We start from the raw sequence: 72,089 nt of genomic DNA, 5'->3' as shown, positions 1-72,089 counted from the left end.
TAGCAAGTGATTTAATAAGTGGTTTAAATAGTTTGTGTTTACTCCACAAGGACGATTTTTAAAAGTCCAATAAATATTCCTGGTCGCATTTATCTGTGTTAACAATAATTTAAATAATTTATTTTTCCCCAGCCAGTGTGGGGATGGGGCATCTAACAATTGTTAAGCTGCTTTTGATTGCAGCTCAGTAGAAAATTGAAGGCCTCTTGCTGACCGGATAGATGCCCTGCACACAGTATATTGAATGTATTTTTGTCTAAACATTTTAGCGTTGCCACACTGCATCCTGAAGTTCGAGTGCAGCAAAACACGTGGTTAACAGAGATTTTTTCACTCCTCTGGATTGCAGAAAGTAGAAGTGTTTCTCTCCTCACCTCCCCATCACAAACATTTCATTAAGAATTATAAATAGCGGAACCAAAACCATATATAAATGTGGTTAGTCAGTAGATTAATCTCAGCCCTTTTCACTGATTATAAACCACCCTTAAGCAAATAATGTTAAGAGTCTGAGCAGTAATATTTCTTTATGCATTGCAGGTTTCCTGTTTCACTTAACTACCATGTTTTACAGTAAGCCCTGTCTGGCTGTTCGGTTCCACAAGTGGAGCGTACTGATCTGTAATTAACGAGAAAATGGAACTGGAGAACTGCACCATAAGGAAAGATCATTTGGCCCATCCTGTTTGCAAGACAGAAAAAAACGCCCATTCTCAGGGAGCCCTTTGTTTTATTCATCCTCTTTAAAATATTTATCCACTAAATATGTAACGCATCCTGTTTTCACCTATTTGTATATGCATTTTGTTCTTAAATGGAGATAAAAGCACCAAGAAGGGGAGGACTCCGGAGGTGGGGTAGTCATTCCCAATGCACTGGGCATGCAGAGTCCACTAGTGGCTGTGGACTCTGCGGCCCTGAGGTAGAGCAATGATCCTGTGGTGGGTGGAGAAGGCGAGGGGAGGTTGGGGTGGGGAGAGGAAAATTTCCAAAGTTCATGCATTGAGGATGGAGAGTGCAACGGGGGCATCGGCTGCTGCTGCCCTGAGGTGGTGCGATGGTCCTGTGTTACGGGTGGGGGGTGATAGAGATGAGGGGAAATTATGTAGGAGAGCGAGGGGTGATAGAGGAAGGGGGAAGGGAGGATGAGGGGAAGGTGATGTGGGAGAAGGAAGGGGTGATGGGGGAGGGGAGGGGGTGATAGGGGAGGAGGTGATGGGCAGGGGCTGGGAGAGGTGATGTTGGGGTGAGGCGGAGGGGTGAGGCTGGGGAGGGGGTGATGTTAGAGGGGGGTGATGAGGATGTTGGGGGAGGTGATGGTATGGGGGTATGTTGGGGGAGGAGGGAGGGGGTGATGAGGAGAGGGTGATGAGGAGAGGGGGAGGGGTGATGAGAGGGGAAGGGGTGATGAGAGGGGGAGGGATTGATGAGGAGAGGGAGGGGGTGATGAGGAGGGGTGACGAAAGGGGAGGGGTGATGGGGAGGGGGGGATGAGGAGAGGGGGTGATGGGGAGAGTTGATGAGGGTGATGTTGCGAGGAGGGGGTGATGGGGAAATGTGAGAGGTGATGTTGGGGGGAGGGGGAGATGAGGAGGGTGATATTGGGGGGAGGGGGAGAGGTGATGTTGGGGAAAGATGTGAGGTGATGTTGTGGGGTAGTGTGTGGGGGAGGAGGTGATTTTGGGGGAAGGGGGAGATGGTGACGTGGGAATGAGGAGGGTGATGTTGGGATGGGGTGATGTTTGGAAGGGCGGGGGTGATGTTGGGAGGGTGATGTTGTGGGGGGAGGGGGCGATGTTGGGAGGGGATGTTGTGGGGGGAGGGGGCGATGTTGGGAGGGGATGTTGTGGGGGAGAGGGGGTGATGTTGGGGAGGGGAGATGAGGAGGGTGTGTTGTGGGGGGTGGGGTGAGGTTACATAGAAAATAGGTGCAGGAGTAGGCCATTCGACCCTTCGAACCTGCACCGCCATTCAATATGATCATGGCTGATCATCCAACTCAGTATCCTGTACCTGCCTTCTCTCCATATCCCCTGATCCCTTTAGCCACAAGGGCCACATCTAACTCCCTCTTAAATATAGCCAATGAACTGGCCTCAACTAACTTCTGTGGCAGAGAATTCCACAGATTCACCACTCTCTGTGTGAAAAATGTTTTTCTCATCTCGGTCCTAAAAGATTTACCCCTTATCCTTAAACTGTGACCCCTTATTCTGGACTTCCCCAACATCGGGAACAATCTTCCTGCATCTAGCCTGTCCAACCCCTTAAGAATTTTGTAAGTTTCTATAAGATCCCCCCTCAATCTTCTAAATTCTAGCGAGTACAAGCCGAGTCTATCCAGTCTTTCTTCATATGAAAGTCCTGACATCCCAGTAATCAGTCTGGTGAGCCTTCTCTGTACTCCCTCTATGGCAAGAATGTCTTTCCTCAGATTAGGAGACCAAAACTGTACGCAATGCTCCAGGTGTGATCTCACCAAGACCATTCGCTTTGTGTACCTTCGATATTCCAGCATCTGCAGTTCCCTTTTGAACACAAGACCATTTGCTTGTTGGGAGGGGAGATGAGGAGGGTGTGTTGTGGGTGATGTAGGGAGGGGGTGATGTTGGGGGGGGGTGGGTGGTGCTGTGGTGGGAGAGGGAGGGATGAGGGGGTGGTGTTGGAAGGGGAGGGGGTGATGTGTGGGGGGGAGCTGAGGAGGGTGTTGTTGTGGGGGGGGGAGGGTTGGGAATGGGTGATGTGGGGGGGGGGTCGCTCTATTACAGCGTGTGCGTGCGGGGAGGGAGTGGGGGGGGTATGGGAGGAGGAAATGAGGAGGGTGATGTTGGGGGGAGGGGGTGATGTTGGGGGGGGGAGGGGTTGACGTGTGTGTGGGGGGGGGGGGTCGCTCGATTACAGCGTGTGCGTGCGGGGGGCATGGGAGGAGGAAATGGTGGTGATGTTGGGAGGGGGTGATGTGTGGGGGGGGGTGATGTGTGGGGGGGGAGCTGAGGAGGGTGATGTTGGGTGGAGGGGGTGATGTTGGGTGGAGGGGGTGACGTTGGGGGGGGGAGGGGTTGACGTGTGTGTGTGTGGGGGGGGGGGGGGGTCGCTCGAGCAGAGCGAGCAGAGCGCGCGGGGCGGGGGAGGAGCCAATCCCGGTGACGATCGGCCAATGGCGGCGGCGGTTTCGCAAACCTTCCCTTTTATGGCGGTGGCGGGGAGTGGGCGTGTCCGGGCCGGGGTATAAGAGCGGCGGCGCGCCGGCTGCCCGCACTCTCTCTGAGGCGCGGCGTCTGGAACTTGTACCTGCACCAACCAGCGGAGCACAGCTTTTTAATTTTGCACTTGTGGAAAGGAAACCAACGGTAAGCACCCAAACCACTAACAAGGGGCACGTGAACTACCTCGAGCTCACCTCAACTTTTTGAAAGAAGAGGGGAGGGGGGTAAAGAAAATTTTAAACCAACCACCCATCAATGTACTCGCACTCGAGTGAGTGGGTGGGTGAATTGTTAAAGGGGTTTTATTCTCCCGACGGGTTTGAACGTCTGGTTATCGGTGTTTAGATATTAAATTATATGTATATTTAAACTCTTTTGCCGGCGCTGGGGGGGGGGTTATTTACCGTCGGTGCTGGTTTTGTGGAGCTGCCGGTGTCCGCGTCCTCCTGCCGGGTGTGAGGGGCGTGGCGAGCCGGGCTGGCCATGGATCCTTCTGGAAGCGCTGGCGGACGTTGGGAGAGGGAGAGGTGATGGCGGGCGGCTGCGGACCGTTAATTAGTCCGGGGGCGCGGCTCGTCTCCTTTGACTTCACTCCACTCGCTCTCTCTTGCCCGAGGGATGGTGTTAAGGGGGGACAAAGCCTCGCTATTCCCGAGCACAAAGCGGGCTGGAGGGGGGGGAGGGGGAGATGCGACGCCGCCGGTTCCTCACGGATAACGGTCCGCTCGCCGGCGCATGCGCCGCGCTCCGTTGTTCCCAACTACAATTCAGCGTGCGTCGCGCCCTTAGGAACTACAACTCCCAGCCTGCCCGGGAGAGTTGACTCCGCACATGCGTCGCGAATTGGGGCGACTACATCTCCCAGCGCACCCAGGGAGCCAGGGGGTCGGTTCTGCCCATGCGTAGTGTGTCATGGGGCTGGGGAACTACATCTCCCGGCATTCCTGGTTAGTTTGGGTGTGCATGATTAAGAGAAGGCTAGGGGTGGGGTAGGGGGGCAAAGCCACATCTCCCGGCGATGGGAGAGGCTGGTGGCCACTATCTAGATGAGCCTGTGGAGACTTGGGCGTGTGTGTGGAGTCTGTGTTCAGGGAGTGGCAGCGGCCGTCTGCGAGTCTGGCCGAGTGCCCACTACCAGCCATTGCCTTTTATGGTAGTGCGAGGTTCGGCCGGCCGGCGCTCCTTTGTCTGTGTGTCGGGACTGCAGTGACTGCGCCCTCTGCTGCCGGTGCAGGGATGGGACATTCTGCACAGCACTCGGGCGGACTGCAGAAGCATTGACCAGCCGACAAGAGGCTACCATATTTCCAGCTTTCTTTTTGCACTTGGAATCGAATTTTTTTTTTTGTTAAAACTATTTTTTGCTTTTTTTCCCCCCCAGGTAAAATACAGCCATGGATGATGAAATTGCAGCACTGGTGGTTGACAATGGCTCTGGTATGTGCAAGGCTGGCTTCGCTGGAGATGACGCCCCACGAGCTGTCTTTCCTTCCATTGTTGGCCGCCCAAGACACCAGGTATGGAAATGACTGGATGTTTTTGCACTCTACATTCTATTCTTCATGTTAGCTGGTTGCTATAAATATCTTTATGTTCTTCAGGGTGTGATGGTTGGCATGGGACAGAAAGACAGCTACGTTGGTGATGAAGCCCAGAGTAAAAGGGGTATCCTGACATTGAAATACCCCATTGAGCATGGCATTGTAACCAACTGGGATGACATGGAGAAGATCTGGCATCATACCTTCTACAATGAACTGAGAGTCGCACCTGAAGAACACCCAGTCCTGCTCACTGAAGCTCCCCTGAACCCCAAAGCCAACAGAGAAAAGATGACACAGGTACTGAAAATGAAAGTGACCACATTGTGCTGCTACCTTGTTGTCCTTCCCTTTTTCCTTCTCTGAAAACTCTTTCATTCTTTCCTATCCTTGTTCACAGGGAATCTTTCAAAGGTGACATTCTTTCCTGGAAATTTCAAGGTTTCATTTGCTTTCTCACTGAGTTCCATTAACTTATGCATGTTTTGTGTGCTGTTCTAATCTTCAGTTGTCTTAGCTGGTTTTGCAGGTTGTCTTTGGGGATCTGGGTATTGATTTGAGCCTAACTACGATTTCAGGAATTTGGGGAAGGTGACTAAAAATTTCTGTAGATGGGTTATGAACTAGTAAGAGTGAGTTGGCATTTTCATAACTGGAATAGTATTTTGCTGTAAACCATTGCATGATTAACTTTTTGACTGGTTATGATACACAAGATCTTGGTTCAGCTTGTTGATGCCTGTAATTCCTTAATAGTTGATTTCCTTCCATTTAAGTGAAAATTTGGACCAATAAACATCACACTGAATGTTTGCTTGTATCTTTGCAGATCATGTTTGAGACCTTCAATACCCCTGCAATGTATGTTGCCATCCAGGCTGTGCTGTCCCTGTATGCCTCTGGTAGAACCACTGGTATCGTGATGGACTCTGGTGATGGTGTAACCCACACTGTGCCCATCTACGAAGGTTATGCCCTGCCTCACGCTATTTTGCGTCTGGATTTGGCTGGCCGTGATCTGACAGACTACCTCATGAAGATTCTGACAGAAAGAGGCTACTCGTTCACCACCACAGCTGAGAGAGAAATTGTCCGTGACATCAAGGAGAAACTCTGCTACGTTGCACTGGACTTTGAACAAGAGATGGCCACTGCTGCTTCATCGTCCTCTCTGGAGAAAAGCTACGAGTTGCCTGATGGGCAGGTGATCACCATTGGCAATGAGCGATTCAGATGTCCAGAGGCCCTCTTCCAACCATCTTTCTTGGGTATGTAGATCACCATTACCAACACTTTATTAATCAGTAAATGTCACTATTACTTGGCTCTTATGATAAGAAGGCAGTTTGTTGATTAAAAATATTTGTGCCAATAGGTATGGAATCCTGTGGTATACACGAGACCACTTTTAACTCTATCATGAAGTGTGATGTCGATATTAGGAAGGACTTGTATGCGAACACTGTCCTGTCTGGTGGTACTACCATGTACCCTGGTATTGCTGACCGAATGCAGAAGGAAATCACAGCTTTGGCTCCAAGCACCATGAAAATCAAGGTAATTTAAATAGAATTCTGTATTTGAATTGCTTTGGATACAGTTGATGGGTGACATTGAAGTTGGGCTGATTAAAGCAATTGGTGTAGTGTATTAATGAACTTAATTTTGTTCCAGATTATTGCCCCACCTGAGCGCAAGTACTCTGTCTGGATTGGAGGTTCCATCCTCGCTTCCCTCTCCACCTTCCAGCAGATGTGGATTAGCAAACAAGAATATGATGAGTCTGGACCTTCCATTGTCCACCGTAAATGCTTCTAAGTGGACTGTAACTATCACAAGTGATTGCGCGAGATGAATTGGCATGGCTTTAGTGCTTGTCTCAGGAATAAAAACTGGAACAGTGAAGGTGTTGGTGGTATTTTTGGCAACAAGCATCCCAGAAGTTCTACAATGAGTTTCAAGGACTGAATTGTACATTTAGGCATTCCAAATATTGATGTAAAGGATTGCATTGTCTTAAGGTTATAAAGCCTCTGTGAAGGCTGCCCAAAGCGGGAGCAAATACTTAACCTTGTGTAGTATTGCTTATATGTAAATTATGTAACCGGAAAAAAAAATGTCCCGTTTTGTACTTTTCCGCCTTAAAATTTTCGGTCCTCTTTGATTTTGGTATGCAAAAGCTTTACCTTTATACAAACACACAAGTGAGGTTTACATCCCCGGGCATAAGACAAACCATTTAAAACTTGATGCCAGTTTGTGGGACCCTACACTGACTAATACAATAAAGTGCACATGTTTAAATGGAACATTTGAGCTTTGTGTACATTTGTTGTTTTTAAGAGAATCTTTTACTGCGCTAACTTGAATTCCTTTGTTAGGTGCAGGACGGACTGCAATTCAAAGTGCTTATTTTTGGTGGTTTATTAGCCCCAGCTGAGATTCTGTCGTCTACGTTGTAACCTTGCTCTGCCCTTGCCTTACAATGGGGGTAAAAGATGCATCTTTCCTCAATTAAGTTACACGTTCCTTCAAAATTCACATTTCAGTTTTAAAAAAATATATATATATCTGCAGTGTTCTAAAATGGGGAATTGACTAACTTGGGAGTACAAACTGTTACTACTTTATTGGTCAATTTAAGGACGATGGATTTATCTGATATTCTGGACAAATTTTGATCCCACTGAATTGTAATTTTGGTGATCACAATGACGTGAGGCTATATTGCATATATTCACTGAGGACTTGTGTCTTGGGTCAGAATTGTAGGTAAGTGGGACAATGTATTTATATATCACATCCTACCTTAACTGCAGCTTTCAGCTATTCCTTAAATCCTGGGAATATGATTAGTCTTAAGTATCCATGGCAACAAACTGGTAAGCTCATGCATTGCGAGAAAGTAAAATAGATTCAAACTGACGTTTTGACCCATTAACGGGCTAAATAAGCTATCGAGCCACCTCTATTTAATGCCATTTTGTGTGATACGGAGTGGAGAATTGGTTTTCAGGAGGCGATGTATTGCTCAATAAGGCCATCTTTGTTTAATATTTTCAACTGTTAACTGAGTTCTGTCGCAAAGTGTATTTGGTCATTGGAATCATGCTGGCAATAGTAACATCCCATACTGAAGCTAATGCTTGACATGAACATTACTAGGCTGCAAGTGTTCCTTTACTGACAACCATGACACTATCTTGGGTTTGGGAGACTTGGGATGGAGATGGAATTTTGGGCTCACAGCAGTCTAAGAAATCAAGATATAAAGGCTTGAGTAACATCAGAGTTTGCATTACCTCTGACTAACTTGTTCAAAGGTTGATTTATTGTCACATACACCTAGATGTAGTGAAATTCCTTTTGCCAATGCAGCACATAAGAAAGAATACAAGCATAACAATAAATAGCTTTAACATAAAAACATCCCATCAAATCAACAATTCAGTAGTAAGATCAAACGTTGACAGACATTTCAATGATGCCAAGTAATATACAAGATAGCCACACAAAGCTGGAGTAACAGCGGGACAGGCATCACTGGAGAGAAGGAATGGATGACAGTTTGGTGTGAGACCCTAAATGTCATCCATTCCTTCTCCAGCGATGCTGCCTGTCCCCCTGAGTTACTCCAGCTTTTTGTGTGGTTTAAACCAGCATCTTCAGTTCCCTTCCTACACAATATGATGCAAGAATTGATCATATTCGAGGGCTGACTTGGTGCCTGATGATCTCTTTGTAATGGCGAGAAATAATAATTCACTCAGCCCTGCTGTAATATTCAGTAACAATGCCTAATGTTACCTTGGCCTCAACTACTCACCCGCCTTTGAGATGTGTGAGGAAGCCAGAGTTCACAGAGGAAACTCACGCAGTCACGGAGCATGTGCAAGCAGCACCTGAGGGATGGATCGAGGCAGCTGCTCTACCCTACACCACTGCTGTCCCTGTTCTCACTGACCCCAGAATTATGAATATTACACCACACCACACTCTTCATTAACTTAATGTCCATACAAGTTCAATCTGGCTTGTCTTTGTAATCAATCTAAAGGGAGACAATGGGTTGAACCAACAGCCATAGAAATGGCCACTTCAATGGAGAGGCATCTACTCCCATGTCTCAGTTCCACACCATATCCTCGGGTAAATCCAAATATCTTTGTTGCAGAACCAGCAGCATAGGTGTGTTTTACATTTTAGCCCAAACACCCCTGCATGTCTTACAATATATTTGTAAATTAAAGATTGGGAGTAGGATGATACTACGTTGTGGCAACTCGCTGACCTGAAAATCAATTCTTTGTCCCATTCTCTTTTGCGTTAATTAGCTAATCCTCTACCCATACAGAGGTATTGTGGCCAATACAAAAAACTTGTGCACGATTGCCTTTCATCCAATACTAATCACATGCATTATGCAAGCTCACTATATTCATCGGCTTCATTTTGTCCCCTCCCAGAGAATTAAAATGAACACCATCCCCCTTTCATAAATCCATGTGGAGTTTTATTTCATTGTATTAATAAAATGAAAATAGGATACAGTGATACTGCATCAGTTAAATTAACAAACGTGTAATCCAAATCTACAATCAAATGGCCCTTAAGGTGAGGGGCAAAATCTTTATGGGGGGCAACTTTACAGGTGGGGGCCTGGAGTGGGCTGCCGGGGGTGGTGGTTGAGGCAGATGCAATAGTGGCATTTAAGAGGCTTTTGAATAGGCCTATGGATATTACAAGAAATGGAGGGATATGGATTATGCAGTAGATAAGAGGGTCCTGGCACCATGTTCAGCACAGACATTGTGGGCTGAAGGGCCTGTTCTGGTGCTGTACTGTTTTATGTTCCATAGCGACTGAAATTTAAATTCAGTAGATTAATAAGGCATTAGCGGGAATGACCACAAAAAATTGTGATTATTGTAAAAATCCATTGTATTCACTAATGCCATTTTTCCGTTCAGGGTGAAAAATTTAGAGAATCGCAAGAAACAGGGAGACGCAAAGAACTGCAGATGCTGGAATAAAAGCAGTAAAACATAAACTGCTAATTGAATAACTCAGTGGGTCAGGCAGTATCTGGAGGGAATGGATAAGTGATGTTTTGATTTGAGACCATTGGGACTAGGTTGGGGGAGGGGAAGCTGGAAAAGAGAGGTGAGGGTGGGACAAAGCTAATCTAATGTTAAGGTTTATGTTAGGGTAAGTTAAGTTAAAGCCCTGTCCCACGGTACGAGTTCATTACAAGAGCTCTCCCGAGTTTAAAAAAATCAAACTCGTGGTAAGCACGGAGAATTAACGTAGCGGGCACGTCGGAGCTCGGGGATGTCTCTTAGCGGCTCGTAACGCTAACGGCATGTACTGGGGAAGACTCGCTAACGGCAGGTAAGCACGGGAAGACTCGTGAAGATTTTTCAACATGTTGAAAAATGTCCACGAGAGCCCCGAGTACAGACGAGTGGCCATTACCGTAAATCTCCGAGCTCGAATCAGGGCAAACTCGGGAGAACTCTTTGAATTAACTCGTACCGTGGGACAGGGCTATCAGGATAACTTTGTGTCTACCTTATGCATATGCCAGTATCTGCAGTCCCTTTCTACACATTCTGTCTATCTAATGCTACGGTTGTTGCCCGGTGATTTTGTTCCAATGTCCCGGTTCGATCATCCGCCGTGGGGGAGCTGACATCCTCCCGGCGCAGGAGCTAATCGCTTCGACGCGGAGGGCCCTAACGCCGCCAGCTACGTGAGTCAAGATCTTCCCGTCAACGGAGAACTCGAGGCCCCCGACCGATGGAGAGCAAAGGGAAGAGATTGAACTTTGTTACGCCTTCCATCGCAGTGAGGAATGTGGAGGAGTCACTGTGGTGGATGTTTATTTTAAAATGTATTTTGTGTGTTCCGTTGCTTTTTATTTGTGTGACTGACTTGGCAAATGAAATTCCTCGTATGTTGCAAAACATCCTTGGCTAATAAAACATTATTAGTATAGTATAGTATAGTATAGTATAGTATAGTATAGTATATCTTTATTGTCATTTTCCTGAGTACTCACATACCCAGAGGAAACAAAAAAAACGTTGCTCAATCAGTGTACATTCAGTGTGCAGTAAAAAATAAATAGAAATAAAAATACATATATCATGAACAAATTAAAGACTCTACTCTCTACTAAACATCAACAGGTGTTCCGATCGGCAGCGGCACGACAGTGGCTCTGCTGCAGTGTGTCCAGGTTGGTGGTTGGTGTGCGATACTTTGGCAGGGGGCAAAGTCCGTTCATCAGTCTTATAGCCTGCGGGAAGAAGCTGAGGAGCATCCTGCTGGTTTTGCAGCTAATGCTCCTGTACCTCTTCCCAGATGGCAGGATGGAGAATATGTGATGCAATGGGTGGTAGGGGTCTTTGATGATGGAGATGGCTCTGCTGATACATCTCTTCCTGTATATGTCCAGCAGGAAAGGGAGTGGAGCACCAATAATCCTGCTGGCGGTCTTCACAATCCTGTCTAGTTGGTGCCGTTCGTACGCCTTGCAGCTCCCGAACCAGGAAGTGATGCCGTAGGTTAATGTGCTCTCGATTGTCCCCCTATAAAAAGTTCGTAGGTGTGTAGTGGGGAGACCTGCTTTCCGTAGTCTTTGGAGAGGGTGTAGTCGCTGCTGGGCTCTCTTGACCAGTGCTGTGGTGTTGGTCGTGGACGTCAGGTCATCTGACAGGTGGAGTCCTAGGAACTTCACGCTGCTGACCCTTTCCACATCAGCTCCATCGATGTGCAGAGGTGTATGGTGTTGTTTTCCCGCCCTCCTGAAGTCAACCACCATCTCCTTAGTTTTTCCCACGTTGAGAATGAGGTTGTGGGATTTGCACCATCCTGTGAGCAGCTCCACCTCCATCCTGTACGCCGACTCATCATTGTCACTGATGAGACCCACCACTGTTGTGTCATCAGCGAACTTGTTGATGAAGTTGTTGTTGAGTCTAGCAGTACAGTCGCGTGTAAGCAGACTAAACAGCAGGGGGCTTAGGACACAGCCTTGGGGCGAGCCAGTGCTCACGGCTATGGTTTTTGATGTCCTACTGCCCACCCTGACTGTCTGCTGCCGTTGCGATAGAAAGTTCAGGACCCAGTTACATGTGCCAGCATCAACCCCCAATAGCTCCAACTTCTCCACCAGCTGCTGCGGAATGATTGTGTTAAAAGCAGAGCTGAAGTCTATGAAGAGGATCCTGGCATAAGTATTTTTCTGATCAAGGTGTGACAGTACGAGGTTCAGTGTTGTTGAGACTGCGTCCTCTGTGGATCGGTTGGCTCTGTAGGCGAACTGCAGTGGCGCCAGAAACCCATATTGTGATTGTGATAAAGTATTGTGTTTTAGCCAAATGGCTTGCTAACAATTACCAATTTGGACTCGAACACATTTCTTCATGCCTGAAAACACATGTAGGACAGGTTCTTTCAGGAGGTTGGATTTCATTCTCTAAATGCCATGAGCAGATACATTTTTAACGAATCATGTAGTTTTATGATCACCATCACTGATAAGAGCTTTAAATTTCACATTATTGTAGACAGAGACTATTTCGGTGGAAGAGTTTTGTTTAAGAAAGAACTGCAGATGCTGGAAAAATCGAAGGTGAACAAAAAAGCTGGATAAACCCAGTGGGTGAGGCAGCATCTATGGAACGAAGGAATAGGCGACTTTTCGGGTCGAGACCCTTCTTCAGACCAAGAGTTCTTTTTCAGATCTTCGTAGTGGTCGGTCCCTCAAGGGTGACATCTGACTTGTTCCCAAACAAAGGCGGGCGGGCGAGGAGAGTGACGTCTGTTCGCAGGTCAGCCCGTACGTCCACGGGAAGGCCAACGTCGCCAAGGCAACAGTACCAGTGCCGGCTGCACTTAATGGCATGTTGGCCTCGAATAGGAATCAAGAGGAATCGAATGTAGGAGCAAAGAGGTCCTTCTGCAGTTGTACAGAGCCCTAGTGAGACCACACCTGGAGTATTGTGTGAAGTTTGGTCCCCTAGTTTTGAGGAAGGACATTCTTGCTATTGAGGGAGTGCAGCGTAGGTTTACAAGTTTAATTCCTGGGATGGCGGGACTGTCATATGCTGAGAGAATGGAGCAGCTGGGCTTGTACACTCTGGAGTTTAGAAGGATGAGAGGGCATCTCATTGAAACATATAAGATTGTCAAGGGTTTGGACACGCTAGAGGCAGGAAACATATTTCCCGATGTTGGGGGAGTCCAGAACCAGGGCCACAGTTTAAGAATAAGGGGGTAAGCCATTTAGAACGGAGACGAGGAAACACTTTTTCTCACAGAGAGTGGTGAGTCTGTGGAATTCTTTGCCTCAGAGGGCGGTGGAGGCAGGTTCTCTGGATGCTTTCAAGAGAGAGCTAAATAGGGCTCTTAAAAATAGCGGAGTCAGGGGATATGGGGAGAAGGCAGGAATGGGGTACTGATTGGGGATGATTAGCCATGATCACATTGAATGGCGGTGATGGCTCGAAGGCCCGAATGGCCTACTCCTGCACCTATTGTCTATTGTCTAAAGCAACGCGGACTTTGTAAATGGCGCCAAAACCTGGCGGCCCTTGTATATTGTCTGTGGACTATTTCTACTTATACTTTATTCTTATTCTAAGAGCTGGAGGCCTGCAGCAGCCTGGCGCTTACTATCTAAATGGCGTCAAGTTGGGGGAAAAGGGAAGTACAACGGCATCTAGGGGTCCTTGTACATCAGTCTATGAAAGCAAGCATGCAGGTACAGCAGGCAGTAACGAAAGCGAATGGCATGTTGGCCTTTATAACAAGAGGAATTGAATATAGGAGCAAAGAGATCCTTCTGCAGTAGTGAGACCACACCTGGAGTATTGTGTGCAGTTTTGGTCCCTAATTTGAGGAAGGACATTCTTGCTATTGAGGGAGTGCAGCGTAGGTTTACAAGGTTAATTCCCGGGATGGCGGGACTGTCATATGCTGAGAGAATGGAGCGGCTGGGCTTGTACACTCTGGAGTTTAGAAGGATGGGAGGGGATCTCATTGAAACATAAGGTTGTTAGGGGCTAGGACACGCTCGGGGCCATAGTTTAAGAATAAGGAGTAAGCCATTTAGAACGGAGACGAGGAAACACTTTTTCTCACAGAGAGTGGTGAGTCTGTGGAATTCTCTGCCTCAGAGGGCGGTGGAGGCAGGTTCTCTGGATGCTTTCAAGAGAGAGCTAGATAGGGCTCTTAAAAATAGCGGAGTCAGGGGATATGGGGAGAAGGCAGGAACGGGGTACTGATTGGGGATGATCAGCCATGATCACATTGAATGGCGGTGCTGGCTCGAAGGGCCAAATGGCCTCCTCCTGCACCTATTGTCTATTGCCTGGAACAGGCACCGCTCTTAATACAGCTTCTTCCCAGCTCCCATCGGGCTATTGAACACTGCACAACACTAACCTCAACTATGAACTTCTATGCACTGTCTTTGGTTGCACTAAGGACATTTGCACTAGTATTGTCATTATTAACTTATTGGGCTTTTGATTATTATATATTATCTATGGGCATTGTGTTTGTGGGCCTGTTATGCTGCTGCAAGTAGGAATTCCATTGATCCATTGTCGCTGCACATGGCAATTAAACACTTGAGATTCTTGAGGTAATTTGCAGAAAGCAAGGCCGGACAATTTGCTTGTTGATTATGAATAATTCAGTAGGATCTTATGTTTCCACCCCACGAGATACTTGGGCTCTCAGTACCAGTGCCAGGATTGTGTCATTAGGTTTCCAACTGTAGTCTAATTAGTTTAAGGAAACACATTTTTACCATGCCAGTAATGCGACTGCATTCTAATAGATGCAACGGAGGCAGACAATAGACAATAGGTGCAGGAGTAAGCCATTCGGCCCTTCAAGCCAGCACCGCCATTCAATGTGATCATGGCTGATCATCCCCAATCAGTACCCCGTTCCTGCCTTCTCCACATATCTCTTGACTCTGCTATCTTTAAGAGCACTATCCAACTCTCTCTTGAAAGCATCCAGTGAATTGGCCTCCACTGCTTCTGAGGCAGCGAATTCCACAGATTCACAATTCTCTGGGTGAAAATGTTTTTCCTCATCTCCATTCTAAATGGCCTACCCCTTATTCTTAAACGGTGGCCCCTGGTTCTGGACTCCCCCAATATCGGGAACATGTTTCCTGCCTCTAGCATGTCCAATCGCTTAATAATCTTATATGTTTCAATAAGATCCCCTCATCCATCAAAATTCCAGAGTGTACAAGCCCAGCCATTGAACCATTCAGGTTGAAACCCAGGACGGTATTGAGATCAGTGATCACGGCTGTGACTTTAGATATTAATACAAGTGTTAGTCTAATCAACCCAAGTCTGAGTCTGAAGGAAGGTCGTGACAGGTTACAGCATAAGAATAGACTCTTTGGTCCACAACGTCTCAGCCACTGTTTATCACATGATACCACGACCATCTCTTATGGCCCGGCGCATAATCCATTTCCCCTCCATTCCACGCATGTCCATGTGCTGGTCTAAAAGCCTCTTCAATGTCACTATCATATCCAACTCAACCACCAACCCTGGCTACACATTCCAGGCATTCACTACCCTCTGTGTAAAAAAGTTGCCCCGCACATCTCCTTTAATCTTGCTCCCAATTCCTCCGTCTATGTCGCATCTGCACCCAGGATGCGGTGTTCCAAACCAGGAGATGTCAAACCAAATCGGAGATGTCTTCATTCTTTAGGGAACGGGGGTTCCCCTCTTCCACTATAGATGAGGCTCTCACCAGGGGCTCTTCTATACCCCGTAACTCTGCTCTCACTCCCCATCCCCCCCACTCGTAACAAGGGCAGAGTCCCCCTTGTCCTCACCTTCCACCCTACCAGCCGTCACATACAACAAATAATCCTCCGACATTTTCGCCACCTCCAACGGGATCCCACCACTGGCCACATCTTCCCATCTCCTCCCCTTCCGGCTTTCCGCAGAGACCGCTCCCTCCGTAACTCCCTGGTCAATTTGTCCCTTCCACCCAAACCACCCCCTCTCCTGGCACTTTCCCCTGCAACCGCAGGAAATGCTACACTTGTCGCTTTACCTCCCCCCTTGACACCATTCAAGGACCCAAGCAGTCTTTCCAGGTGCGGCAGAGGTTCACCTGCACCTCCTCCAACCTCACCTATTGCATCCGCTGCTCTAGGTGTCAGCTGCTCTACATCGGTGAGACCAAGCGTAGGCTTGGCGATCGCTTCGCCGAACACCTCCACTCAGTTCACAATTTTTTTAAATTTCAAAATAGACTTTATTCGAGTAATAAATATATACAATACGTGAACCATGCGAAAAATTCATCCGACATTTTCGGAGGCTATACAAATTGTTCAATACAGTCTATACATTTTCCAAATTTCACAAATCTGTCCCCCACCCGTGCCACTCATGTGGCCCCCTGGCGTGGGATATCGCTCGGTTCACACTAATCAACCTGATCTCCCAGTGGCTCAGCACTTCAACTCACCCTCCCATTTCGAATCCAACCTTTCTGTCCTGGGCCTCCTCCATGGCCAGAGTGAGGACCACCGGAAATTGGAGGAGCAGCACCTCATATTTCATAGAAACATAGAAAATAGGTGCAGGAGTAGGCCATTCGGCCCTTCGAGCCTGCACCGCCATTCAATATGATCATGGCTGATCATCCAACTCAGTATCCCATCCCTGCCTTCTCTCCATACCACCTGATCCCTTTAGCCACAAGGGCCACATCTAACTCCCTCTTAAATATAGCCAATGAACTGGCCTCAACTACCTTCTGTGGCAAAGAATTCCACAGATTCACCACTCTCTGTGTAAAAAATGATTTTGTCATCTCGGTCCTAAAAGACTTCCCTCTTATCCTTAAACTGTGACCCCTTGTTCTGGACTTCCCCAACATCGGGAACAATCTTCCTGCATCATTTCGCTTGGGTTGTTTACACCCCAGTGGAATGAACATTGTAGGTAGTCCTTGCTTTCTCCTTCTTTCCCCTCCACTTCCCAGCTCTCCCACAGCCCACTGTCTCCGCCTCTTCCTTTCTTCTTCCCGTCCACAGCACCCCCACATCAGTCTGAAGAAGGATCTCGACCCGAAACGTCCTATTTCCTTTGCTCCATAGATGCTGCCTCACCTGCTGAGTCTCTCCAGTATTTTTGTCTACCTTTGATTTTCCAGCATCTGCAGTTCCTTCTTAAAAATCTCCTTTAACCTTTGTCCCTCTCACCTTAAAGCTGGGGTGAGAGATTGCAACCTTCACGTGGTCCGCCCTGTTTCAACAAATGCAATCAACCTGGCGTGCACAATCAAACAAGATCAAATAGAACAAGTTGTCCTACAACTTTAGGCTATGCATGCCGTACAACTTTAGGCTGTGCATGCTGTGCAAGCAAGAAGAAAACCCCAAAGCTATGCCCTCTAGTATTTGATTTTTCCATCCTGGGAGAAAGGTTCTGACTGTCTACCCCTGTCATAATTTTATCCACTTCTAACAGGTCTCCCCACAACCTCTGCCGTTCCAGAGAGTTACTCCACCGCTTTGTGGTTTACACAAATCAAGTCAAGTCAAGTCAAGTTTATTCGTCACATACACATACGAGATGTGCAGTGAAATGAAAAGTGGCAATGCTCGCGGACTTTGTGCAAAAAGACAAACAAACAAACAACCAAACAAACAAACAACCAACCAAACAAACTATAAACACAATCATAAACACACACATATTCTTTTACATATTGGAAGGAAAAACATTCAGTAAAGATCCAGTCAAGATCCCAGCATCTGTAGAGTGCCTTGTGTCTCCCATTGCCTCCTGATCTATATTTCCTACCCCAATTGGAAAAATAGCCTTAGTGAACCTCCAAAAAGTTCTGAACTACATAAACTTGGGGGCATAGGTTTTGTTTGTTTGCACGATTATTGTTTGCTTGTTTTTTATGTGTAAATATGTGTGTGTATGCATATATATATATATATATATATATGTATATATGTGTGTATATATATATATGTGTGTATGTATGTATATGTGTGTATACACGCACAATGAACTGTTGTTTTCTTGTTTATTACATTGTTTACCGTGTACTATGTTTCCATATTCTGTTGTGCTGCTGCAAGGAAGAATTTCATTGTTCCATCTGGGACACGTGACAATAAAACACTCTTGAATCGATGCCATTAATGAAACCCAACAGCCAACCAGTGCACCTGTATAGAAAGGAACTGCAGATGCTGGTTTATACCGAAGATAGACACCAATGGCTGGAGCAACTCAGCGGGTAAGGTCATCTGACTTTGTACTTTGTGTCTACTTTTGGTGCACCTGGATTTAATTTTTTTTCAATTTTTGGAGCCTTCATTTAAACTTCACATAGGTGTGTTTTTGATTTTTGTTAGCAGTGTGCAGAGGAACAGGGGAAAGAAGGGATTGATTGTATTTTAAACAGAGATGAATAGGGTTCTGGATATTAGGGGAATCAAGGAATATTCGGATCGGGTAAGCAACATGATGTTGAAGCAGCAGCTCAGCCATGAAATTGATAAATGACAGAGTCACCAAATGCCTCCTAGTGGCCATATTTTATGGGTTTTTTTAGTGGCTCAACTGGTAAAGCTGCTGCCTCACTATGCCAGACACCTGGGTTTGATCATCACCCTGGGTGCTGTCTGTGTGAAGTTTGCAGGTTCTCCATGTGACCACGTGCTCAGGGCGCTCTGGTTTCCTCCCACACCCCAAGGACGTGCAGGTTTGTAGGTTAGCTAGCTTCTGTAAATTGTCCCTAGTATGGAGGGAGTGGATGAGAAAGAGGTTACTGTGTAACATAGAACTAATGTGAGTGGTAACCGACGATCGGCATAGACCCGGTGGGCTGAAGAGCCTATTTCCATGCTATATAAGTAAACGATACGATACGATCGATAGAACTTTATTTATCCCAGGAGGGAAATCGATCTGCCAACAGTCATAAAACACAAGATACATGAAATTAAAGTGACGAGGGGAAAGGATTGGGGATGTGCTATGATTTGGGGGGGGAATTGGGGGAAGGGGAGTCAGTCTACCCCATGACAGAAGGGGGAGGAGTTGTACAGTTTGATAGCCACAGAGTAGGTGGATCTCCTGTGGCGTTCTGTACTGCATCTTGGTGGATCCAGTCTGTTGCTGAAGGTGCTCCTCAGGTTGACCAGTGTGTCATGGAGGGGGTGAGCTGTATTGTCCAAGATGCTCTGCAGTTTGAGGAGCATCCTCCCCTCCAAGACCAACCTCCAATGAATCCAACTCCGCCCCCAGGACAGAGCCAGACTTCCTGATGAGCTTGGTAATCCAAAAGTGCTGGAGAAACTCAGCGGGTGCAGCAGTCTGAAGAAGGGTTTCGGCCTGAAACGTTGCCTATTTCCTTCGCTCCATAGATGCTGCTGCACCCGCTGAGTTTCTCCAGCACTTTTGTCTACCTTCGATTTTCCAGCATCTGTCGTTCCTTCTTAAAGAGTTTGTTAATCCTGTTGGCATTTGTGGCCTTCGCCCTGCTGCCCCAGCACACGGCAGTGAAGAAGATGGCACTGGCTACCACCGATTGGTAGAACATCTGCAGCATCTTACTGCAGACATTGAAGGAGCGGAGCCTTCTCATCTAGTACAGCCGGCTCTGTCCCTTCTTGTACAGGGCCTCAGCGTTCCTGGACCAGTCCAGTTTACTGTCCAGCTACTCCCTGGTAAACTGCACATCCACACCATTGATGGAGACCAGGGACAGGGGTGTTCCACTCCTCCTGAGGTCCACCACTAACCCGTTAGTCTTATCGGTGTTGAGCTGCAGGTGATTCAGCCCACACCACTCAACAAAGTCATTGACTACTCTTCTGTATTCAGCTTCCCTCCCCTCACTGATGCTGCCCACAATGGCAGAGTCACCTGAAAACTTCTGCAGATGGCAGGAGTCCGAGATATCTGAAGTCCGAGGTGTAGATGGTAGCCTGACATATTGTTGTCGTCCAGTCAGGTAGTTGGTGATCTAGGACATCAATGGAGCATCCACCCCTGCAGGCAAACTAAACTAAAAAAAAATGTCCTAAGATAGAATATCAGTGCATGTACACAAACTTACTGAACATATTGAACATACATTTCAGATTTCCAGCATCTTTTACATATAATTCAAATTTCCACAATTTTTTTAATTAATTTTTCCAGCAACTCCAGTTGTTGTTTCTCCGTGGAGAGGTTTCTCTGACATCTGAGACACCTGTAGGTGGTGCTGCGAGACAGTCTTTTCATATTAGGCTTTGCTCACATCAGTAGCGTTATTGTACTTTAAAGGACTCAAAGTGCTGGAGTAACTCAGGCGTTCAGGCAGCGTCTCTGGAGGACACAGATAGGTGACGTTTCGAGTCGGGAGCTTTCTTCAGCCTGGTGGGGATGGGGGAAGGGGGGGGGGGTGGAAGAGAGCTGGAAGAGAGGAGGGGCAGGAGAAAGCATGACTGGGAATGGGTGGATACAGCAGATGGTTGGAACAAAGGCCAGAGATAAAAGCAGAAGGTGTGAGAAAGCAGGATTGAAGAGTTGCAAATTGTGAAGTCAGAAGAAGGGATGTAGGGAGAGGTGCAGGGTTGAAATAGGTGCTAGTCGAGGTAGGACACGGCATGGGGGTGGGGGGGGGGGGGGGGGGGGGGGGGGGGGGGTGGTGGTGTGATGTGTGGGAGAAAGTGGAGAGGGGGTTTGTTAAAGGTTACCTAAAAGTGGAGAATTCAATTCTAATACCTCTGGGTTGTAAGCTGTCCAAGCGGAATATGATGTGCTGTTCCTCCAGTTTGCGTGTAGCCTCACTCCAGCAATAGAGGAGCCCCAGGACAGAAAGATAGACACAAACGGCTGGAGTAACTCAGCGGGACAGGCAGCATCTCTGGAGATAAAGAATGGGTGACGTTCGGGTCGGGACCCTTCTTCAGACTGGTTAGGGTCGGGATAAGGGAAACGCGATATATAGACGGTAATGCCAGGACAGTAAAAGGTCAGTTTGGGAATGAGAAGGGAAGTGATTAGCAACCAGGAGATCCACTATAAACCCACTGACTCCCACGGCTATCTAGACTACTCTTCCTCCCACCCTGCTTCCTGTAAGGACTCTATCCCCTATTCCCAATTCCTCCGTCTACGCCGCTTCTGCTCCCAGGATGAGGTGTTCCACACCAGGGCATCGCAAATGTCCTCATTCTTCAGGGAACGTGGGTTCCCCTCCCCTACTATAGATGAGGCTCGCACCAGAGTCTCCTCCATACCCCGTAACACTGCTCTCTCTCCCCATCCCCCCACTCGCAACAAGGGCGGAGTCCCCCTGGTCCTCACCTTTCACCCCACTAGCCGGCACGTACAACAAATAGTCCTCCGTCAGTTTTGCCACCTCCAACGTGACCCCACCACTCGCTACATCTTCCCATCTCCCCCCCTCTCTGCCTTGTCAATTCTTCCCTTCCCTCCCACTCCACCCCCTCCCCCGGGCACTTTCCCTTGCAATCGCAAGAGATGCTACACCTGTCACTTTACCTCCCCCCTCGACTCCTTTCAAGGACCCAAGCAGTCGTTCCAGGTGCGACAGAGGTTCACCTGCACCTCCTCCAACTTTATCTATTGCATCCGCTGCTCTAGATGTCAGCTGATCTATATCGGTGAGACCAAGCGTAGGCTTGGCGATCGTTTCGCCGAGCACCTCCGCTCGGTCCGCACTAACCAACCTGATCTCCCGGTGGCTCAGCACTTCAACTCCCCCTCCCACTCCGCATCCGACCTCTCTGTCCTGGGCCTCCTCCACGGCCAGAGTGAGCAACACCGGAAATTGGAGGAACAGCACCTCATATTCCGCTTGGGGAGTCTGCATCCTGGTGTCATGAACATTGAATTCTCACAATTCTATTAGCCCTTGCTGTCTCCTCCCCTTCCTACCTCTCCCTCAGCCTCCTCCTCCTCCTTCTTTTTCCTTTCTTCTCCCCGCCTCCCCCCACCTCCTATCAGTCTGAAGAAGGGTTTCGGCCCGAAACGTTGCCTATCTCCTTCACTCCATAAATGCTGCTGCACTCGCTGAGTTTCTCCAGCATTTTTGTGTACCTCCAGTAAACCTTGGCGGACTGCATACTTCAACTCAGAACTCTCATTGGAAAAATCGAAGTCGGCCCAGAAATCAGGAGATCTTGCTGACACAGATTGGAATAATTTTGTTTTAAAGACAACGTATCAGAGACCTTTCCAACACGTTCCCACGAGAATGTGCCCTGACCATTTGACATGTAATGCAGATATGCCAGGGGTTTGCTTACCATTACCATATCTGTTTAGTTAAGAGCTCAGTCTCCTGACTATGATGTCTTTGATCTTCCATAGTAGGTTAATCGGCATTTGCTCTGATATATTAAATTATGAGAGGTCAGATCCTTTTTCCCCGGATGGAAAAATCAAATACTAGAGGGCATAGGTTTAAAGTGATAGGGGCAGAAGCGTGAAAGTGCGCACCAGAAGACTCAGGTGTGTGTGCAAATATATAAATATATATAATAAATTATATTGATGAATAATAAAAACATTCTGAAGAAGGGTCTCGACCCGAAACATCACCCATTCCTTCTCTCCAGAGGCGCTGCCTGTCCCACTGAGTTACTCCAGTGCCTACCTTTAATGAATAATAAATATATATAAATCAAATACATAACTAAAAATGAAGATTATATATATATATATATATACACACAATATCTATCATATGTTAAATTTAAATATATATTTAATGTATAGTAAATGTATAACAAATAGTGGAAAAATATTATAATATATACAAAATATGTAATATAATTATATATAAATAATGTATATAAAACATATAATATATTGATAAAATATAATATATAATGATATAATTATACATATATAATATTATATATAATTATATGTATATAAATATAAAATATTATAACAAACCTAAAACTAAAGCCCACTTACGCATTTGACAATAAACTGGATTTGGTTTGATCTGCGTTGGTTAATTTCTTTATTAATTTGGTCTTATTTTCCGATATGTTGTCCGTCTCCGCACAGTTTTGCTAATAATCTCTCTGGCTGGGCTAGTACGGGCGCGCCGGGCTGAGCGGCCGCCGCTGGCTGAGGTGAGGCGGTTGGGCAAGCACGGTCGCGCGGGGTGGGCTAGCATGGTCGCGCGGGCGAAGTGGGGAGGGAGGGCTAGTACGGGCGCGCCCGGCTGAGGGGCCGCCGCTGGCTGAGGTGAGGCGGTTGGACAAGCACGGTCGCGCGGGCGAAGTGGGGAGGGAGGGCTAGTACGGGCGCGCCGGGCTGATCGGCCGCCGCTTGCGTCGCTCCATCCGCCGGAAGTGGGCCTGCACGGGTTGGCGGGAGGTTCCTTCCGGAGAGGCGCCTTCGGCCTATGTCGGTGCCGTGAGGAGAAGCGCAGTCGCTGCCGCCGTCGCCTCCAGTGTCTCAAACCGCCTTGGAAAACCCCACACACACACACACACACTTGCCCAGCTGTTGTATAATCCGTGCGGCCTGGTTGCCGGCCCGTGTCCCGCCGCTGATGGAGAGCGGGGATGACGCCGAGGCTGAGGCGGAGTCTGGGCCCTGGCGCCAGTACCCGGAGCGCGGCCTCGGACAAGCCCGCAACCTCACCGAGTTCTCGGACGAGATCCTGCTCAACATCCTGGGCTTCGTGCCCAGCTGCGACCTGCTGCTCAACGTCAGGAGAGTGAGCAGAAAGTTGGCGGCCCTGTGCGTGGACAAGAGCCTGGTCAACTCCATCTCCCTGCACAAAGAGTACCAGGTAACCGCGGGGACCACTGCCCACTGCCCATTGCCCACCCCGCCTCATTGCAAACCCCCTGGCACCTGCAATGTAGCTCACTGTAACACACCAACACCAATCTAGAGGCACCTGCAATGTAGCTCACTGTAACACACCAACACCAATCTAGAGGCACCTGCAATGTAGCTCACTGTAACACACCAACACCAATGTAGAGGCACCAGCAATGTAGCTCACTGTAACACACCAACACCAATCTAGAGGCACCTGCAATGTAGCTCACTGTAACACACCAACACCAATGTAGAGGCACCAACAATGTAGCTCACTGTAACACACCAACACCAATGTAGAGGCACCTGCAATGTAGCTCACTGTAACACACCAACACCAATCTAGAGGCACCTGCAATGTAGCTCACTGTAACACACCAACACCAATGTAGAGGCACCAGCAATGTAGCTCACTGTAACACACCAACACCAATGTAGAGGCACCTGCAATGTAGCTCACTGTAACGCACCAACACCAATGTAGAGGCACCAGCAATGTAACTCATTGTAACACACCAACAACAACCCAGAGGCACCAGCAATTTAGCTCTCACTGTAACACACCAACAACAACCTAGAGGCACCAGCAATGTAACTCATTGTAACGCACCAGCACCAATCTAGAGGCACCAGCAATGTACAGTGCCCTCCATAATGTTTGGGACAAAGACCCGACATTTATTTATTTATTTGCCTCCGTACTCCACTATTTGAGATTTGTAATAGAAAAAAAACCACATTTGGTTAAAGTGCACATTGTCAGATTTTAATAAAGGCCATTTTTATACCTTTTGGTTTCACCATGTAGAAATTACAGCAGTGTTTATGCATAGTCCCCCCATTTCAGGGCACCGTAATGTTTGGGACACAGCAATGTCATGACACTGAAAGCAGTCATGTTTAGTGTTTTGTTGCATATCCTTTGCATGCAATGACTGCTTGAAGTCTGATTCATGGACATCAACAGTTCTCTGATGATGCAGCCATCTTTAGCTTATACTTGTTTGGGGGCTAGTCCCCAGCATATAAAAGGGATGCTCAAGTGGGTTCAGATTGGGCGATTGACTTGGTCATTCAAGATTTGACCATTTTTTAGCTTTTTTTTTTAGCAGCCTTTCTTGAAGACCGGCCCCGATCATGGGTGAACAAGTAGGAAGACGGCTGAAATTTATTACCTTCCATCACAGTGAAGAATGTGGATTCCGCTGTGGTGGATGTTTATGTTAAATTTTATTTTATGTGGCGGTGTGTAATGTTGTTTTTCACTTAGTATGGCTGTAAGGCAACTCAAATTTCACTGTACCTTAATTGGTACATGTGAAAATTAAATCGAATCTTGAATCTATACACTTCAGAATTCATTATGCTACTACCATCAGCAGTTGTATCATCAATGAAGATAAGTGAGCCAGTTCCTTCAGCAGCCATACATGCCCAGGCCACACTCAGCAAAACCAATAACCCCACTCTCACCATCGACGGCACCACTGTCTCCCCATCTCCCCAGGCCCGCAACCTTGGCGTGATCTTTGATTCCACCCTCTCCCTTGAGCCTCACATCCGCCATGTCATTAAAACCTCCTTCTTTCACCTCCGCAACATCGCCAAAATCAGACCCTCTCTCACACCTCCCGCTGCTGAAAGACTCATCCATGCCTTCATCTCCTCCCGACTGGACTACTGCAACTCACTTCTCCTTGGCATCAGCTCCACCTACATCAACCGACTCCAACTGGTCCAGAACGCAGCCGCCCGACTCATCACCCACACCAAATCCTGGCATCACATCACTCCAGTCCTCAAACAACTTCACTGGCTTCCCATCTCCCACTGGATCACCTACAAAATCCTGGTCCTCACCTACAAAGCCCTCCACCATCTGGCCCCCCCATATCTCACTGACCTCCTCTCCCCCTACCAACCCTCACGGTCCCTCAGATCCACATCAGCCGGTCTCCTCTCCATCCACAAATCCAACCTCCACAGTTTTGGGGACAGAGCCTTCTCCAGGGCAGCTCCCAGGCTCTGGAACTCCCTCCCCCAACTGATCCGCAATTCCGTGTCCCTCACCATCTTCCAGTCCCGCCTCAAGACCCATCTCTTCACCTCTGCCTATCCTTAGCCCCACGTCCCCCTCCCTTTTCATCTGTGCTTGAATTGCCTCATATTGTGTTTTGAATTGAATTCTGTCTTTAATTTGTGTACTAGTCATGTCTCTACTATTTATTTCATTCCGCTTACATGTTTTTCCTCTACTTGCTAAATTTTTGTAAGGTGTCCTTGAGACTCTTGAAAGGCGCCCATAAATAAAATTTATTATTATTATTATTATTATAGCACCCCCACCACCATGTTTCACAGATGAAGTGGTATACTTTGGATTTCGTGCAGTTCTCTCCTCCATACTTTGCTCTTGCTATCACTCTGATATAGGTTAATCTTAGTCTCATCTGTCCACAAAACCTTTTTCCAGAACTGTGGTTCTTCTTTTAAGCAGGGTTGTGGAGTCGATACCGAAAACACTCGATTCTGAATCCTAGTTTTCTTGTGTATCTGACCCTGACCCCTAGGTATAATAATTCTAAATCTGCTATGATGACATTACACAAGATGGCATTTCATAAGAACCACATGAATCATTAGGCTACCTTTAAACACATGTCCTTAACGTTTTGAGTCTATTGGTTGTAGCTATGCTATTTGTAGCTTTTTTTATTGTTTATTCTCGGAAAAAAACCCATAATTCATTATTATGCTTAAAGAAAAACAAATACAGAAAGGACTATGACAAAATTGAAATTCCATTGAGTAAACTAAAAAATATTAAAGCATTACTCCAACATTTATTTAACTAAGGCCACAAGTATGAGCTAAATGGCTAAATTATGACAAAAAAATTCTCGTGCAATAGAAATTAAAGTGCAATTCTCGTGCAATAGAAAATGCATAGGTTGTTAGGTTTGTTACAAAGGTACATACCGAAAATTTATTAATAACTTGTCCTTAGGAACAGAATTGCTTCTGCCGGATCCTCTTTCATTGAAGCCCTTAAATCTGATTTAATTATTTTCAGTACGGAAAACAGTCTCTACGCTGACCTGAGTGGGTGGTATGGCTGTTACTATCATAGCCGCAAATGTTACTATTTCTGGATAAGCAGGGATGACGGGGAATTATAGATCAGTTAGCCTGACATCGATGGTGGGAAAGATCTGGATTAATAACGGCGCATTTGGATAGCAGTAAAAGGATTGGTCCAAGTCAGCATGGATTTATGAAGGGGAAATTCACGCTTGATTAATCTTCTGGAATTTTTTGATGATGTGACGAGTAAAATGGATGAAGGAGAGCCAGTGGATGCAGTGTATCTGGACTTTCAGAAAGCCTTTGATAAGGTCCCACACGGGAGATTAGTGGGCAAAATTAGAGCACATGGTATTGGGGGTAGGGTATTGACATGGATAGAGAATTGGTTGGCAGACAGGAAAACAAAGAGTAGGAATAAACAGGTCTCTGTCAGATAAATGTGAGGTTATCCACTTTGGCAGTAAAAACAAGGCAGATTATTATCTCAATGTTGTCAGATTAGGAAAAAGGGAAGTACAACGTGACCTGGGTGTCCTTGTACACCAGTCACTGAAAGTAACCATGCAAGTACAGCAGGCAGTGAAGAAAGTGGCCTTCATAACAAGAGGATTTGAGTATAGGAGTAAAGAGATCCTTCTGCAGTTGTACTGGTGAGACCACATCTGGAGTATTTTGTGCAGTTTTGGTCTCCTAATTTGAGGAAGGACATTCTTGCTATTGAGGCAGTGCAGCATAGGTTCCGATGTTAATCCCCGGGATGGCAGGTCTGTCATCTGAGGAAAGATTGGAAAGACTGGGGTTGTATTCACTGGAATTTAGGATGAGAGGGTATCTTATGGAAACACATAAAATTATAAAAGGACTGGACAAGCTATATACAAGAAAAATGTTCTTCATGTTGGGGGAGTCCAGAACCAGAGGCCACCGTCTAAGAATAAAGTGGAAGCCATATAAAATTGAGATGAGAAAAAAACATTTTCACCCAGAGAGTTGTGAATTTGTGGATTTCTCTGCCACAGAAGGCAGTGGAGGCCATTTCACTGGATGAATTTGATAGTTAGATAGAGCTCTTGAGGTTAGCGGAATCAAGGGGTCTTTGGAGAAGGCAGGCACGGTTTACTGATTGTGGATGATCACACTGAATGGAGCCCGAAGAGCCAAATGGCCTCCTCCTGCACCTATTTTCTATGTTTCTATACCCCATCTACACTATTCACTCTCTATTCCCCTCAACATTTGTAGGGCTTTTATGCAATGGAATTGGTGTTATTAATTTATAGCATTTTTGTTTATTACACGGTATCTGTGTATATTGGGTTAATAGGCCTGTAAATCTGCACTTTAAAAATGTAATTGTTCTACTGTCGGTACATATAACATCCAAGGTCAGATAGCTGAATGGATGGAAAATTGGCTTCCAGGAAGGAAGCAGAGGGTGATGGTGGAAGGTTGCTTCTCGGACTGGAGGCCTGTTACTAGTGGTGTGCTTCTGGGATTGTTGCTGGGCCCATTACTGTTTGTCATCTACATCAATGATTTGGATGAGAACTTACAGGGCAAGATTAGCAAGTTTGCTGATGATACAAAAGTGGGTAGTTTTGCAGATGGTGAAGGTGATTGTGAAAAATTGTAGCAGGATCTGGATCGATTGGCCAGGTGGGCTGAGGAATGGTTGATGGAATTTAACACAGAGAAATGTGAGGTGTTGCATTTTGGGATGTCTAACATGGACAGGACATACACAATGAATGGAAGGCCTCTGGGTAGTGTTGTAGAGCAGAGGGATCTAGGAGTACAGGAACATAGTTCATTGAAAGTGGCATCACAGGTAGATAAGGTGGTCAAAAAGGCTTTTGGCACATTGGCCTTTATCAGTCAGAGTATTGAATATAGAAGTTGGGCGGTCATGTTGCATTTGTATAAGACATTGGTGAGGCCAAATTTAGAGTTTTGTGTTCAATTCTGGTCACTATGTTACAGGAAAGATGTCGTCAAGCTGGAAAGGGCACAGAGAAGATTTACGAGGATGTTGCCAGGACTAGAGGGTCTGAACTGTAGGGAGAGGTTGTGTAGGCTAGGACTCTATTCCTTGGAGCACAGGAGGATGAGGGGTGATGAGTAAAATCATGAGAGGAATAGATCGGGTAGATGCACAGTCTCTTGCGGACGGGGCTCAGGTTCTTGGTGGACGCCGGGACAGACGTCAGCGTATTGCCCCCATCTGGACTCGACCTTCGTGATGGTAAGAGGGGCCCCCTGTTAACTGCCGTGAATGGCAATTCAATCCACACATATGGCCGCTATGGTGGCCGCAAGGTTTATGTGGCGCGGCTTCGGAAGCTCGCTGGACCCGGGCGTGCATCCCGTGCCAGACATGAAAGATGCATCGACACGTCCGGGCGCCCGTTCAAGACTTCGCAGTGCCACGCTGGCGGTTTGATCACGTACACCTGGACATCGTGGGGCCACTGCCTACGTCCCAGGGTGTTTCACACCTGCTTACGGTGGTTGACCATTTCACGCGGTGTCCGGAGGGCATCCCACTTACGGACACTTCAACTCAATCGTGCCCTCGTGGCAACTTGGATTGCCCGCTTTGGGGTTCCACTTCACATCACGTCCGACTGGGGAGCCCAGTTCACGTCTGAACTGTGGTCCGCCATGGCCCGCCTGTTGGGGACGCAGCGCCACCACACGACAGCGTACCATCCCCAGTCAAATGGGTTGGTGGAGCGGTTCCACCAATGTCTGAAGGCCGCACTGAAGGATCGTCTCACAGGCCTTGGGTGGATGGACGAGTTGCCATGGCTCTTGTTGGGGATTCGGACGGCCCCCAAGGAGGATCTGTCATTGTCCTCCGCGGAGTTGGTATATGGTGCTCCGCTCACCGTCCCCGGGGAGTTTGTCCCTGCTGCTGATGGGCTCCAAGATCCCCCGTCATTGGTGCTGATCCGCTTGCGGGCGAGGGTCAGCGCCCTGTCTCCCATCCCAACATCGCGTCATGGAGTGGCCCCTTCCCATGTGCCACTGCCGCTGATGGGCTACCCGTACGTTTTTCTTCACCGTAACTTCCACAGGTCGCCCTTGCAGCGCCCGTATAAAGGTCCCTTTCACGTGCTGTGGCACGGGCCTACAACATTCGATTTGGACATGGGAGGCCGGCATGAAACTGAGTCTGTGGCTCGTTTGAAACCGGCGCACTTGGACCTGAGCGAGTCAGTCCATGTGCCTCAACCGCCCCATCACGGGCGTCCGCCGTCCCGGGCTCCCGGAGATTCTTGCGAACCGAGCAAGCCCTCAGGACGTGGGATTGTATCAGGCCACCTCGTTCGGCGTTCTGTCCGGTTCGGTGCCTCTGGTTCTGGGGGGGGGGGGTGGTCATGTGGCGGCACCTGGTGACAACCCACGGTCACAATGAACCATCGGCTCTAGAGGGCGGCGTCTTGGTGTGGGAGGCGATAGTCACGGGGTCGGTACCTGAGTTGGTATTTAAGGCCGGGCAACGCCCGTGTCCTTGGAGGAGTAGCGAGCTGTAATAGAGAGATTAAACACGTGTAGTCCACACAACTCGTGTCCGACTAGTTTTTGGCTGGACTCCTGCGAGTTCCCTCTACAGAATTTTCTTTATTATAGAGAGAATATTTCTGTCATCAGCTGTGGAGGTCTTCCTCGGCCTGCCAGTCCCTTTGCGATTAGTAAGCTCACCAGTACTCTCTTTCTTAATGATGTTCCAAACAGTTGATTTTGGTAAGCGTAACGTTTGGCTGATGTTTCTATTCTTGTGTTTGGCTGATGTTTTATTCTTGTTTCTCAGTCTCATAATGGCTTCTTTGACTTTCATTAGCACAACTTTGGCCCTCATCTTGATAAATAGCAATAAAAGTTTCCAAAGGTGGTGGAAAGACTGGAGGAAAGACTAGGTGCTGAGAGCTCTCTTATACCTGCATTAAGGAAGCAATTAAACACACCTGAGCAATTACAAACACCTGTGAAGCCATGTGTCTCAAACATTATGGTGCCCTGAAATGGGGGGACTATGTATAAATCTGTAATTTCTACATGGTGAAAAGAAAATGTATAAAAATACCCTTTAATAAAATCTGACAATGTGCACTTTAACCACACGTGATTTTTTTCTATTACAAATCTCAAATTGTGGAGTACAGAGGCAAATATATAAATGATGGGTCTTTGTCCCAAACATTATGGAGAGCACTATGACTCTCACTGTCACACACAAACAACAACCCTGTGGCAGCATCAATTAAATTCTCACTCGCCTTCTGACAACAGACCAGAGGTATTGTCAATGTAATTCTTACTGTCACATACCAACAACAGGGCAGTGGAACTGTTAATGTGATTGTGACAAATATAATCCACAACAGCCCAGTGGTACAATCAAACAATTTTCACTATCACGTACCAACGACAACCTAGAGGCACCAGCACTGTAGTTGTCACCGCCACACACCTACAATGGATGCACCAGCAATGTAGTTGTGGTGCTGTCACATACCAGCTACAACCCAGTGGAACCATTAATGTGATTGTGACTGATATAATCCACAACAGCCCAGCGGTACTATCAATGCAATACTGTCACATACCAAGATCAAGGGTTCTCCACCTGGGGTAAATTTCACCTACCCAGGAGATAAATTTGTTGATTCTGGATTTGTACATTTTTTTTTGTCATTGACTGAAAGCCCTGTCCCACTGTACGAGTTCATCAAGAGTTCTCCCGAGTTTGCCCTGATTCGAACTCGGAGATTTACGGTAATGGCCGATCGCGGGTACTCGGGGCTCTCGTGGACATTTTTCAACATGTTGAAAAATCTTCACGAGTCTTCCCGAGCTTACCGTGTTGCCCGAGTACCTGCTGTTAGCGTTACGAGCCGCTAAGAGACGTCCCCGAGCTCCAACGTACCCGCTACTGCATTCTACGTGCTTACCACGAGTTTGATTTTTTTTAACTCGGGAGTGCCCTTGAATGAACTCGTACAATGGGACAGGGCTTTGAAAGTTTGGTTCTGGTTTACCGGTACCTGTTCGTCATATGTTGTTCATAAATAAGTGAAATAACATTGTTATGTGCTATTAAAGTTGCCAGGGGTAAACGGGTCGAAAAAGGTTGGGAACCCCTGACCTAGATGCACCAGAAATGTAGTTCTGTTACTGTCACATACCAGCTACAACCCTGTGAAACCACTAATGTGATTGTGGCTGATATAATCCCCAACAACCCAGCGGTACTATATACAATTCTCACTATCACGTACCAACAACAACTTAGAGGCACCAGCAATGTCATTCTCACTATCATTTACCAACAACAGCCCTGTGGCAGCATCAATAAATTCTCAGTATCACACGCCGACAACAGACCAGTGGTATCGTCAATGTAATTCTGACTATTACATTCCTCAACTACCCAGTGCCATCAGCAATTTAATTCTCACTATCACATACTATATACAGCCCAGTGGAGCTATCAATGTGATTGTGACTAATATAATCCTGTGGTACCATCATTGTAGCTCTTAATGTCACACACCAGCAGCAACTGTTATTCTCACTGCCACATACCACTGGCATTGTCAATGCAGTCTCATTATCACACTCCAACAGTAATCCACACGTACCATCAATGCCATTCTGACTAATATAGTGCACAACAACCCACTGTTGTTGCATTATATTAGTATTCTCACTTTCACATACCATCATCAACCCAGTGGCTCCACAACTGTAATTCTCACTTTCACATACCAACAGTAACTCAGTGGTCCGAATAATGTAATTCTGACTGATATAATCCACAACATCCCGGTAGCACTGTCAAAGTCATTCTCACTACCGACAATAGCTGAGTCTTACATTCTGACTCTTATATTCCTTAACTACCCAGTGTCAGCATCTGTATAATTATGACTAATATAGTCCACAGCCCAGTGACACAACCAATGTAAATTTCACTGTCACATTCCACAGTGGCACCAGCAATGTCATTCTCACTGTCACATACCGACAACAGCTCAGTGGCACTACGCAAAGTGCTGGAGTAACTTAATGGGTCAGGTAGCATCTCTGGAGAACATGGATAGGTGGCGTTTCAGGTTGGGATCCTTCTTTAGTCTGAAGAAGGGTCCCAACCTAAAACGTCACCTGTCCATGTTCTCCAGAGATGCTGCCTGACCTGCTGACTTACTTCAGCATTTGTAAACCAGCACCTGCAGTTCCTTGCTTCTATCACCAATGTAAGCCTGACTATAACATTCCAACAACAACCTAGTGACACCAGCAATTGAGAAATTATCACCAACAATGTAACCCCCTCTCTTTTCTTCCCATCATCACCACTCCAATCCGCACCATTTTTCTCAATGTCCTGCCCACCCTCCCCCTGTCCCCTTCATCCCCTACCTCATCTGATCCATTTCCCATGCTATCCTGCCCCTTTTCTCTCGTGCTCCCTTCCATCAATATCTCCGTCTTTCCATTTCATTCCTCTTATCTGACACCCTTCTGCCTTTTTATCTCTAGCCTTTGACTACACATCTGCCTACCAAACACCCCTCATCTCTATCCACCTATCGCTTGCCAGGCTTTGTCCTATCCCAACTTTCAGCTTTCTCTGCCTACTGCAATCAGTCTGCAGAAGGGTCCCGGCCCAAAATGTTGCCTGTCCATGTCCTCCCAAGATGCTGCCTGACCCGCTGAGTTATTCCAGCACTTTGTGTTTCAGCCAGCAATGTAATTCTAGCTGTCACATTCGAACAAGAATGTGGTGGCGCAGCTGGTAGAGCTGCTGCCTCACAGTGCCAGAGACCCAGGCTTCAGGTACTGTCTATGTGGAGTGCGCGTGTTCTCCCTGTGACCGTGTGGTTTTCCTGGTTGCTCTGGTTTCCTCCCACATCTTAAAGACGTGCAATATAAGTCTCAACCACTCCTTAATATAGATTCTAAATAGTTGAGGCTTGATTATAGCTTGCTGCTTTGAAAACAATCACTTTTGCCCTGACTTTCTGTGTTAGTTTGGCAATCCTCTCTCCATTCCAATGTGTTGCTCCTCAGACCATGAGCTCTTGCCGTGTGTAGTCGTCTTTCTGGTGGCACCCATCAGTTGTGTTGTGGAAAATTAAATGCACAACTTCTTGTTTCCCCTTTATCCAGCCGACTACGTTAAAAAAAAAAAGGATACATTTGTCAAGTGTAATTTCCCTTTTGTAAAATCCTTAATTATATTATGATTTGTAATGACCAGCTTTAAGTAATAGATTCGGCATGTTTCCAATAATGATGTCAGGCTGGCCCATCTTTAGTTTCCTACTTTGTCTGTGTTTCTGAGTTACATTTCCTTCCTATGGGCAGCACCAGAGACTCTGGTTCGATTCGGACTACGGATGTTATTCGTATCCGGAGTTTGTACATTCTCCCTGCGTGGGTTTTCTCCGGGTACTCTGGTTTTCTCCAACACTCCAAAGACGTGCCGGTTTGTAGGTTGTTTGGCTTGGTATAATTGTAATTTGTCCCTCGTGTGTGTAGGATAATGTAAGTGTGCGTGGACTCGGTGGGCCGAAGGGCCTGTTTCCCTGCTGCAACTCAAAACTAAAAAAAAGTCACCACCGTTGTATCCACCGAGACACAAATTGCTGGAGTAACTCGGCGGGACAGGCAGCGTCTCTGGAGAGAAGGAATGGGTGACGTTTTGGGTCGAGACCCTTCAGTCTGAAACGTCACCCATTCCTTCTCTCCAGAGATGCTGCCTGTCCCGCTGAGTTACTCCAGCATTTTGTGTCTATCTTCAATTTAAACTAGCATCTGCTGTTCTTTCCTACACACGTTGTATCCACCTATTTGTATAACCATTTCTCCTTGTGCCCTGGGACATGGGACAAGTTCAGCATACTTCTCTGCCTTTTGCTTTAATGCTTTTCTCTCAAGTATTTGCTATTTTAAGTGCTTCCCTATCCTTTCCTCCTGGATTTTCCACATTATTGTATTGCTTTTAATCATCTATAAACATAGATACAAAAAAATATGCTCAAGGTCTTGCCCTTTCCCTTATTTCCCATTATTCCCTTTCCAATCCTCTAAAGGACCAATATTTACCTCTACTGTTTTCTTTTCAGTCGCTTTGAATGTCATTTAAAAAATATTTCTTTCTACCTTTAGTCTTACCATTGATTTTCTCTTTTCGTCATCCTTTGCTGATCCCTGATATGCTCCCAATTTTCTGAACTGCCACTAATCTTTGCAATAATGTTTCCCGTGTCTTTCAGTCGGGTACTATCTTTAGCTGGGGGTAGATGGATTGTCCTTTTAGTATTTATTTCTCAATGGATTATATATCTTCTTTGAGAAGTGAATTATCTCCTTGATTATGCCACTGCTTATCCACTCTCTTCTCTGTTAATTTATCTTCTCGATCCACTTTAGCTGACTCTGTTTTTGCGCTTTGGACCCTTCTTCAGACTGAGCTTCTCACTATTGCATTGATCGCATCCTTTATTAATATCGCTCCTTCATCTCCTTTTCCTTTTTGACTATCTCCCCCCCCCCTCCCCAAAAGCTTCATGGCAATAAAACTAATTCCAGATCATCCAGCTCGTGGTTCACTTTGGGAATCTGATCCATCCGCTCATCCCCTTCAATGTTGTTTATTTATTCCTACAAAATACGTTGGCTATCTTCTCAATTAAGGTCAAATGATTTGAAGCCAAAAAACTGATCTTCTTAATATGAACATAAAGATTAAAATTGAGAACTACAATTTGTGCAATAATACGGATTCTCTTTGGTGGCTTTGTGATTTAATGCATGAGCTGAGATACAGATTCTGTCTATCCTGCTTAACTGGATGGGATGACTTGCAATAGTTACATTTATTGACAGCCAATCGTCAAAAATCTGACGTTAAAAGGCCCTCTATTACCCCGATATGTGTAGAGTTTTGCATTATTGTGCTTGTCTATGGGACTGGAATCACCTAAGCAAAGATAACGATTGCATCTTGTTCGTGACCTTTGCTGGTCTGGTAAGCGGTGAAGGAAGCGCTGTCATTGAAGTGTTTGTGTTTGTCAGAGTAAGCAGATGTAAGACTCTGCATTGACCCCTATTTAGGTTTTCAGTTGTCTCACCAGATTTTATTAGTGGATAAGGCTTCAGCAAATTCAGTCGACATTTCATGGGGTTGATCCTTCATGCACTGGACCTCCCCTCTCACCAAGTCCTCGTGGATGTGCGTCCATGTGTGAAAGCCGTGAGAATAGATTACACTGCGATTGGCACTCCTGAATTCCCATCTGACATTGGGCAGCACAGTGGCGCAGTTGCTTCGAAACGGCCATCTCATTGCATTGAAACCCGGGCTTGATCTTGATCTTGGGTGCTGTCTGGGTGGAGTTTGTACACTAGCCATGTGACCACGTGGGTTTCCTCCGGGTGCCCCGGTTTCCTCCCACATCGCAGACATGTGGGTTTGTAGGAGAATTGGCCTCTGTAAATTGCCCCTCGTGTGTAAGGAGTGGATGCGAAAGTGGGATTAACATAGAACTAGTGTGAACAGTGATCGATTGTCAGTGTGGACTCTGTGGTCTGTGGGGACCATTCCCATGCTGTGTTTCTAAACTAAACATTATAGATCAACCATGTCATTCAGCTCTGCTGCAAAGCAAAATGAGCTCTGTGTGCACCAGGGTACATTGCTGGACAATGATCAGTTGTGGGTTCCGGAGCTGTTTTTGTTTCCCTGCAACTCAATGATTGCTGCCCCAACCAGCCAGAAAAATCCTCGGGATTAAACCTAGGAACATCGAGTTAGAGTGGGAGCAAAACATTGACATAGCGCCTTCAATGTAATAAAACCTACAGCAAATTTGGACAAAAGTTGACAGTGATGGAGAGGTTTAACATTTCTCAAACGTAGAGTGCCTTCCAGTGACAAAATGTGGGATCACTGCCTAGAATAGCTCAGATTTCATTTCTAGTTATTCATTTAGCTGTGAGTTTGGTTTCAACTACTTGCAGGCTTAGGCTAATGAGGTACATCAGTCATTTTGGAAGGATAGGGGCGCCACGGAGATGCTGCCTTACAGCGCCAGAGACTCGGGTTCGATCCTGACTTCAGCTGCTTGTCTGTACCGAGTTTGTACGTTCTTCCTATGACTGCGTGGGTTGTCTCCGGATGCTCTGGTTTCTTCCCACAATCCAAAGACATACATGTTTGTAGGTTCATTGGCTTGGTATAATTGTAAATTGAGATACTCCAGGCATTGAGCCCACATTTCATTGGTGTAGACCAGCGATCCCCGCACACTGACATTATTCCACACATCTTAGGGACAACTTTACCAAGCCAATTGTCCTCCAAACCTGTACGTCTTTGGAGTTTGGGAGGAAACCAGAGTACCCGGAGAAAACCCACACAAGTCACGGGGAGAACGTACAAACTCCATACAGACTGCACTTGTAGTCGGGATCGAATATGGGTCTCTGGTGCAATAAGACAGCAACTCTACCGCTGCACCACCGTGCCGCCCTTAAATAGGATGGTTTAGTGATAATGTTGAAACATCTCTGGATCAAACATGACACTGATGCAAATTTCAGATTAACCTGAAATGAAAATTGTGTGTGTGGTCAGTAAATTCATTATCTGGTGCTGTAGATACTGCTGGTAAGCATGTGTAAACAGTTGCAACCTTCGTAGATAGGTTTTCACGGTTAATGACGAGTGCTTTGCACAAATAACACTGACCACGTGTAATGAGTAAGTTTTTGCTACAGAAAGCATCACGATTGGTAGATCCTGGTCTGGACTGTCATTTTGTATTTGTATCTTGATTCTTTGAATGAAAGGGAGACGGAAAGCAGCAAAGTGCAGGACTGTTAGCTCGATGTGTGTTATTCCGAAAATGTTCAAAGCTATTATTAAAGATGTTACAGCAAGCTACTTAGAAAAATTCAAGGTAATCAGGCAAAATCAATGAGGTGACAGGGAGATCAGGTTTGACCAATTTATTGGAATTCTTTTGAAGAAATCACATGAGAAACTGATAAAGGACAACTAATGGATGCATTAAGTACTTGGATTTTCAGAAGACATTTGATGAAATGCCATATCTTATTAAGGAAAACAAAAGCTGACGATGTATGAGGTAACATGTTGGCACGGCCAGATTGACTGGCTAACGGGAAACAAAGTAGGTACAATGGGAGATTAGACACAAAAAGCTGGGTCGGACCAAGCCTGGAGAAAAGGAATGGGTGACGTTTCAGGTCGAGATCCTTCTTCATTCTGAGAGTCAGGGCAAAGGGAAACGAGAGATATAGACTGTGATGTAATGTGGCCTTTTCTAATGGGCAAGATGCAATGATTGCCTTGGGGATCAGTAGAGAGCCCTCAACCTCTGACAATTTATAGTGATGGCTTGGAAGAAAGTACCCCAAAATTGCTAAATTCGCTAATGACGTAAAGATTGGTAGAAAAGTAAGTTGTGAAGAAGATTTAATGGTGCTGCAAAAGGATATATATAGATGGAAAGGGCAAAGGTCTGGCAAATGGATGGGGAAAATGTGAAATTGTCTCTTGTGTGCAGAAAAGTAAAGAAGTTGCATATGATATAACTGCAGAGAAGATGCAGAGAGATCTAGGTGGCCCAGTCCATGATTCATAAAGGCCAATACGCAGTAATTAGGAATTATTATTTATCACTGGTGGAATTAAATATATAAGTAGGGAGGTTGGGCTTTAGTTATGTGCACATTGACATAACCTCACTTGAAGTATTGTGTAAAATAGTGGTTTATATTTATAAGGAAGGGGGCACCTGAAAAAGGGACCACATCACCCCGATTCTGGCCTCTCTCCACTGGCTCCCAGTGCGGTTCCAAATCAATTTCAAGATCCTTCTTTTTGTTTACAAAGCCCTTAATGGGCCCGCCCCCACCTACATCAAAAATCAGCTTTCCCACCATACCACTTCCAGGTCCCTCAGATCGGCCGACTTGGGGCGCTTCTGCGGTTGCAGGACCTAGACTATGGAACAGCATCCCTCTTCCCATCAGAACTGCCCCCAAATTCAACTCTTTTAAGTCTAGACTTAAAACTTATTTCTACTCTCAAGCCTTTCTTGAGGTCCTCTGAGGGAGCGCTGTATGTATGTATTTCTGTATGTACTGTTGATCTATGTACCACTGTTTGGAGCAAGTTAGTACCTGCACTAATGTAAAGTACTTTGGTCAACGAGAGTTGTTTTTAAATGTGCTGTAGAAATAAAATTGACTTGACTTGACTTGACTGTTAATACAATTCGGAGATGGTTTACTGCAATGAGTGGGTTGTCTTATGAGGAAAGGTTAGACAGGACAGGCATGTCTGCTTGAATTTAGATGAGTAAGCTGTGGGTGGGAAACATGGAACTTCCTAGATTGTATTAAGTTCCTAAGCAGTTTTACCAGAGTGGAATTAGAGGATATTTGCTTTTATTGTAGGATTCACAACTTGGGGCATCCATGGAATGTCGAACAGTACAGCACAGGAACAGGCCCTTCGGCCCATGAGGGCTGTGCTGAATATGATTCTAGGTTAAACTAATCTCTGCCTGCAAATGATCCATATCACCCCTTTCCCTGCACATCCATGTGCCTTTTTTTAAATCCTCTTCAATGCCACTATCGTATCTGCCTCCACCACCACCATCCTGGCAGTGTGTTCCAGGCACCCACCACCATCTGTGTAAAGAAAGAGACAAGAGGCACATTGGCTTCACTGTAAATATGCTTATTTATTTTGTGATAATTGAGGTTCTCTTCAAAATATTTCCTGTTTTAAACTAAATTCTGCTTTCTTCCTAGGAAAGCGATGCAAAGGTGACCTTGCTACTCAAAGAATTAGCGGGCGGCATTCAGCTGCTGAAGCTGAGCGGCTGCTATTGGTTGTCCGGCTCAACCATTGACCTGGTCACTCGGTGTAAGAACATCGTGAAACTTGACCTGACGGGGTGCCAGATGACGTCGCTGCGACTCTCGAAGATGCTGTCCGTGCTCCGGAGTCTCCGCTCGCTCGCCTTGGACATCAAGCAAGGGTTCGACGTGGGCCAGCTGAGCAGCGCATGCAAGACCACCCTCCGCAAAGTCACCGAACTGAAGCAAACCCTGTTCACCCCCTCCTACGGCATCGTCCCCTGCTGTACCAAGTTGGAGAGGCTGTTGCTTTACTTTGAAATCCCCGACCGGACTCGAGATGGCGAGATGCTCTCGGGGCAGCTGATGGTCGGACAGAGCAACATTCCCCACTATCAAAACCTCAAGGTGTTCTATGCAAGGTTATCACCAGGCTACGTAAACCAGGAGGTGGGGAGGTTTTACCTGTCAGTCCTGAGTATCCGGACTCCTGAGAACCTGCGTGCCTTTATCCTCTCCGTCCCGGGCATTTTTGTCGACACCGGGTGCTCCACATGGAACTTCCTTGACTGTATGACCAAAAACTTCAGCCTGGAGGCATTGCAGCTCCCTCGTTCCTGGTTGAATGGGTCATCGCTTCTGCACTCCTCGCTTCTGCACACCATTACTCTGAGTAACCCGGTCTATTTAAACTTCAGCCACTGCATACTCTCCGGATGCCAGCTGAGCCATCAGATCATTAACGGCGGCAGAAACGTTCAGTCGCTGGTTAGCCTGAATCTCAGTGGCTGCGTCCACTGCTTACTGTCAGACTGCTCTGTCTTTCGCAAGGCCAAAGATAACATTGATTTCGACGTGGTGGAGGCGCTGGTAAACTGCTGCCCCAACCTGAAGCACTTGAACCTCTCAGCGGCTCACCACCACAGCCCCGAGGGGACAGGGCAACACTTGTGCCTGCTGTTAGCCAGGTTGAAAAAGTTACGCTCCCTCTCGCTGCCTGTGTGCTGTGTCGTGCAAAGTGGCAAAAATGTCGGCAAGCAACCAAGCCAATCCTTGCGGCGGGGTCTGAGGAAGAAGGTCCGGATTGGAGTTGCGGCCTATCCGAATGATGGTCAGGAGCAGCCACCCATGGAACCACCTCCGCCTGTGTTTGGTACTCTGCTGGAAAACGTTCCCTTTTTAGAAGAACTCGAACTGATTGGGTCCAGTTTCTCCTCGAACGTGCCTCGGAACGAGCCCGCCATCAGGAACATGCAGCCACCCTGCGAGCGGGCGCAGCGCATCCGCGATGAAGAACTGATGCTCATCGGACAGTTGCAGTACCTGCGCCTTCTGACTCTGGCTCAGCTCCCTGGCATTCTGACTGGGTCGGGCCTGACTGCCATCGGCTTGAATTGTCAGCAGCTCCAAACCCTGTCACTGGCAAACCTGGGTCAGCTGGGGAATGTTGCCTACATGCCTGCCCTGTGTGAAATGCTGAAACACTGCAAACAATTGAAGGACTTGAGGTGAGCGCATGTAATCTGATTTTGATGAGATATATTACAGGAATGAAGGGTGCACTTTGTATAAGATATAACAACATTTTACATCTTATTGTAGTACAATTTGTAATCCTCCATATGAAAACGGGAGATCACATTTTTATAGCCCTTGTTGCTAAATGCTTGGGTTGCCACAAGGAATATCGGAGCCGGTGATTTTAAGTGAAGTCATTCGCTGCATTGACAAGTGAAGCAGCAGCTTGCACGGAAAGTCCCACAAATAGCACCGAGATAAAGAAACAATTATATTTGTGTTGTAGTTATGATACTGGGCTTGTAATCCTGAGACTTGGAATAATCTGGAGAAATTGAGTTCAAATCCTATTATGATAGATGGAGAATTTGAATTTGATTCTTTTTCTTTAAACAAAAGACTGCGAAAGAAGGTGATTACATTAAAATTGAATATTTTTGATTTTTTCCTAAAAAGATCATTGGTGAACTAATATCCCGCTGCAACCTATAAGATGCCAAACAAGCCAGGCACTTTTATGAATGAACAAACCGGAAAGGGTGCAGAGACGATTTCCAAGGATGTTGCCAGGACTTGAGGGCCTCAGCTATAGGGAGATGTTAAGCATGCTAGGACTCCATTATTTGGAGAGCAAGAGGATGATGAGTGATTTTATAGAGGTACACAAAATCATGAGATAAATTGATTGTGTAAACGCAGAGACTCTTGCCCAGAGAAGAGGAATCAAGAATCAGAGGGCACAGGTTTAAAATTAGGGGGGAAAGATGTAATAGGAACCTGAGGAGTATTTGTTTTACACAAAGGGTGGCGGGTGTAGGAAACGAGCTGCTGGTGGAGGTAGTCGGGGCAGGGACTATCGCAAGGATCAAGAAGCATTTAGACAGGAACATGGCTAGAACAGGTTTAGACTTTTCCCTGTGCCAATAAACTAAACTGAAACAAGAGGGATAATGGCCAGACGCAGGCAGGTGAGACTGATGTAGCTGGGACTTGTCGGCCGGTGTGGGCAAGTTGGCCGAAAGGCTCGTTTCCACACTGTATCACTCTATGACTCTATCTGAAAAAGGCAATTCCTTTTCTGGTTATGTCAAAAGAAACTTCGTCTCAGTCCTCAGCAATTCTCATTACCAGTTGAAAAGATAAGGCTGAAAGAAAACAATATGTTTAGTTATTGGAATAAAAGTGTGAGGAAGGGTCCCGCTATGATGCATTACCTATCCATTTTCACTGAGTTACTTCAGCACTTTGTGTCCATCTTTTGTATGATTATTGTTTATTGCTCCAGTTACAGTTATGTATCTGTCATAACACAATCAAACTGTATTTGATTGATTAAGCTGGAGTAAATCAGCAGGTCAGGCAGGAGAAAGGGAATCGGTGATGTTTCAGTTCGAGACCCTTCTCCGAAACGTCACCCATTCCTTTTCTCCAGAGATGCTGCCTGACCCGCTGAGTTCCTCCAGCTTTTTTTGTCTGTCTTCAGTTTATACCAGCATGTGCATGTCCTTCCGACACATGTATTTCATTCATTGTTTGGTCCCCCATTTTTGTCCTTGTACATCTTTCACTCTCATTCAAGACTCTTGCTAGTCTACCATATCTTATTTTGTGGCAAATTTTTGTACTAGTTTCACTGTCGTCCTAGTGAGTTCCATTGTCTGCAACTAGCTTTCACCAACCCACGGCCAACAATGGTCTGTTTCCTTTATCATTGTTACTTTTTTGCATATGTTTCACTCATTTGTTTTATACATCACCGTCTACACCTCTAGTTTCCCTTTCCCCTGACTCTCAGTCTAAAGAAGGGTCTCGACCCGAAACGTCACCTATTCCTTTTCTCCAGAGAAAAGCCAGACCCGCTGAGTTACTCCAGCTTTTTGTGTCTATCTTTTATTTTGTGGCAAGTTTTATTTGTTTCATGTCGAAGATTGAAAACTGATATAATACAGGGAGAGTTACCACTCAGTGCGTTTCAGCGGCTTTGCTCGTGAACAGCTTTGTTCACTGCTGCATTGTTCATTTGTGAAGGTCAATTTTGCGACACGTTCTTGGACCCCAAGGAGTAATATTTTTGTCCCAACAAATGCTTATTCATTCTGATGTCCAATTAACATAAGTAAAACTGCACATTTAAATAATGTTTATGTGATGAGACTGTAGTTGTGGCTACAGGGAATACTGCATTGGGTTTTAACTGCCGTCGTTATTAACTACCTAATGTTACTTGTACTGGCCAGGCAACTTCAGTCTTATTGCTGCTGCTGCTGCTGCTTGTTTTGTTTATTTATATATTGCAAACGTCCATCTTATTTGTCATCTTAATGTTGCTATTTTTTCTCCCCAAACTCTCCTTTATGGCATGAAGAACGCACTGCCTAAGGCTTAATTTTCAGCAGTCTCTCGCAGCTTTGGCTGCATTTCAATCGTGCCTTCCCTCGTTGCTCCTTGCCACATTTTGATAATTTTCCCAACTCCACCATTTCCTGTCTTTCCTCAGCCATGCTACTTTCCCATTTCACTTCTTCCCCCCCCCCCCCCCCCCCACAATTCTTTGTCACTAAAGGTGAATCATTTTTTTTGGCAATACCGTGGTTTCATTGTTACAGAGTATAGCTTTTTCAAGTTAGATTTATTTAAATACTTACACTCTTTACCTGCTCTGATGGGATTTGAACATGGCCCATATTTCCAGCTGCTTGTCCATTTGTTTAATCACTGACTTGAAAATCACTTGGACAAGGACATGGATAGGAAAGGCTTGGAGTGAAATGGACCAAACGCATGCACTGGGACTAGCTTAGATGGGGCATCTTGGTCAGCGTGGGCACGTTGGGCCGAAGGGACAGTTTCCATGCTCTATGACTATATAATGTAAAATGGGTGGCTGTCTTCAGTGGAGAAAATAAGAATTTATTATTTTATTATTTTCTGTTATTATTTTACCCGTTTACCACCACCTCTATTCTTTATTCATCGTACTTTCTACTCTCCTGGTCTTTGCAATACTCTTGTCCCTGTGACTCAGTTAAGTTTTAGAATTGAAAATTTAAATATCGTCTGCATATCTTTGGGATTGGCACAGCGGCTCAGGTGGTAGAGCTGCTGCCTCACAGCGCCAGGGACCCAGGTTCGATCCTGACCTCTGGTGGTGTCTGTGTGGAATTTGCATGTTCTTTCTGCGACCGCGTGGGTTTCCTCTGGGTGCTCCCAAGATTTGCGGGTTTGCAGGTTACTTGGCCTCCGTAAATTGCCCCCTGCTGCGTAGGGATTGGATGCAAAAGTGGGATAAGATAGATCTAGTGTGAAAGGGTGATTTATGTTCAGCGTGGACCAATGGGCCCGTTTCCATGCTGTATCGTTCAATCAATATCCATATGTCGTCCCTCCCTAAGACAATTCTGGAAATACTATCATCTTGTGAGAGGGGGATAAATATATTATTTGATCCAATTATGCACATGTTTAAAGCAGATAGATTCTTGATTAGTACGGGTGTCAGGGGTTATGAGGAGAAGGCAGGAAAATGGGGTTAGGAGAGAGAGATAGATCAGCCATGATTGAATGGTGGAGTGGACGATGGGTCAAATGGCCTAATTTCACTCCTATCACTTTCGACCTTATGTTGATAGCAGCCAAATGAAATTGATGGCATTCAATTGGTCCCACAAAATTAATGTGTAATTAAGTCGTAGGTGTAGGAACTGAGGGGTGCATAGTTGGGGAGCTGCCTCTCAATCCTAGTCCTTGCTCATCTGGCCTATTGTCAGTGTCATCATCCATTTGAAAGCAGATTTCCAGTCTGGCGGTTAGAAGGAACACAATAAATGTTTACTTCTGTTTTCATTTCAACTTAATGCTTTAAACAGTTTCAGAGTCTTAATGCGCCTTTAATGCTACTTTTAATTATTCTCAGCATTTGTAGTATTTCCTGAGGTTCTCTGGGTATCACAGGCAGTGATTTCAGATAACATTCCAGCTACCTTTCACTTCTGTCAGTGGCACAGCTGGTAGAGCTGTTGCCTCACAGCCCCAGAGAGCCGAGTTTGATGTTGACCGCGGGTGCTGCCTGTGTGGAGATTACACATCTCCCTTTGACCGCGAGGATTTCCTCTGGGTTTCCATTATGTTCGGTATAATTTCAGTCAATCCTAAGCTTTCCCTTTCTTTCCCATTGACTTTAATTTTACTCGGGGGCCAATTGACAAGCCCTTGTGTGTGTGGTTCACAATAACATCAGCTGTTATTCTTCTAAACTCTGGAGGTTATATCCAGCCTGCGTAATCCTTCTTCATAGAACAATCTTCCCCTCCCCAGGAAACAATCTATTTTACATTTTATAAGTGTAATCTTCCATTAGGTAACGAGACCAGACCTGTCATGATATTCCAGGTGCAGCCTTACCAGGGTCCCATTTAATTGCACAAAAAGGCCTTTATTCTTGCACTCAAATCTTATGGCAATAAAAGCCAACATTTTATGGTGTTGAGTGAGACTGCTATGCGTTCAAACAAAGTCACACAGCTAAATGTTTTCTTATCTGAGTGTGTAAAATCTGAAGCATACACAGTTGCCTCCACCTTCCAGAATTCCCCAAACATCATCTGAAGACTGACAGAAGCTCAGGGACAATGGCAAGGTTTACCTGCAAGGTCACTCCTTGCTCAAAAGGTTATTTGTTAGTTTAGAGATACAGCACGGAAACAAGCGCTTCGGCATACCGAGTCCGCGCCGACCGACGGTCCCCGCACCCGAACACTATCTTACACACACACTAGGGTCAATTTACAATTTTACCAAGCCAATTAGCCTACAAACCTGTACGTCTTTAGAGTGTGGGAGGAAACTGGAGTTCCTGGAGAAAACCCACGCGGTCACAGGGAGAACGTACAAACTCCGTCCAGACGGCACCCGTAGTCAGGGTCGAACCTGGGTCTCTGGCGCTGTGAGGCAGCAACTGTTCCGCTGCGCCACCGTGCCGGCCTTCTTGCCGTGTTCAGTGAGTTTAATCAGGTTGTGTGATTGATTGGATGCAGCGCAGTTGTAGACTATTCTTGACGGGACACACTAGTGGCCAATTAACCTACAAACCCACATGTCCCCGAGATGTAGGAGGAAACCAGAGCACCTGGAGGAAACCCACGTGGTCACAGAGAGAAGCTGCAAACTCCACACATACAGCACCTGAGTTCAGGATTGAACCCGGGTCTCTGGTGCTGTGAAGCGATAGAACTACCAGAGGCACCACTGTGCTGCACTAAATAATTTCTGTTATATATCATATCATTTGAAACTTTAGCTGGGAGTGGTGTGAGGAACCTGAGAGGAGTTATGGAGATTTATCACTAATCTGTAACCTGATGTAATTTATTTCATCAGCTTGGTACTTTATCAATGGTCTAGGGAAAGCCCAGGTAGATAGCAACAGAGGTTCCACATAAATCCTGTGAAAAAATGCATATCTTTATTTATTTTATTACAATTAACCGAATATTTCAAGTTTTAAATTTTTTGTGTTGGGGTAGGTCTGGCGTGATTTTTTTTTTATTGCTGACAATTCAAAGGTATTTTATTGTCATGTGTACCAAGGTAGAGTGAAATTAAATGTTTGCATACAGTTCAGTAAAAAGTATTATTATACATAAGCACAAGTGTATAGGACTTTATAAGGCTGCATCTACATTTGTGAGATTTAGTCTTCACTATCTGCTTTTTATTTCTCCTGTAGATTGGAACAGCCGTACCTGGCGGCATGTGCGCAGTTCTTCCAGGCGTTGGGTCACTGCTCATCTCTGAGACGGTTGTGCATAGTGTCTCGTCACGGAACTTTCCAGCACAGCGCAGTCCTCTCGTTCATGACCAAGTGCTCAGACGTTATCATGTGCCACATGTTCACGGGAGAAACCCTCGTGGCTTGCAAAAAACTCCAACAGGCGCTGATTCGAGGGTAAGTGAACAAAGTGGCTTGTATTCATAAGCAGCGAGTTACCAATGGTTCACAAGTTATAGGAGTAGAATTAGGTCATTCAGCCCATCGAGTCCACCATTCAATCCTGGCTGATCTCTGCCTCCTAATCCTTCGAATCAAGAAATGGTTCAATGGTTTCTTTATTGTCACGTGTACCAAGATACAAAGGAAAACTTATTTTTGCGTACTGATCAGCAAGACTATCTCCCTGTACACGAACACCGTCCCTGTTATTACTGAATGTACAGAACAGCTCGCATATGCAAGTGAGTCCATATGCAAGTGAGCAATGGAGCAAAATACTTGATGCCCTGTATAACAATGCCCATGGGTTAATATCACCAACGAACGCTAAACAAATTGTATTGATTCCCCATGTGTAGGAAGGAACTGCAGATGCTTGTTTACACTGATGATAGGCACAATATGCTGAAGTACCTCAGCGGGTCAGGCAGCATCTATGGAGAAAATAAATAGGTGACCTTTCCGGTTGAGATGGTCTGAAGAGGAATCCCGACCTGAAATGTCACCTATTCCTTTCCTCCAGAGATGCTGCCTGACCTGCTGAGGCCCTTCAGCGTTTTGTGTCTATCTTCTGCAGTTGATTCAGCAACAGTTTATCCTTGTATCACATCAATACATTTTTTGTGAGTTTTGAGATGCTTTCTGAAGGAACGAACAAACAATTATTTGAAAATTCATAACCGGCACCTTTTATAACATTTGCCATATGGTGACAGTCTACCGCTCTGGTTTTCAGCTTTTGGAACGTAGAACAGCACGAGAACAGGCCCTTTGGCCCACAATGTCTGTTCTGTACACGATGGCAAGACCAATTCTTATCTGCCTGCATGCAGATTACGTGCAGGCAGAGAAGGGTCATTGTCTGTCAGCATTCATTTCCATGTATAGACTCATAGTCATACAGTGTGGAAACATGCCCTTCAGCCCAACTTGCCCACACCGATCAACATGTCCCATCTACACTAATCCCACCGGCATGTGTTTGGCCCATATCCCTATAAACCTGTCTAAATGTTTCTTAATCATTGCCATAGTAATTGCGATGGTAGTAGTTGGTATCATAGCTATAATCCATATCCCTCCTTTCCCAGCATGTCCATTTGCCTATCCAAAGATCTCTTAAATGCCACTATTATATCTACCTCCACATCCACCCCAGGCAACACGTTCCAGGCTCCCACCACTCTCTGTGTAAAACAAAAATTGTCATGCACATCTCCTTTAAACTTGGCCTCTCACCATAAAGCTCTGCTCTCTAGTATTTGATTCTCTGTAGAAGGGTCCTGACCCAAAACATCACCTATCCATGTTCTCCAGAGATGCTGCCTGATTTTATTATTTTTTGGATATCTCTCTTACTTTGACAGTAGGGGGCAATGTTGCCAGAGGTATTTGGGCTGGAGTTGCCGTTCCAACTTCCATTCGAGGCTGTCACCAAGCCCGTTCTACAAGCTGAATTCTAACAAAATATGAATGGGCCTAAAGTATTGTGTTTAACTGCAGCGTTGTGACACATTGAACACATCCTCTAAGTGATGTTTCAGCAGAACGGTTGCAAATAGCTCCGGAGTTTTTTTTTTGCCCTTTACTGTCTCATTCTTGTACTGAATCGCCCAAGCACGTACCGTGTGAATAAAAGAGCAGCAGCGCTGCAAAGTTATTAGTGGATTGTTTGATTTATACGGTCGATGTGGACTCATAAATGATTCATGTGTACATTATCCTTTTCATAATGGATAGAGGTACTTAATCCCTCTGGATTTCCTGAAAATGTTATCTGTAATCTACATTCCTGTGTGTGATGTATGTGCATTTGAGGTAACTGCACTCTGGAAGGAGAAATGGGAGGGAAAGACGAAATGAATGGCTTTAGATCACAGAATAGTGAAATATTGAAAGACTGCATTCAGAGTAGTGTTGGGAGGAAATTAACAGCAATGGCAAAAGGCGCAGGGAATATGCATTGAATTGCACTCTTTTATATCCTCCTGAAAGGCCGGAATTGAGTAGATTTTCCTCCTTACGAAGCATAAGCTCTATAATTTCATTGGAATAAGAATCTGTTTTGGCGGATGTATTTAGATTTTAATGTACGTTGCTTTTGCAGAATCAGCCGCTGATTCAGTTATGGCGCTTTCTGAAAAGGTTGCTTGAAGCACTTACCTTTCTATTTTCTCAAAGTTCTCATATTGTAGGTTTTGTATTCACCCCCCACCCTCAGCCTCTGCACGCTATAATTTCACTGCAGTGTAGTTAATGACACAAGGAGCATGAAACAAAAATGTGTCTCTGTGCTCGCTTTCAATCCAGCAGTGTTCTTGGTACACGTTGCGTGGAAATGTATCACAGTTCACACCTAATACAGTGACTGGATTTGCTATTTGACAGCCACCTAATAAATGTGATGCTTTGCAGTGGTTCTATTTGTGGAGTCCTCGTGCCAGGGCAAGATGAACTCACTGCTGGCTTCTAAGGGTAATAGAATTTTAGATGGGGGTAATACTTCACACAGTAAAGAGCATTAGACTTTATTTTGTGTGTTCCATTGATCTTATTAGTTAATGGTGAGCATCGGGAAGAATCTTTGCATTCTTGAACAAGTTCCCCGCCAGCCCCTTGTGATTCTAATTTGCAATAACTTCATGATACATGGTTTATTTCCTGTAATTTCACAGATCATTTGGTGGGAGTATGCAAAGCTAGTCAGGCAGGCTTGCTACATTTATTGGTGCATCCACAAGATGGGTTATCAGTCATGCTGCGTAGGTCTGGCAGATAATTTTAATATGATGGTTGGCTCAGTACATTAAGCATGACATCTAATTATATGAGAGCTTCTGCTTTGGCGGAAAATAGAAAGGGTTAATCCAGAAAATGGATAAGAATTAAAAGTTGATATGCAGCTTCCTTGGAAAAATTCAATTCAGAAATTATGAATCTAGTCTCTGTCTTCCACACACACCCTCGACAAAAGCTTTTTCTATCCATTGATTTGCCAACCAGGTCCAAAACCATCTGTTCCCCCACCTTCAATATATTTTGAAACAAACTATTTATTCTCTTGTAGAAACAAGGAACTGCAGATGCTGGTTTACAAAAGAAGACGCGAAGTGCCAGGGCAACTCAGCAGGTCAGGCAGCATCTCTGGAGAACATGGACAGGTGATGTTTCGGGTCTAAAGAAGGTTCCCAACCCGAAACATCACCTCTCCATGTTCTGCAGAGATGCTGCCTGACCTGCTGAGTTACTCCAGCACTTTGTGTCTTCTATTTCCTCGCTTTCCCATTTCTAATGAAGGGCATTGGACATAAAACTTTAATTCTATATCTCTTTCTACAGATGCTACCAGCCAGCATGTTTCTAGTATTTTCTGCATTAAAAAAAAAAAAAAAATTTAATATCCATTTACAGACTGATCAGCATGACGTATTTTGACCATGTGATGCAGTCACAATGGTTCAATGCAAAAGATACTTGTGCTTATTTAAGGGGGAGGAACTGGAACACTGCCGGCAGGTTGGAACGTCACTGGTACATCTTTGCTGTACTTTGGTCTGCACTCGGTTTGGATAGGCTGGGCAAGACCGAGTCCATTAGGTCATCAGAGATAGAAACCAACTCGATAACATTTGTCTGACTACTCAGCAGACACCGGCCAGTAAACAATTTGGCCAACTGCATGTAACGGGTTTGAGGATTCACCAACTGCTGTTGTTGACCTTATTGGTGTTGGCGGTTACTAAACTGTTGACTAAAGCAAGATGCAGTACCTCCAGCATTACTTTTTTTTTTTTAGTTTATCTTCTCCCAGTGCCACGTATTCACTGGATGTGTAAATCCTTTCAGTCAATATTTTCTCTCCTGTTCACAATAACAAAATGGCCTCTTATTGAGTCACCAATGACTGTCCGATATATATGTATGTATTTAATTATTCCTTGTTTCTAAACTACTTTGAATCTTTTTGCTCTCTTGCCCTGGTGATTATTCTCCAATGCCTCTCAGAATCTTGCTTAATGGGATCGTACTTGCTTTGTTCCATTTTTATCAATCCAGAGAATCAGCTGAAATGGTTTCTCTTCCTTTGCCCATGCAGTCAACATTGATGTTTACAATAGATCGGTCTTTTGCCTCATTGGTTGTGTTATATTTATCTGCACGTTGATCCACGACAGCAACTTTGCAAACAAACAGAATCCGTCTGAAGAACGTTCCCGAGCCGAAATGTCGCCTGTCCATTCCCTCCACAGATGTTGCCTGACCCACTGAGTTCCTCCAGCATTTTGTTTTGCTTGAGATTCCAGCATCTGCACTCGCATGTGACTCCAGCATCAGTGTCTGCGTCTACACTGATCACCCCCAATTTAACTCAGCTACACTTCTCTCACCCCCACCACCGACACGGTGGCACAGCGGTAGAGTTGCTGCCTTACAGCGCCAGAGAGCCGGGTTCGATCCTGACTACGGGTACATTCTCCATGTAACCTGCATGGGTTTTCTCCGGGAAGCTCCGGTTTCTGCCCACACTCTGCTTGCTATTAATGTAAATTGTCCCAAATGTGTAGAATTGTGTTAAAGTGTGCGGATTGCTTGTCGGTGCAGACTCGGTGGGCTGAAGGACCTGTTTCCGTGCTGTATCTCTAAACTTAACTAGACTACACTAAGTCTCCAAGCTCTGAAGCTGAATTTAAAATGAAATTTCTCTTCATTTGTTCAAGGGTTATACTTTGTCATGTTGTTTGCGATTATTGCCCTGTTTTGAGTTGGCTGATAAATTGGTGGTGTGGAAAGTAGCAGTGGTGACTGTGGATCAGTTGAGACTCATGTGGTAGTGGGTGATGGTAGAAGTATATCTGATCACTCCTCTGTGATACTGTTCAAATAGTTATATAGTTAGTAGGGAGCATACGACAAAATCTATGCGCTCTGATGTTTCGTTTAGAGATACAGCACGGAAACAGGCCCTTTGGCCCACTGAGTCCACACCGACCAGCAATCCCCGCAGACTTACGCTTTCCTTCACACACTAGCGACAATTTACAGTTATACCAAGCAGATTAACCTACAAACCTGTACGTCTTTGGAATGGGAGGAAACCGAAGATCTGAGAAAACCCACGCGGTCACGGGGAGAATGTACAAACTACGTACAGATAAGCACCCGTAGTCAGGATCGAACCCGGGTCTCTGGCACTGGAAGGCAGCAACTGTACTGCTGCGCCACCGTGCCGCCCTGATAATGGCTAAAGAATGCCCTATCGAGATGAGTAGAGGCCATTAATGTAGTTGGAATACTAACCGTGTTTAAGTTGCAGCCTCCAGAAGAAAGATTAGGGAAGAGAAGAACGTTTCTGCCTTCTGGATTGACACGAATTAATATTGCAACTAGATTGATCATAGTCTTGTTCATTTTTGCATTCTTTGTACCACACTTTGTACCATGTTTAAAACATGCCCAAATTCTTGAAATATCGTCCATAGTCAACTAGAATATTGCTTTCATTGTGAAGCAATTCTTTGCTATGGATTGATAACTGGAGTGTATATTTTACATTACAGCAATGTACATGGGCACATCAGCTTTTGTTAAGGATTCTAAACGTTTTAAAGTTCAGTAGGCAAGCACTTTCCTTGGCAAATCTATGCATATAAAAGCACAGCATTGTGAACCCCAGAATGTTTTAGCCTGACTGAGAAATTATAACACAAATCCAGTGTGTCCTGACGCATGGGAGAAGCACAGATGTGTGCCTCAGTCATTAGCCATGCATTACGCCTCATTGAAGCCCAGATTTCTACACCCAGCTAGCTGTATCTGTCAACTACAATCTCAGCAGCAAGATGCGAGTCAGCGAGGCACTAAGGCCGCCTTTGTTCTGCAGGCAGGAGCAGCACCAGCAACTCGCGTACGAACTGCCAAGCTAGACTGAATTTACCAATGCACAGAGCATTTGTTTACTCGGCAAGTGGGGCGATGTCGTCATTAGTTTGTGGGCAGCATCGTGTGCTTAATTCTTCTCATTTACAATATTTTTGGCCTAAACAAATCGGGCACGATAATGTTTAATGTCTGACGGGGGCTCGGGGAACTGTAGATGCTGGCTTACAAAAAGAAAACTCGCAAAGTGCTGGAGTAACTCAGCGGGTCAGGCAGCCGCTGTGGAGGGCATGGATAGGTGACGTTACAGTGCCAGCTCTTATCAGCTGCACCACTCTGCCACCCTAAATATGTTTCAATATTCCTCTTCATTTAGCTTGGGTTTCAACCTGCGTTCCTCTGAATCCCAAAGTAGCAAATGAAAGCTTACGCACCAAGGAAAAGGATCTTGTGTTAGAATTTGGGTTGGTTGTTAAAAAATGGAAGCTGCTGCAATTGGGTCCACAGGACTCGCTGGAACAACGTTCGAGAAGTTGGGTAGCTTTGTTTTGCCATCACCAGCAAATGGAAGACGAACTAAACATTGTTAAATGGGATTATTTTGGTTTGTGCAGCTCACTGTTCATCTACCCACTGAGCCACAGAAAGAACCATCCTGTAACAGAATTCACAACATGCCTTTAACAGCTTCTGACTGCTCCTGAGCCCGTTCTCCCCAGAAAGCTCACACACACAGGTGATGAAATCAAATACTAGGTATTTTGGTGCCGGTGGACAAATAATTATTGGCCTAGAAACCAAAGGGAAAATTCCCCTGATCTTCACGACAGAACCATGGAATGTTTTATGCCCATCTCAGGCATAGATGGTTCCCCTCACCTATCTGTGACAGGACAAACAAACAGCCTAACATTGTGTCGTGGCGGTGGAATTGCTGCTTCACAGCGACAGACACCTGGGTTCGATCTTGACTACGGGTGCTGTTTGTACGGAGTTTGTACATTCTCCCTGTGGGTTTTCTCCAGCTGCTCCGCTTACCTTCCATATTCCAAAGCCGTGCAGGTTTTTATAGGTTAATTGGCTCCTGTAAATTCTCCCTAGTGTGTAGGATAGAACGAGTGTATGGGTGATTGCTGGTTGGCATGGACTCGGCGGGCTGAAGGGCCTGTTTCCGCGCTGTATTGTTAAACTAAACCAATGAAGTGTTCTGACCCGAAATGTCACCCATCCTTTTTCTCCAGAGATGCTCCCTGACCCACTGAGTTACTCCAGCACTTTGTCTATCTTTGCCCATCCTAGAAGCTCTATTGAAGGCTAATCCAGTGACGGGAGTGAACTGGTTTTTCTTCTCGCTGTTGGTGCCTGGTAATAACATTTTTCACTCTGACGCTGACCATTATCTCAAATTTGCTGAAATACTTGCTCTAGTTCAAACTGCTAGTGAATATTAAAATATTTTGTACTGGAGAAACCAATTAACTCTTGCCTTCCACTCTGCAATTGCAAAATAAGGTCTTAACACGAACCATGCAAACTAGTTGATAACACTGATAAATATGAAAGGATGAGGTTTGATCTTCTATGTAAGTAACGCATCAATAAATCGACTGACCAATATGCAATCTGTTAAATTGGCAATCAAATGCATAAATTACTATCAAATTAAGAAATGTTAAAACAAGGCATCACTGTATTATCCACTGTAATTATCATTTGGATACCAGTGGCAGCAGCTGTTAAGAGACTGCAGCTTGCTGGACTAACATAGTGGAAAGGTACAGTGAGTGACACAATGTCCCCTTTGTCGAACCAGCTTGGTGAATTGCAAAGCTCTTGGTAAGAGAATGCGATGTTGAATTTAGTTTTTGGCTCAAGGTTTTTTTTTGATGTTTTAATAGTGTCTAGTGCATGGTCAAGAAGGATAGCTGTTTTGTTGTCAACAGTCCTGATTTTAGTGAATGTCTTGACCAATCAACCCTGCTGATGAATAGAAGCACCAATGACAGTTGTTGTTGTTATTTTATCATTAAGATTCTAAAGCAACTATGTGGCTTGGATGTGGCAGCTTTGGAGAGGGTGCAGAAGAGGTTTACCCAAATGCTGACTGCATTAAAGAATGCTAGCCATAAGGAGAGGTTGGGCAAACTTAGATTATTTTTTTTCTGGAGCATCAGAGGCTGAAGGGAAAACCTGATAGAAGTATATAAAATTATGAGAGGCATAGAAAAAGTAGACAATCAGAACCTTTTTTCAAGGGTGAAAATGTCAAAGACTAGCATATATTGAAGGTGAAAGTAGCGACATTTAAAGGAGATGTGTGGGGCAAGTTTAAGTAGAATGTAGAGGATGCCAGGAATCGGGGATATAGTGATACTCCACCCTTCTGTTTGGAAGGAAAAGAATTTCACTGTGTTAACAATGAACATATGCGACCAAAAAATGCTAATGACTATTGACTATTGGAATGTGCTGTCAGGGGTGTTAATGGAGGCAGATATGATAGTGGCGTTTAAGAGGCTTTTAGATAGGCAAATCGATATGTAACGGATGGAGGAGTATAGATCATGTGCAGGCAGATGAGATCAATTTAGTTTGGCATCATGTTCGGCACAGACATGATGGGCCGAAGGGCCCTTTTCCTGTGCTGTACTATGTTCTATGTTCGATTCTGTAGTGCAAATTAGGGACTAATTTCATTATTGCAAACTTTTGGATCAGATCAAGTCAAAATTATACTCGGCAGATAAAATAAAGGCTTAGTAACGTTAATATTTTAAGCCGATATCACAAGGTTTATCTGGCTATCATAACATTCCAGTTTGTGTGTCAGCTGCTCACATACAGCTGCAGAAAACTATACATGCAAGTTTTTCTTTATGTAAAGCCGTAAAGAAAGCAGCTGCCTACTGGCTAATTCTTCAATGTTTAAGAGCCAACAGGATGTGCAATGAAGCTATCAGTTCATTGGATCCCATGATATGGATCAATAAATATAAATGTGCCAATCCAGAAATCAACCTTGTTTTCCCATGAAGTGTGTTGATGGTCAGTCCAATTATCATCAAAAGATGCTACTTAATGTGTGTGTAGGAAGGAACTGCAGATGCTGATTTACACTGAAGATACCTGGGGTAACTCAGTGGGACAGGCAGCATTTCTGGAGAGAAGGAATGGGTGACATTTTGGGTCGAGACCCTTCTTCAGACTAAGAGTTAGGGAAACTATACACCTCCACTCAGTCCGCCTAGACCTACATGATCTCCCGGTTGCTAACCACTTTAACTCCCCCTCCCATTCTCATACTGGCCTTTCTGTCCTGGGCCTCCACCACTGTCAGAGTGAGGCACAACTCAAATGGGAGGAACAGCACCTCATATTTCACTCGGGCAGCTTACAACCTCGCGGGTTGAATATTGACTTCCCTAATTTCCTGTAACCATTGCTTTCCCTCTCTCTCCATCCCTGTCCTACCTACGTCGTCTTGTTGAGTCTCATTGTCTAATTCGTTTTCACCTAGCCCACAGCTAACAATGACCCATTTCCTCTATCATCATTACTTTTTTGCATATCTTTCATTCATTTGTCTTATACAGTGGCTTGCAAAAGTTTTCATACCCCTTGAACTTTTCCACATTTTGTCACGTTACAACCACAAACGTAAATGTATTTTATTGGGATTTTACTTTTGCACGCCACACTTTTCAGTTTTTTATTTGTAAAAAAATTTGAAAACCATGTATCATTTTCCTTCCACTTCACAATTATGCGCCACTTTGTGTTGGTCTATCACATAAAATCCCAATAAAATACATTTACGTTTGTGGTTGTAACGTGACAAAATGTGGAAAAGTTCAAGCGGTATGAATACTTTTGCAAGCCACTGTATTTCTCTACATCACCGTCTATATCTCTTGATTCCCTTTCCCCTGACTCTCAGTCTGAGGAAGGGTCTCGACCCAAACATCACCTGTTCCTTTTCTCCAGAGATGCTGTCTGACTCACTGAGTTACTCCAGCTTTTTGTTTCTATGCTCTTTGTACCCTTCCATATCTCTAATTTCCCTCTCCCCTGACCCTCGAGCTGAAACTTAAACCATTCCTTCTCTCGAGAGATGCTGCCTGTCCCGCTGAGTTACTCCAGCATTTTGTGCCAATGTATGTGTTATTTGAACATTGCCATAACAGTGCGTTCCTCCGGGTTCTCCTTGCTTGCACCATTTGATTTCGAGGCAGATGGTCTCGTAGCTGGCAGCAAGTGAGTGAATATGAATAATGCTGTCAAGCCCAGTAGTGTATAACTCCATAAATTAGAGGGATGCTTCATATCCTTCATGAAAGAGAAAAGGCACTAAGACTTAGAATAGTTGAGGAATTCTAATCTCGAGTTGCTTGTCATTCGGACACCTTTACCTCAGCCATTAAGCAAATATAGTGTAGGAAGGAACTGCCGATGCTGGTTTAAACCAAAGATAAACACAAAAAACTGGTGTAACTCAGCGGGTCAGACAGCATCTCTGGAGAAAAAGGAATAGGTGATGTTTCGGGTCGAGACCCCTCTTCAGACCTGAACATATGTCTCGACCCAAACATCACCTATTCCTTTTTCTCCAGAGATGCTCTCTGACCCGCTGAGTTGCCCCAGCTTCTTGTGTCTATCTTAAGCAAATATAGTGTCCCTCACTGCAGTCCTTTTAGTACCAGCAACTTGTAATATTAACTTTCTGCAGGGTCCCACATATAGGAAATATTATTTTAAAAGCCAGTGAGTGGCACAGTTTAATGGGTAGTCTTCGATACCTTTTATTCTCCAGTAATGTAGCATGTATTTTATATTTCATACTATTGGGTGACATGTTATCTCAGTAATTATTTGTAATGTATACTTTCACAAGGACTTGACCACTCTTGAGGGGAAGCTCTTGGCTGAGTCCTCATAGCCTTTTGGCCAGGATAGGGGAATCAGAAACAAGAGGGACATACGTTTAAGGTGAGAGGAGCAAGATTTAATAAGTACCTGAGGGCCAACTTTTTCGTTCAGAGGGAGGTGGGTATTTCGAGCAAGCTGCCAGAGGAGGTGCTATCACAGCATTTAAAAGACATGGACAGGTATTATGGATAAGAAAGGTTTAGAGAGACATGGGCTAAACACAGGCAAGTGAAACTAGCTTAGATGGGGCATGTTGGATGGCATGGGACGAGTTGGGCCGAAGGGCCTGTTTCCGTGGTCTTTGACTATAATGTAAAATGGATGGCTGTCTTCAGTGGAGGAAATAAGAATTTTCTGTGTTCAGACAATAGTAGAAAATGTAAAAAAATCAAATAGAACAAGTTGTCCTATAACTTTAGGCTGTGCACGCCATACGCAAGAAGAAGAAGTAGAAAATGTTATTTTAAACTAGAAATTCTGATCAAATCGGTAGAGTTGCTGCCTTACAGCGCCAGCGACCTGGGTTCAATCCTGACTATGGGTGCTGTCTGTATGGAGTTTGTACGCTCTCCCCTTGACCGCGTGGGTTTTCTCCGGGTGCTCCGGTTTCCCCCCACGCTGCAAAGACGTATAGGTTTGTGGTTTAATTGGCTTCGGTTAACTTGTCCCTAGTGTGTAGGATAGTTCTAGTGCATGGGGCGATCGCTGATCAGTAGGCTGAAGGCCCTAGTTCCATATAACCATATAACAATTACAGCACGGAAACAGGCCATCTCGGCCCTTCTAGTCTGTGCCGAACACTTATTCTCCCCTAGTCCCATCTACCTGCACTCAGACCATAAACCTCCATTCCTTTCCCGTCCATATAACTATCCAATTTATTTTTAAATGATAAAATCGAACCTGCCTCCACCACCTCCACTGGAAACTCATTCCACACAGCTACCACTCTGAGTAAAGAAGTTCCCCCTCATGTTACCCCTAAACTTCTGTCCCTTAATTCTCAAGTCATGTCCTCTTGTTTGAATCTTCCCTACTCTCAGTGGGAAAAGCTTATCCACGTCAACTCTGTCTATCCCTCTCATCATTTTAAAGACCCCCCTTAACCTTATGCGCTCCAAAGAATAAAGACCTAACTTGTTCAACCTTTCTCTGTAACTTAGTTGCTGAAACCCAGGCAACATTCTAGTAAATCTCCTCTGTACTCTCTCTATTTTGTTGACATCCTTCCTATAATTAGGCGACCAAAATTGTACACCATACTCCAGAATTGGCCTCACCAATGCCTTGTACAATTTTCACATTACATCCCAACTTCTATACTCAGTGCTCAGTTCCATGCTGTATCGCTAAAATTTAAAGTCTAAAGTAAATCTAAAGACAGTTTGAATAATGGTTAAAATCTTACAAGGAATTTTATTTTCAGTTCAATTCTTGCCTCTTTTCAAGACTTCATCCAAACGCTCAGCCAGACGGCTTGCTGCCAGGTCTCTGCCAGTGGCAATCTGTAATTACCCACCAGAAGGCTGGTGAGATGAGCCAGGAAGCTTCTCCATCTCCCCCCGTGGAGATGTGCCAAACACCAGTATTCTGGCCACGTTAGCCATATGTTGAATTGAATTCTATGCCATGCTTCATCCACAGCCTCAAAAAAAAATCACCAATTTACTTTTGCTCCTTAACAAGGTAAGTAATTGTACAGAAACCAATTTGAGGTAATTTGCAGGGAAATACCATGATGCACATAGTTTGAATTAAGTTTTTAAATGTTTCATTATCTTTTATACCACTTGCCTTCTGGCTATCACTTTTTACACCAATTAGATGGTAGATGTCACTAGTTTACTTCAGTTTAGAGATGCAGCATTTTACAGAGGGCAATCAATCCACAAACCTGCACTCTTTTGGGATGTGAAAGGAAACTGGAGCGACCAGAGAAAACTCGTATCTCCTTACAGGGAGAACACACAAACTCCCTACAGACAGCACTCGAGGTCAGGATCGAACCCGGGTCTCTTGTGCTGTGACACGTTTGGTTGGAGGATCTCTCCACTGACATTGATGGCACTCGGAAACCTTGCCACATGGCCATGTGTTGTCTTTGTGAGCCAGATCATTGAGTGTTGATTCGTTATTTGATCACCTTCCAAATTGATTCTTGCAGGAGCGCTCATATTGAGGTGACCTGCCTGGGTCATTTCAGTTGGACTGAACAGGTTTATACACTGGACAGTGACCAACTATGAATCTGATGGCAAGAACAACAGCTTAACCTGGTGGTGCTGCTGTGCTATTTAAACAGAGGCAGGGAATAAGTTCCAGGAGCAGAATTAGGCCATTCGGCCCATCAAGTCTACTCCGCCACTCAATCATGACTGATCTATCTTTCCTTCTCAGCCCCATTCTCCTGCCTTCTCCCTATAACCCCTGACACCCATACTAATCACGAATCTGTCAATCTCCGCCATTAGAAGTATCCGTCGACTTGGCCGCCCCACACTGTTCTGTGGCAATTAATTCCAATGAATAATATGATACTTCTTAGAGCTACTGCCTTAGTGCCGGAGACCCGGGCTCGATCCTGAACATGGGTGCTGTCTGTACGGAGTTTGCACGTTCTCCCCGTGACCTGCGTGGGTTTTCTCCGTGATCTTCGGTTTCCTCCCACACTCCAAAGACGTACAGGTTTGTAAGGTTAATCGGCTTGGTATAAGTGTAAATTGTCCCCAGTGTGCGTGGGATAGCGTTAACATGCGGGGATCGCTGGTCGGCGTGGACTCGGTGGGTCGAAGGGCCTGTTTCTGCGCTGTGTCTCTAAACTAAACTAAATCTTTGGATTGGAAAAATTTAGCATCCAGCAAAGAAGATTGAAAAGGAAGGGAGAAGTAAAGTAAAAGGGTAGACCAACAAGAAAGATATTAAACAAAATAGAAAATTTTAATTAAATATTAAATAAATGTTATATGTCTGAAGAAGGGTCTCGACCCGAAACGTCACCCATTCCTTCTCTTCACAGGAAAAGGTAAGACTCTTTGAGCGACTACTCACCACCAAACAGGCGGGGTGTCGCCTGTCGCCCAAAGAGTCGTACCTTTTTCCGGTCGCCGTTGGATTATCAACATTTTGAAATTTTTCGGCGACTTGCTGCGGCTATGACGGGCGCCGGCAAATCGGCAAAAAAATCGCATAAGTGGGACAGGCCCTTAAGTCCGTCACAGACTGAAATGGAAGAAATGAAACAGATTGGATTGACCAGAATCGGAGGTCACGAGATCGGGGTTAGATACTGTTGCAAACTGGATTGGTAAACAGGCAGAATACAGAGTAGGGTGAAAACAGAGTTGGTAATGTTCGGCTTTCTGTGACATTGGGGTGCTGCCAGCATCAATGCTGGAACACCAGGTGTTCACCATCTGGATGTTTGACTCGGTTAAATATAAAAAAGGTTTGCTGATGTTGCAAAGCTAGGTGGCAGTGTAGGCTGTGTAGGATGCAGAAAAGCCTCAGGGAGATGTAGATAAGTCAAGTGAGTCGGCAAGGACATAGCAGATAAAATGTCATGCTGAAAGACGTGAGGTCATCACACTCGGTGAAAAAGGAAGAGCATTTTTATTGAAAGAGTTGGGGTTCTGAGGAGCCAATGTGCTTTATAGAAGTATAGAGCACTGAAATGAGCCTTTAGGATCACTTCCATGCCGAATGTGATTCTCATCGGTGCTAATCCCATCCTTCAGTCATAGCCCCTTACCTGCAGCAGAATTTGGGTACAAGAGGAGGGATGCCTCTCCAGTTGTACAGAATCCAGTGAAATTGCGTGGTTTTCCCCCCCTCCCTGACTCTTAGTCTGATGAAGGGTCTCCTATTCCTTTTCCCCAGAGATGCTGCCTGACCCGCTGAGTTACTCCAGCATTTTGTGTCTATCTTTGCTGTAAACCAGCGTCTGCAGTTCCTTCTTACGTACCTGGAATATTATATACAGGGGAGGACACAAAGAGTAAGTCAGCGAGTCAGGCAGCATCACCGGATAACGTGGATAGGTGACGTTTCTGGGTCGGGATGCTTCTTTAGACTGAAACGTCATCTATCCATATTCTCCAGAGATGCTGCCTGACCTGCTGAGTTACTTCAGCATTTTGTGTTCTATTGTAAGTTCATTGTTTCCCTATTACAGGCAGGCCTGGTTTCCCAACCCAAGGAAAGCTATATATGCAAAAAGTGGGCATACTGTGAATGTTCACTAGATAGATTCCAGGAGTGAAAGGGTTATCATACAGGAGACATTTGCCTGACTAGATCTACATGTCAGGTTAGAAGAATGAGAGGTTATTTCATTGAAACAAACAAAATTCTTCTGGAATCACAAGGAACTGCTGGATTCTTGAGTAAAACACAAAGTGCTGGATTAACCCAGCGGGTCGGTCAGAATTTATGGATAGGAGATGTTTCGGGTCGGGACCGTTCTTCTGAAGCAGTTGATCTAGATGTAGAGTTGATGTCTCCCCTGGCTGGGGGATTGTTTCAAAATAAGAATTGGTGTTTAATAAAAGAGTTGAGAAGAAATGGAGCATGAAATTGGAGCTGAGGTAAAGGATAAATTGTGATGTTTACTTTAGACTTTAGAGATACAGCGTAGAAACTGGCCCTTTGGCCCACCGAGTCTGCATCGACCAGCAATCACCCCATACACTAGCGTTAACCCACATACTAGGGCCAATTTACAATTTTACTGAATCCAATTAACCTACATACCTGTATGCCTTTGGAAGTGTTGGAGGAAACCTGTACACCTGGAGCAAATTTACATGGTCACAGGGAGAACGTACAAACTCCGTACAGAGATCACCTGTAGACAGGATCGAACCCGGCTCTCTGGCGCTGTGAGGCAGCAACTCTACCGTTGTTCCATTGTGCCGCCACTGTGATCTTGTTAAATGGCAGAGGGTGTTTGAATGACCACCTCCTATTTTCTTTTTATTTTAAGTGTTCTTTTCGGCAGAGTTTGCTGAATAGTGAAAAGAGGCCAATTATACTATTTGAACTGTGCCTGCATGTTGCCAGCACTGTGCAGTAAGGCAGGTTGAAACCCAGAGGTCTGGTGTTTCGATATTACTGAGCATTGCATTGTGTAACGTGGGCATGAAATACTGAGTAGTCAAAATTACAATTTAGGTGGATTTGACAAAACCAAACTTTTAGATGAATTATTCACAGATAAAGGATGAAAAGGACCCTGCTGAAACATCTTAAAACATGATGGTTATGAGAAAGTAATAGATGGAAATTATTTGGTGTCTGCTGCTCTTCTGCACAACCTTGAGTGGATCTTATTTGATCGCTCTCCCGATCACACACTCGCTCTCGGTAGCATACTTACTTGCTCACTCACTCGCACTCACTCATTCTCACTCTCTAGGCAACATATTGCCGGTCGTTATAGAATACCACAAGCAGACATGCATCCAGTGGGCCCAGTACACTGTGCTGTCTCTTTAGAGCGGTGCAGTTAATTCCACATCCCTGCTGGGAGCAGGCTTCAAACTTCCTGCTTCTCTGCATACAAATGACAGATATAACATTGCATGTTTGAGAGGAATAAATGAGGAGGCTGAGTTGTTTTTACCCCTTTATGCGGGAGATATCTGTATATAAACTTCAATTGCTTATGGTTCTGAGAAAACCTTGAGGCTTTTGAACAAATTCTAAAAGCTTTTGAACGGCAACAGACAGTCGTTATCAAAGACTTCAATATTCACATATAAATTAACTGTGGAAAAAAACCCCAACTTAATTACAATTGCCTTAATATATTGCCATTTATTTTAATATAAATGTCATTCCTCTCCGCTGTAATCGGCCTCCACAATTTGCACAAGTGGGAATTGTACGTTCTGCAGTTTTCGAAGAGAAAGAGCAAGGTCGAACTTGCGGGGTTTGCTACAGCTTGCCACGTTCAGAGAGAGCACCGCTTTCAGTAAGGCTTTGAACATCAAAGCACTTTATCACAAAAGCTTTAAAGCATTAACACTTTCTTCTAACCCTATTATATAAATGCTCAATTTTTTTTATCGATTTCATTTCTTCAAGAGTGATGTCCTTCATTTATATTTTGTCCTCCTTCACACTTTGATGTGTTGCAGTTGAATCAGTATTCACTTGCACTTTCTGCCCGCGAAGTTCAGAGCCCTAAAATTACGCAGTGATTCTGATCTTAAACACAATAGCCCAAAGCATTAGTAAAACAAAACTTCGGATCGCAGCCATGAAAGTGTTAAACAGATCATTGTGTCGTAGCTGGAGGATATTATTGACTTGAAGGTTTTGAATTTATGTGGCTGTTCCAGTAACTACTTGCTGCCTGTTGAATAGATAATGAATTATGTTGAAGATTCTTCAGAAATGCAAGTTGATTCTGTTGGGCCGAGGGTGAAAAAATTGCACGATGTGAAAGAAAGGTTAAAATAAAAACAAAGAATATATTGTTACACGTATTTTGGGCGTAGTGGCCTGTTTGGTGAATGAGGGAATGTGAGGTGCTTATCTGGCATGTTCCCATCTCTGCAAAATAAATCACACAAACATCTTATTGAGGCGAGATCATGCAACTTCAGCAGGTAAAAATTAATTAATGAACGGTGGCGCAGCGGTAGAGTTGCTGCCTCGCTGCGCCAGAAACCCGGGTTCGATCCAGACTACGGCGCTGTCGGTGCGGAGTTTGCGCGTTCTCCCCTTGACCTGCGTGGGATTTCTCCGGGTGCTCCGGTTTCCTCCCACATTGCAAAGACGTACAGGTTTGTAGGTTAGCTGGCTTCGGTAAAAATTGTAAATTGTTCCTAGTGCGTGTAGGATATTGTTAATGATCCGATAAAGTAGTATTAGGATGTGTTCCTGCGCTGTATCTCTGTATCTGTAACTTCACAGGGTTGCACTGAGACATACAGTACGGTTGTGAGGCAGCAACTATTTAATTTTCAATTGGTGCTATCTAATCTGCTGAGATTGTACAGCCACTACCTTCTGGTATTTGGCATTTCCACACAAAGGAATGGACCACCTACCCGTATCTGCCTCTCATAGTGTTGTGCATTCCCAGCAGGATTTTGCATTTCTATCCAGCGTTGCCTTGTGAAGGACTTGACCTCGAGGAAGGTAAAAGAAAATGCAAATCTTTGTTGGCGTTCAATTACGTTAAGGAATATCTTGCAAAAATATTTCAAATGTGCAAAAGATGCTACATCTGAAATTGAGAAAAATGCTACAAACACTTGCCTTGTCGGCCAGGAGCCTGTATCATTAAGTTTGTTGCCCTCACCACGGATGCTGTTTGCAGTTTCCAACATATACATTTATACTTTGAATTTCTGGCAATCCCAATAATAAGCTAATGTTTGTTAAATGCCACACCCTAGTTTAGTTTAGAGGTACAGCATTGGAAACTGGTCCTTCAGCCCACTGATTCCACACTAACCATCGATCACCCGTACTCACTGCTTCCATGTTGTCCTATTTTCGCATCCGCTCCCTGCACACACTAGGTGCAATTTACAGAAGCCAATTAATAACCTACAAACCCGCACGTCTTTGGGATGTGGGAGGAAATCTACGCGATCACAGGGAGAACGTTCAAACTCCACACAGACAGTGCCCGAGGTCAGGAACTAACCCGGGTCTCTGCTGCTGTGAGGCAGCAGCTCTACCCGCTGCGCCACCGTGCCGCTGTTAGGAATTGCCTTCAAATCGTTGTGCCCTTGACCCTGATAGGATATTTGTTCTCCTTTGCCACCTCACTATGCCATTGGTCTGTTCTTGTTGAAAACTTGTTACATCTGTAGCTCATTCATGTTTTGATGTGAGATCCTTTATCCCGAAATGTTCAATTTATTTCATCGTTTTAATTTGATTAAATAAATCCGTTGATTAATTTAGTAGGTGAATTCAAAGGTGCTGACATCGAGTCACAAGGAACACAAGGAACTGCAGATGCTAAAATCTTGAGCAAAGCATAAAGTGCTGGAGCAACTCAGTGGGTCAGGCAGTCTCTGTGGAAGTAAAGACACAAAATGCTGGGGTAACTCAGCACGTCAGGCTGCATTGCTGGAGAATATGGATAGGTGACGTTTCAGGTCGGGACCCTTCAGTCTGTCATACCTTCAGGGACATTTTTTTCCCGAGCTGTTATCAGACAACTGAATCATCCTACCACAACTAGAGAGCAGTCCTGAACTGTTATCTACTTTGTTGGTGATCCTCGGACTATCTTTGATTGGACTTTACTGGCTTTACCTTGCACTAAACGTTATTCCCTTTTCATGTATCTATACACTGTGAATGGCTCGATTGTGATCATGTATTGTCTTTCCGCTGACTGGTTAGCATTGAACAAAAGCTTTCCACTGTACCTCGGTACACGTGACAATAAACTAAACTAAACTGAACAATACCAACGTCTTTAATCTCTGCCGCCTGTAACTCCACAGAATGCAGAAGACTATCTGAATGTTTAGTCCTCCGTGCTGTGAAAGATTCATCTCCAATATTATCGCTGTTGTTAAATATAGAGAGGAAGTGAGGATTAGTTTGTCCCTTCTAACGTGTAGCCTCGTCTTTCCTTGCAGCTTTCAGACTGCCAGGCCGGCTTTGAACGTGGCCATATTCCCACTGCTCCACGAAGGACTTGCCGATGTCATCCGAGATGTCCCAATGATGCACCTGGATGAGATCACCCTGTTTAAAAGCCGCGTGGCCGAGGACCCTCCGCGTCTCTGGTGGTGACTTGAAGGAAGAGGCATTGAATGCATAGGTGTTGTGTAATCCCCCCCCCCCCCTTGTGTGATTATCTTCTTGAATCTACCCTACTTGTAGATGATGCTGTCATTTAAATTTTTATTTTTTTTGGACACACACTATTTTACTGTCTTGTAAAAACCGTGGAGGTGTCGAAAGTTTGGAAAGCTGCCTGAGTGCTTTCCATCTTTTCTCATTGCCATGTTTTTCCTTCACAAAATTTGGGTCAGTACCAGTAGTGATGGATTTTGTGCAGTGGTTTATTTTTCAATGTTGTGCCTGTTGTAGTCTTTACGATCTTCAGATTAGGAACTCCAACCCAAGGACAAGTAATGAATCATTAACTGTCGGCCCCATTGTGCCCACGCTCTCTCAGAATAGCATTCCATTCTATTTTAAGAGTAACTAATGTTTCAGTGGGTTGCCTCCTCTGGTTCTACTTTCCTTGCTTGATCTTTGTAACAATCTAGATGAGACCAAGTTTCCCCCCTGTATCCCCATTAACTGCTGCTTTTCTAAACTGTGCATGCACCTCAGTTATTGTCCAAGCTTGGATAGTATACGAGGATCAGTATAGTTCTTTGCACACTCTTCAATATTTTTGTGTGTTCTTTGTGATTTTAATAACCAAATTAAATACATTTCCAGTGTGATCGGATCAGTGTTTTGAAGTCTTTTGACGCCTATATTCTTGCTAAGCATCTCGCCCTCCTGTTTGGCAATCTTTTTATAAAAGTTGCTTTCTGCCAATATCGTCAGTGAAGAATTCTTCCAATTTCCTGTTCTGTTTCCTCACTACAGCCTGTTATATGTTTGTGCATATTATCAGCAACTTAGAGCGCATAGGCAAGCCAAAGATAGACTCAAAAAGCTGGAGTAGCTCTGCGAGTCTGACACCATCTCTGGGGAGAAGGTATAGGTGAAGAGGGTCTCGACCCGAAACGTCACCTATTCCTTTTCTCCGGAGATGCTGCCTGACCCGCTGAGTTACTCCAGCTTTTTTGTGTCTATCTTTGGTTTAAACCAGCATCTGCAGTGCCTTCATACACAGAAGCAAACCATTTGACCCAACTGGTCCAATACGAGTTTTGTATCTATCCCACCTGCTTTTCATCAAATTTATAAATGTTTATTTTATTCCATTCTGATTAAGTGATTACATGACTTACTGTTAAACACATCTGATTATTATATCTAGTGGATGGGGCATCTTGGCCAGCATGGACAAAAGGCTTATTTACATGCTAAATGAATCGGTGATGCTAAAAAGCTGAATCCTCACTACCCAAATAATATTACTTGGTGCTGGTGGGAGCTTTATCTCAGATGATTTGGTATCTTCTGGATCCTTGTCGGAAGAAACTACGCAGGCCTTGCACCTACAATGTTAAGCCAACAGTTCTTGGAGTTTTAGTAACAAGGTATTGCAGATGCTGGTTTGCACAAAAGGACACAAAGCGCTAGAGTAACTCAGTGGGTCAGGCAGCATCTCTGGAGAACATTAACAGGCGACGTTTCGGGTTGAGCCCCTCTTTCAGTCCCAAGAAGGGTCCCAACCTATCCATGTTCTCCAGAGATGCTGCCCAGCCTGCTGAGTTATTACTCCAGCACTTTGTGCCCTGTTTTTGGAAGTGGTAATTTTAACCTGTTGCAGTACTGTTAAACTCCTGTTGGTTGAGCTCCTGAGCCATTAACTCTGTTGTTTCAACAGCACCATCAACTTGAATATAACCATATAATAGTGAGTCAAAACCACTTTTGTTTTACATACAGTTTGTTTTGCAGGCCTATATACAATTTTATATATATACAAGTAAGTCATTTGACCCATTGCTTGCCTGTATCAGTGCTAGCATTTCATATACAGGTCCGTCACTGATTTTTCCGGGAATTGGCATCCCGGCATCTCCTTTAATCCGGACAAAATCATGAGAGAGCGCTTGAAGTTCCCCAGAAAATGTGGCGCCTAGGCTGTGGGTGAGGGGGGCCGATCTCGACCTGACCGGGACTTCCGCGTCCGGGAGGAATTTGTCCCCTGCGGCCGGGAGATCAATTCCCATAGCCGACTTCCACGGTAGATTTTGCAGGCCGGTATCTCGGCGACACCAAGGCCGTGACCTCTGTTGGTCCGGCAAAATCGATAATATGGCAAGGCTCTGAAACCAAGGGTGCCAGAAAATCGGTGGTGAACCTGCAGCATCAATTTCTGCTTTGGGTCATTCTCTTAATTGTTTTATAATCATTCTTTCAACAGAACTGTTCTTTGCAGTCCCTGAATTGAACCATAACTTTTTTTTCTCCCCTCTGTTCTGCTGGCTTTCAGTCAACATTATAAACACCATGTTTGGGTAGCACAATGGCACGGCTGGTTGAGCTACACCTTCATAGCGCCAGAGACCCGGGTTTTATCCTGGCGTCGGATGCTGTTGGTGTGCGCAGTTTGTGACCGAGTCCCATCTCGCATCCCAAAGCCGCGCGGGTTTGTAGGTTAATAATTGGCCCCTGTAAAATTGCCCCAAATGTCGGGAGTGGATGAGAACCCCTTTCTATCCCCAGGGTGGGGGGATAGAACTAGTGCGATCATCAATGATCAATGGTCCATGTAGACACAGTGGGCCGAAGGGCCTGTTTCCGTGCTGTATCTTTCTTTCATTCATTCATTAATTCATTCATTCAGCTGTCTTCCTAATTTGATTACTGTAATTGGAATTTAAGTTTCAAGGGAGCTTCTGTTTAGGTAAAGAGCTTCGCATCCCACTAGACATGCCGTGGCTGTTTACCAGTTGTTGCCAAATACTGATACAAAACTGTAGCGGCGTTTTAGCTGCAGCAGGGAAATCACTTGTGAATATAAAGCACACATGGCTAAGTCTGAAAGTGCACATCTTGCTGCACTTGGCACATTTTTGTCTTGCTTTAGCATGTTCGAAAACCATTAAGCTGTATTGTTTTGTTCCCAGAGATCGTAACCTAAATTATATAGATAAACAACTTAGGAATGCACAGAGCTGAGGAAGCAATTTGGAGCCATCTAACAGAGCCCACGCAAAATTCAGTTCATTCCCCTTTTGACTCACTTAAATTTCTCATTTCTAATGCTCGCAACAGTCCTTAACATCCCTTATGCTGTCTGCCTCTTTCATTATTCTGGACCGACCGTTTACAAGCTTTCACCAGCCTTTGTGTGTGCGTGTTATTTAGTTTAGAGGTACAGCACGGAAACAGTCCCTTCGGCCCACCGAGTCCGCATCAACCAGCGATCCCCGCCCATTCACACTATCCTACACACACTGGGACAATTTACATTCATACCAAGCCAATTAACCTTCAAACCTGTACGTCTTTGGAGTGTGGGAGGACAACAAAGATCTCGGAGAAACTCCACGCAGGTCACAGGGAGAACGTGCAAACTCCATACAGACAGCACCCGAAGTCAAGATCGAACCTGTGCCTCTGGCGCTGTAAAGCAGTAGCTCTACTGCTGCGCCACTATGCCATGTTGGTTAAATAATTCATCTGCTCTCTGTCTATGCCCTTTTGCTATCGTTTCGGGCCAGGGTGAGCTATATTTAAGAGGGAGTTAGATGGGGCCCTTGTGGCGAAAGGGATCAGGGGGTATGGAGAGAAGGCAGGTACAGGATACTGAGTTGGATGATCAGCCATTATCATATTGAATGACGGTGCAGGCTCGAAGGGCCGAATGGCCTACTCCTGCACCTATTTTCTATGTTTCTATTTCTCAGGTTCCAACTTAAGATCATGAAATAGAGTCTGATAGCTTGGAAACAGGCCCTTCGGTCCCACTTGCCCACACTGGCCAACAAGTCCCAGCTACACTAGTCCCACCTGCCTACATTTGGCCCATCTCTATTATTATAAAACTCTGATCTTGGATGTTTATGTGTGTTTGCTTGCTTGAACCTTTTCTGTGATTCACATCTCCTTGAAAACCCGACGTGCTAACGGTGAAATTTTTACATATTCCGGTAGAGATTTGATTGATTGATTGATTATACCTTTAATAATCCTTTACAGGAAATTACAATGCCACGACAGCTTCAGGACAGACATAACACCACACATTTCCTCAAATAGCTTCCATACTTAACAAGTTAAAATACAAGTTAAAATACAAGTTAAAATACAATTAATTTAAAAAAGTGCAGTTATTTATGCGCATTATATAACCTTATAGCAGCTGGTAAACAGGACTTCCTATGTCTCTCAGTTTTGCACATTGGTGCAATCAGTCTCTGACTGAAGATGCTGCTCTTGATCACCTTCAGGGCATGGAGTGGGTGAGTGGGGTTGGTCATTATTGAACCCAGTTTGTTCAGAGTTCTGGCCTCTGCCACCTGCTGGACCGTTCGTTGCTCAGCCCCGACCACTGAGCCAGCCTTCCTGATTAGCTTGTCCAGTCTGTTTTTGTCCGCTATGCGGGCGCCATCTCCCCAACAGGCCACAGCAAAAAACAGAGCACTGGCCACCACTGAATGGTAGACACTGCACAGTAGGGGTTGGCATGATTTAAAAAATCCCCTCATCTGTAAATTTGATTCATTATTTCCCGAGTTTTTTACTAAAATTGTTAGCCAATCTGACATCTTTTTAAAATCTAATGCGCTGAAGCGAGCTGGATGATGTCACAATGCCTCTGCTCCTCGCAGCAAGCTGCGCAGAATTTTCAACGCGCAGCCCCGCTGTTTTCCACAAGCCGCGAGTTACGTGGCCCAGCCGCCTTCCTCCCCACCATTCTGTACAGCTCTATAAGATCACCCTTCATCCTCCTGCACTCCAAGGAATCCCAGGCTGCTCAACCTCTGCCCTATAGCTCAGGCCCTCGAGTCCTGGCAACATCATCAAATCTTCTCTGCACTCTTTCCAGCTTGCTGCTTCAATAGCATCCATTCTCAGTTTCCATTATATGAAAAATAGTGGGGCGCAACGGTGGTGCAGTTGGTAGAGGCGCTGCCTCACAGCGCCACACACCCGGGTTCATTCCTGACTCCAGGTGCTGTCTGGGTGGTGTTTGCATGTTCTCCCAGGAGCTCCGGTTTCCTCCCACATCCCAACGCCTTGCAGGTGGTAGGTTAATTGGCTTCTGTAAACCGGCCTGTGTGTATAAGATGCGGAAGTGGGATAACATAGTGGTCGGTGTGAACTCGATGGGCCGAGGGGCCTGCTCCTAAGTAAACTTCAGCATGTATCGGTCTCTTGCCAATTGATTCATTTACCTTACTCTGGTACAAAAAGAATGAAGTAGCGGGATTGTTTTTATTGGCAGAACACTTGGTAACCACAAAACATAAAGTTTAAGATGATTTGGCCAAAGGAACCAGGTGAGGAAAGGTTT

The 72,089-nt window shown here is 45.2% G+C and overlaps 2 protein-coding genes across 2 annotated transcripts; both read left to right on the top strand.

Moving 5' to 3' along the window:
- The first annotated feature begins 3,234 nt into the window (after positions 1-3,234).
- Positions 3,235-7,056, top strand: actb (actin beta). Its single transcript, XM_033041102.1, has 6 exons — positions 3,235-3,350; positions 4,588-4,723; positions 4,808-5,047; positions 5,577-6,015; positions 6,123-6,304; positions 6,422-7,056. The coding sequence occupies exons 2-6, from the start codon at positions 4,601-4,603 to the stop codon at positions 6,563-6,565; spliced, it is 1,128 nt and encodes a 375-aa protein (XP_032896993.1). The 5' UTR covers positions 3,235-3,350; positions 4,588-4,600; the 3' UTR covers positions 6,566-7,056.
- A 16,119-nt stretch (positions 7,057-23,175) lies between these two features.
- On the top strand, positions 23,176-67,394 carry fbxl18 (F-box and leucine rich repeat protein 18). The gene is made up of 4 exons (XM_033041101.1): positions 23,176-23,614; positions 39,598-41,153; positions 46,889-47,107; positions 66,568-67,394. Exons 1-4 carry the CDS (start codon positions 23,372-23,374, stop codon positions 66,722-66,724), a joined length of 2,175 nt encoding a protein of 724 aa, XP_032896992.1. The 5' UTR covers positions 23,176-23,371; the 3' UTR covers positions 66,725-67,394.
- Positions 67,395-72,089: the final 4,695 nt, after the last annotated feature.

The sequence above is a fragment of the Amblyraja radiata genome, chromosome 22 (genome assembly GCF_010909765.2).
Source record: "Amblyraja radiata isolate CabotCenter1 chromosome 22, sAmbRad1.1.pri, whole genome shotgun sequence".
In the NCBI taxonomy this organism is placed as follows: Eukaryota; Metazoa; Chordata; class Chondrichthyes; order Rajiformes; family Rajidae; genus Amblyraja; species Amblyraja radiata.
Note: the sequence above shows the minus strand (reverse complement) of the source record. Positions and strands in the feature narration are given on the sequence as shown.

Coding starts and splice junctions, on each gene's coding strand:
- fbxl18 (XM_033041101.1), top strand. CDS start 23,372: ATGGAGAGCGGGGATGACGCCGAGGCTGAGGCGGAGTCTGGGCCCTGG. Junction 23,615..39,597: donor CCCTGCACAAAGAGTACCAG/GTAACCGCGGGG, acceptor CTTTCTTCCTAG/GAAAGCGATGCAAAGGTGAC. Junction 41,154..46,888: donor AAACAATTGAAGGACTTGAG/GTGAGCGCATGT, acceptor TTTCTCCTGTAG/ATTGGAACAGCCGTACCTGG.
- actb (XM_033041102.1), top strand. CDS start 4,601: ATGGATGATGAAATTGCAGCACTGGTGGTTGACAATGGCTCTGGTATG. Junction 6,016..6,122: donor CTTCCAACCATCTTTCTTGG/GTATGTAGATCA, acceptor TTGTGCCAATAG/GTATGGAATCCTGTGGTATA. Junction 6,305..6,421: donor CAAGCACCATGAAAATCAAG/GTAATTTAAATA, acceptor ATTTTGTTCCAG/ATTATTGCCCCACCTGAGCG.